General features: G+C 46.4%; 3 protein-coding genes, 1 long non-coding RNA gene and 2 pseudogenes across 8 annotated transcripts; 4 read left to right on the top strand and 2 right to left on the bottom strand.

Moving 5' to 3' along the window:
* Window positions 1–9,369: 9,369 nt before the first annotated feature.
* LOC136455626 (uncharacterized) lies at window positions 9,370–10,600 on the top strand (annotated as a pseudogene).
* A 9,320-nt stretch (window positions 10,601–19,920) lies between these two features.
* On the top strand, window positions 19,921–22,214 carry LOC136451327 (uncharacterized). The gene is made up of 3 exons (XM_066452039.1): window positions 19,921–20,537; window positions 20,874–21,312; window positions 21,395–22,214. The coding sequence occupies exons 1-3, from the start codon at window positions 19,952–19,954 to the stop codon at window positions 21,954–21,956; spliced, it is 1,587 nt and encodes a 528-aa protein (XP_066308136.1). The 5' UTR covers window positions 19,921–19,951; the 3' UTR covers window positions 21,957–22,214.
* Window positions 22,215–25,947: 3,733 nt separating this feature from the next.
* LOC136451326 (uncharacterized) lies at window positions 25,948–32,295 on the top strand. Of its 5 annotated transcripts, none has more exons than XR_010758583.1 (7): window positions 25,948–26,102; window positions 26,226–26,346; window positions 27,140–27,229; window positions 30,998–31,145; window positions 31,276–31,365; window positions 31,446–31,511; window positions 31,591–32,295. It is a non-coding gene; the product is annotated as an uncharacterized lncRNA (long non-coding RNA). The 5 variants fall into 5 exon arrangements; XR_010758584.1 differs by having other exon boundaries at window positions 31,588–32,295; XR_010758582.1 differs by having other exon boundaries at window positions 31,580–32,295.
* A 2,340-nt stretch (window positions 32,296–34,635) lies between these two features.
* On the top strand, window positions 34,636–35,721 carry LOC136451261 (uncharacterized; annotated as a pseudogene).
* A 17,793-nt stretch (window positions 35,722–53,514) lies between these two features.
* On the bottom strand, window positions 53,515–54,416 carry LOC136451324 (pollen allergen Phl p 11-like). Its single transcript, XM_066452038.1, has one exon. It carries the CDS (start codon window positions 54,356–54,358, stop codon window positions 53,840–53,842), a length of 519 nt encoding a protein of 172 aa, XP_066308135.1. The 5' UTR covers window positions 54,359–54,416; the 3' UTR covers window positions 53,515–53,839.
* A 681-nt stretch (window positions 54,417–55,097) lies between these two features.
* LOC136451260 (uncharacterized) lies at window positions 55,098–57,191 on the bottom strand. Its single transcript, XM_066451976.1, has 3 exons — window positions 57,120–57,191; window positions 56,513–56,571; window positions 55,098–55,485 (listed from the first exon to the last, which is right to left on the bottom strand). The coding sequence occupies exons 1-3, from the start codon at window positions 57,189–57,191 to the stop codon at window positions 55,098–55,100; spliced, it is 519 nt and encodes a 172-aa protein (XP_066308073.1).
* Between the last annotated feature and the right edge of the window lie 4,804 nt (window positions 57,192–61,995).

Below are 61,995 nucleotides of genomic sequence, written 5' to 3'. Positions count from 1 at the left end.
CATATAGGCATAGTATCACACCATCACCACCACCAAACCGATAATATACACATTTATCAGCTTCATTCACAACAAAGCTGGCTGATGTTAAAGTTTTATCAAACTTCTCATGCCACTGCTTGGGAGCTTGCTTTAGGCCGTACAGGGACTTCAATAACTTACAAACTTTACCCTCTTGACCATTTGCGATAAACCCATTAGGCTGATCCATGTAGATCTCTTCCTCAAGCTCTCCATTTAGGAAGGCTGTCTTAACATCCATCTGATGAATGAAAAGACCATGTGAGGCAGCTAGGGATAGCAACACATGAATGGTCGTCAATCGAGCAACATGTGAGTAAGTATCAAAGTAATCTTCACCTTCCTTCTGTGTATAACCCTTAGCAACAAGCCTAGCTTTGTACTTCTCAATTGTACCATCAGGCCTCAGCTTCTTTTTAAACACCCATTTACAGCCCACAGGTTTGCAACCAAATGGACGGTCAACCACTTCCCATGTCCCATTGGACATAATGGAGTCCATCTCACTTTGCACTACCTCCTTCCACATGTCAGAATCAGGAGAAGAGTATGCCTCAGAAACGGTTGTGGGAGTGTCATCCACGAGATATATAATAAAGTCTTCTCCAAAGGATTTTGCAACTCTTTGCCTCTGAAAGGTCCTTGTTTGGTTTTGGTAATTGAGTGACAATTTAGGTGGATTAATTATGTTTATGTGAGATACACAGGTGATTAGTCCACAGGTACATGTGTGTGAGCAACATATGCCATGAAGGTGAAAATGGCTTGGAGATGTTGCAAAGCTCACACATGTGATGATGAAGGAGCTTAAATGCACATGAGACATGACATTGAGTCATGTGATCAAGGTGGAGAAGATCAAGACAAGACTTGGCTTGATGGACCGGTTGCAAGCGTGAAGGGCAAGTCGAAGGCTTTGGAGTGATGGACCGCGTGGCGGTGAAGCTTAAGCAAGACTTGGCGCCGATGGACGATGGCAACGGTGAAGAGCAAGTAGAGTCAAGATCGATGAACCAATATGATCATGTGATGATATGAAGTGGATCATATCATTGTTGATCGTGTTGGTGCATGTGTTGCATCGACATTGAAGGAGATGGAATGGAATGCGCAAGGCAAAGGTATAACCTAGGGCATTTCATTTCACCGGTCATAGGTGTGTAGAGAAGTTTATGACCGGGTTTAGGATAGATGGCCGTACTATCAAGAGGGGCAAACTTGTTTGCATATCGGTCATCTAGTGCCACTCGAGTGATCTAACTTTGCATTGTCGCTAGGATCGAGTGGCGTGGCAAGTTGAGTGGCTAACATCTTTTGGGAAATGATTGTGAAAATGCTAACACACTTACACATGGTGGTGTACACTTGGTGGTGTTGGCACATTTATAAAGGAGGTGGTGTTTGCAGGGTTGAGATGGGCTTGGGTCCCTCTCTCCCTCCCGCCGAGCTTGTGAGGCGGGATTCGGCGCTTACGGGAAAATGGAATGCCTATTTTCTATTGCGCCGGATGCAAATTCTTGTGGTTAGCACACTTGAGCAAGGGTGAAGAGAATGGAGAAGATGCTGGCGTCGGTCAACTGACCGGATGCTAGATCTGAATGCACCGAACGCTGGCAGGCTGTGTCCAGTCGCACTGACGTGGAGTGTAGCAGTAGCTGGAGAGTGACCGGACACTGGCTGCGTCCGATCGCGTTCGACCGGACGCGTCCGGTCATGCTCGGGAGCTTACTGGAAACGACCAGACGCTGAGGGTCCAGCGTTCGGTCAGTTGAGTGCTGCTGCGTCTGGTCAAGTCAAGTGACCGTTGGAACCAGGACACGTGGTCGTCTGCGAGCGACCGGACGCTGAGGTCCAGCGTCCGGTCAACTCGACCGGAGCGTCCGATCGGCCCGACCGTTGCCCAGTGAAGGGGTAACGGCTAGTTTAGCCCTTGGGGCTATAAATAGAAGTGGCCTTCAGCCATGGCTGGTGTGGAGCACCTTGGGGGACTTTGTGTCCATGCTTAAGAGTGCTTAGGAGCCCTCCATCTCATACATACTTGATAGTGATCATTCGATTATGTGAGTGAGCGATTCTAGTGCGATTGCATCATGAGGTTGCATCGAGTGGCACTAGGTGATCGAGTTGCAAGCCGGTGGTGCTTGTTACTCTTGGAGGTTGCCACCTCCTAGACAGCTTGGTGGTGGTCTCCGTCGAAGCGCGCAAGAAGCTTGTGTGGCGCTCCGGAGAAGAGCTTGTGAGGGGCATTGTGCTCGCCCCGCGGGAGCCGCGAAGAGCAACTCTAGTAAAGTGTGTCATTGAGCTACCCTCACTCAAGGGGTAGGTTCTTGCGGTGCCCGACGTGCGGGCTTAGCGGGTGATGCTAATTAGCCGCCGAACCACCAAGTGAGCGGTCGACACAACGGGGACTAGCGTGTTGGCAAACACATAAACCTCGGGAGAAAAATCATCGTGTCAACCTTATTCTTCCTGTTGGTTTGCATCCCTGTTACACAAGCTTGCGTTTACTTTCATATACATTAAGCTTGTGTTGTTGCTTTTGTAATTAGTTAGCTTGTGTAGCTTGCTAATTACCTTCATGCTTATGTAGCATAGAAGTAGCTCCCTTGCGTGGCTAATTTGGTTTTAGTAACCTTGTTAGTCACATTGCTTAGTTTGTGTAACTAAGTATTTGTGCTCTCTAATTAGGCATTGGTTGCCTTGTTATTGAGCATTGCTAGTGAGCTTAGTTAGCTTTGTACTTTTGCTTACTAGCATGTGTAGGAGCTCCCTTGTTGTTTAAAGTACTAGTGGCATAGGTCTGTGTGACCTTGCTCCTAGAATTGTTTAGGAGAGCTCTAGCTAGCCCGGCACCTTTGTTGCATAATTGTTATCTTTGCAAGGTGCTAGTGAACATATATAGTGGGGTGTAGTCTTGGCTAGACCGTTAGTTTAAATTCCGCATTTGTATCGGTTAGCCGACGCGATTATGTTTTAGAAAAGACTATTCACCCCCCCTCTAGTCGCCATCTCGACCCTTCAGCCTCTTACTCCTTTGAGTGACAGTATTATCATCCTCCTCAGGATTTTGCTCAAGCTCATGGGTGTTATCATCAGCGTGTATATTCGATTCATGAAGTTCAGGAACAGGATCATGACTAGACACGCTAGATGCACCTATTTTCATTGGAAATTCATTCTCAAAGAACGTGGCATCTCTAGACTCCATGACCGTTCCAACAGCCATATCAGGAGCACTAGAATTTATTATTAAAAAACGATAGCCCACACTATGAATGGCATAGCCTAGGAAAACATAATCTACAGTTTTTGGTTCAAGCTTTCGCTTTTTGTTTATTGGCACGTTCACTTTGGCCAAACAACCCCAAACGCGAAGATAAGAAATATTTAATCTCTTTTTCTCCCATTCCTCAAATGGAGTGATTTCTTTGTTCTTTGTGGGCACTCTATTTAGGACATGATTCGCAGTTAAAATTGTCTCACCCCACCATTCCTTAGATAAACCAGTTGTCTCCAACATGGCATTCACCAAGTCAGTTAGAGTGCGGTTCTTTCTTTCAGCAATCCCATTGGATTGTGGTGAGTATGGAGGTGTCCTCTTATGAATTATACCGTGCACCGCGCAAAACTCAGAAAATTCATTAGAGAAATATTCTCCCCCGCGATCGGATCGCAACCGTTTGATATGCTTTTCAAGTTGATTCTCAGCCTCAGCTTTAAAGGTTTTAAAATAATGTAATGCCTCATCTTTTGTTTTAATTAGGTACACATAGCAATATCGAGTGCAATCATCTATGAACGTTATGAAGTATCTCTTACCACCTTTTGTCAAAATTCCGTTCATTTCACAAATATCGGAATGGATGAGTTCAAGTGGTGCCAACTCTCTCGCCGCAACTGCCTTGTGAGGCTTGCGAGGTTGTTTTGCCTCAACGCATGTATGACATTTGGAGCTTTTGGCAACGTCAAATTTAGGAATTAAATTCAAACCAGCTAAGCGGGACATGCAACCAAGATTAACATGACATAATCGAGAATGCCAAACATTCATCTCAACATTAACGTTATTAACGACATTATTCACTGCAAGAGGTAAAGTATCAACCAAAGACAAGCGGAACAAGCCTCCGCTCTCATAGCCTTTTCCAACAAAGGTTCCATGCTTTGACATAACACATTTATTCGACTCAAACACAAGTTTAAAACCGTCTCGACATAGCAGAGAGCCACTAATAAGATTTTTCCTTATTGAGGGGACATGATGCACGTTCTTGAGTTGCACGGTCTTCCCCGAAGTAAGCTTCAGATCCACCGTACCAACACCATGAACACCAGCACGCGCGCCATTCCCCATCAGCAAGGCTCCACTCCTCCCGACCTGGTAAAAAGAAAACAAGGACTTATCAGCACACACATGTATATTTGCACCTGTATCAACCCACTAATCAGGTGAGGAACAAACTGTAAATGCAGATAAATTACCGTACCCAGCAGCGTCTGCATCAGTCTCAATGGTGTTGACTGTCTTCGCTTTTGGTGGGGGCTTCCACTTAGCCTCAGGACACTCTCTAGAGAAGTGCCCAGTGTTCCCACAAGTGAAGCAGTTCATCTTTGCCTTGTCTAATCCCATCTTCTTATTATTACCTTTCTTGAAGAAGGTAGTGGGTTTCTGCTTAAGCTCCTGCTGGGGCTTCTTCTTTTGTGGCTTAGGATGAAACTTTTGCACCACATGTGCACTAGTAGTCGCCTCACCATTCTCGCCCTTGCTCTTTCCCTTAACATCCTTTGCTCTTGCCTTGTCCTCAACATCAAGAGTGCCAACAAGTTCAGTAATGCTAAACTGCTGCCTCTTGTGTTTCAAGGTAGTAGCAAAATCAGTCCAGGAAGGTGGCAGCTTAGCAATAATGCACCCTGCCACGAACCTATCAGGGAGAGGACAGCCGTACAGCTCCAATTCCTTCACCAGTCCCTGTATCTCATGAGCCTGTTCGACTATAGGACGGTTATCAACCATCTTGTAGTCATGGAACTACTCCATGATGTACAGCTCAGAACCGACGTCGGAAAGACCGTACCGGGCCTCAAGGGCTTCCCACACAGCTCTGCCAGTCGGGAGTGGTATGTAGGCATCAACCAGAGAATCATTGATGATGCTCAACAGTGCAGCCTTGCACATGGTCTCAGCATGTCCCCAAGCCTGCTCATCCTCATCGGATCTCACAGTAGCAGGCTGCTCATTGAGCACATGACCACAGCGCATGGCCGACAACCACAGAAGGGCTTTCTCACGCCACCTCTTGTAGTGAGTGCCCTCAAACGGCGTAGGCTTTAGCATGCCCGCAAAGCCAACAGATGAAAATGGCCTAAAATTACGTTTTTGGAATGTTGAATAATAAGGCATTTTCATATTTATTTTAATCCATAAAAATAACGCAATAAAAATGAGAGTGAAGTCATGAATAGAAAGACAGAGACAATTCATGACAAATGTTAACATGCTGATAAGACAAATTATGGAGCCGAAACATATGTGAAACATTGTTTTACATAGCTGAAGCATCACAGACATGATCATAAATATAAAAGATGTATTCTCAAATATCAAGATCATGATGATCACAAAATTAAAAGGAACCAGAAAACCAGTACTAGCATAATCATCCAAATCAACCAAACAGGGCATGTTGAATATGAAAGCAGTATTGCCTAGGAACATCATGATATTGATGATGAAACTCAGAAGAGGGTGAAGGAGATTATACCCTGCGGCGGAGCCGCTCGCACCAGGAAAAGCCATGATGGTGCTTTGTTGTTGTAGTCGTTCCGCTCGATGCAGTGCAGAAAAGGACGCCGTGAAGAGGCACCGCTACAGGTTCACCAGCGAGTAGTCGTGCCACCACCGACACTCCCCAAAAACGTAATCGCCCGTCTTCACCCGAGCAGGTGAAGCCCATGACGGAGACGCGTTCCGGAGGCCTACTCTTCCATCTCTGGTGCTCGCCGGAGGTGGAACGAGAAGAACTTGCGCTGCTGGAAAGTGGTGTACTTCGCCAAGAGAGCTTAACCGAGAGGGGAGGATTTGTTTTATAGGCAGAGGCCAGAAGACGAGAAGCCAATGGCACCGAGGGGTCACACCTCCCTTCTGCGGTGGGAGAGACGGAGACGGAGAGCCAGAAGTCACGGGAGTTAACAGAAACTCCTCCAATCAATTCGTCACAGGAAACGGAGTTTCAAAAATAAAGGCCTCGCCCGCCACTGCCCGCCCGCCTACCTGCCTCGCCTCGCCACGCCACGCCCACGGGCACGGGCTCGGGCCGGGCCGAGCGGCGGCGGCGGCGCGCGCGCGCGTGTGTGGCATCTAGGTGATTCGCTTTTACTTCTCAAATAGATCGATCAATGATTAGGTATTTAAGTAGAGTCGTCTCTCGATTAAATTCCCATATGGTATAAAAACCATTAATGTACATGTACGGACCATAGAGTTTAATAGAGATATTAAATAAATGGGCCAAGCCCATAATATCTAACAGGAGTAGGAGCCCGTTTGAGAGCTGACCGCCATCTCCCTTGACAGGTATACCATCCGAGGCCCACACAGATCCACCCTCATCACATGGCCATTTGATGTTGTGACATAACAATGCCCTCGGAAGGATAGCAGCGTGTAGAATTTAACCTTGCCTTGGGCGTTGTACAAGGGTTCCCGCTGCTCACCAAAATGGATAGACACCCAGTACTGATCCCCGGGCTTTGTGCAGATGATGCGATTCAACCTGTGCCTGAGGGCGAGCATGAGGGTCGGGGGGCTCGTCGAGTCGTCGATCGCAGCACCATTGATTGCTGAGGGGTTGGGGGGCTCGTCGAGCCGACGACGCCGAGGACGACGCGGCGCCGCGCTTCGCGCCGCCGGCGCGCGAGCCACGCTCACCGGCACAGCCCCTTCTACTCCGGCACCGCGGCTTCCCCGTGCGGCCGTGAGCCCCGCGCACACCCACCGCTGTGGCCTCTGCTCCTCTGCTCCCGTCCGCCAGTGCGGCCGTTGCTCCCACTCGCCGGCGCAGCCCCTTCTGCTCTGGCGCCGCGGCTTCCCCGCGTGCTCACGCCACACGTGGCCCGCGCTCACGTCCCGCATGGCCTGTGGGCTCCGCGCGCACCCGTCGGCGCGGCCGCTGCCGTTCCTGCTCCAGCGTGTGATAAGCTTCTCCTCCTCCACGTGATGCTGCCGGGGTGAGGGAGATCAGGCGGCGACCGGGCTCGTTCGTGGGGCCGCATCGGGGTGAGCCGAGCTCAGGAGGGCCGGGACCCGAGCTCGCCGAAGGTCCTCCATCTATGAGGTGGCGGAGCTACTGAGGCTCCCGAGGCTGGTCCTCCGCACGCTGCCGATGTCTGCTAGCAGGGAGGGGAAGGCGCGGGGAAGCTGCGGCGCTGACGAGCGGGAGCAGAGGACGCGATGGCGGACGGGAGCGTGCGGCGCGCGCAGGAAGGGCCCACAGACGAGTGGGACCGGGCGACGACACGACGAGATGAGCCGCGCCGGCAACAGCAGCTCGACGGCAGGGACGAGAAGCTCGACGGCGCTTGCTCCAAACGTGACGGAATGCTAAATCCAGGTGACGTTGCACTCTTTCGATAGTATTTTATGGAGCGGCAAAGTTTCGATGGTATTTTCCGGAGACGACGATCTTTCGATGCTATGAGACCAATTTTCCCTTTCTTTATTGGGACACCGCTGCGCCGCGACCGCGATCGAGGCAGGTCAATTGCCTGGGCCGTGGGGCCCCGCAGGGGTCTGGAGCGTTCGAGAGATTGGGCACTTGGGCCTTGTTTAGATGCTATCTAAATTCCAAGTTTTTTCACTCTCTTTCTATCACATTAATTTTTAGCCGTTTGCATGGAGTATTAAATGTAGGTAAAAAAATAACTAATTACACAGTTTAGTTGAAAATCACGAGATGAATCTTTTGAGCCTAGTTGGTCCACGATTGGACAATATTTGTCAAATAAGACGAAAGTGGTACTATTCATCGGGTTCAAAAAATTTGCAAAGTGAACAAGGCCTTGGGTGAACTGTAGATGAATAGTGATATATGAGGAGGAGACGGGAGGGCACTGTTGCTAAGATCACCACGTTAAAGAGTTTTGCCGAAAGTTTCGCCGTTTTGTCTCGTCTTTTGGCCGATTAATCTAAACACCCCAGACAAAATAGCAAAATTAGGGCTTCAAAACTTTTGACATTTAAGATCCAAGAGGTTCAAAACTTGTCAAAAACACGTGGGGGACGAGTCGGACGTCCACTACCCCTGCACCAACCCACCCTGGTGGAACTGTTGATAACACTGATCAATGGTGGGAAGACAACACTAAGGTAATTACTAAATTGCTTGTTTGCTGTGTTATGTCTAGTAAGATCTAGACTTGCTCACAAAGATAAGTTCTACAGGGCCACCCAGACTAGAAGAAATGCAAGTGTGGGTGGCCAGGTTACATCAATGAATTGGACTAAATGTTCCATGGTGTAGTTGCTGATGGCTCCATCTCATTTGTTTCTAGAGAAAGTGTCACTGTGGATGAGGAAGAGGAGCCACTTGAGGATCTTGATGTTCAGACCCTAGTTAGCATCAGTAGCCATAAGAGAGCAAGCAGCACAAGCACCGCTGGCTCTAGTCCCATCAACAAGTCCAAGAGCCCAGCAGTTAGGAGCATGGACAAGTTCATGAGCGAGAACGCCAGGATTCAAGCTGAGAGGAATCTGATGTTCAAGAAACATTTAGAAAACAAGCATCAGATTGCCCATCAGCTTGCCCAACAGAAGGAGGTTGCCAGAGCAGAAAAGATTAGGTATGTACAGCAGTTGGCTCGAGAGTATGGTGTAGACGAAGGAAACAAGCAGTTGTGATATGTTGTGGACAAGATCACCAAAGATGACGACAACATGGAGTTCTTCATTGGAACATCTACACCAACAGGAAGCCTGGGCTTCATTGAGTACTTTGCCGGGGTCAACAACTAGATCCTCTTATCTTAACTATGTCTATCATTTGAACAATTCACGTCATGTGAACTATGTCTGTCATTGTAGTAAGGGTGTCATTTGAACTAAGTATATTGTATTTGTACTATGTCATTTCAACTCTGTTTGTCATTTACATTATGTCATAAGAGTTTGCACTATGTCTGTTGAATTGTGTGATGAATTTCATTTGTGATTGTGATGTGAGCTTGTGATGCATGATCAAATTTTTTACTGGTATATATAACCGAGATTGTCATGCATTTATGTGTCAGGATGCTCATGCAGTGAGGGATAGGGACAATTCTGATGAATCAAGTGATGAGGATATCTACAGAATGCTTCTTAAGGATGATGACAACGATTTTATGAACGGTATGTACCTGTTTGCTATTCACCATGACAAATACTATAGTAGGGCTGTGAGGAGGCAACCATTGCTAACTGGACTGGAATAGGTAGAGAGAAAGCTAGGAGATAGAAACGGCTGCTACAACATGTTTAGAATGAGCCCAACTTATTCCATCGACTTCATGATCTGCTGGTTGAGTCATATGGCCTGAAATCTAGTACCAAAAGTACCTCTGCTGAGGCTTTAGGAATATTCCTTTGGATGCTTGGAGCACCACAGTCAGTTAGGCAAGCCGAGGATAGATTTGAGATATCACTAGGTACAGTTCACAATAACTTTGAGAAAGTTTTGCAATGTGTGGTTAAGCTAGCTACAGACATCATTAAGCTAGTGGACCTAGAATTTAGAACAATTCATCCTAGATTGAGAAACCCTAGGTTCCATCCCTTCTTCAACAATTGTATAGGAGCAATAGATGGCACTCACATACCATGTGTGGTGCCAAGTAATAAGCTGGTACAACACATGTGTCGCAAGGGCATGACAACACAAAATGTGCTGGCTGTTTGTGACTTTGACATGAGGTTCACATTTGTTCTTGCTGGATGGCCTAGTTCTGTACATGACATGAGTGTTCATTGATGCTATGACCAAGTACATGCACGTCTTTCCACATCCACCTACAGGTAAACACCTTCATGCTATTCCATTTGTAGCTTCTACTTGAATTAGGTGAAACTTACAAACTGTTCCATTGTGTAGGAAAATTTTATCCGGTGGACTCCGGCTACCCAAACCATCCAGGTTACCTTGCGCCCTACAAGGGAACCAAGTACCATCTTCTGGAGTATCGAGACGGCCTAGAGCCACAAGGTAAAAAAGAGATCTTCAACTACGCACATTCATCTCTTAGAAATGTTATCGAGAGGTCATTTGGAATTTTGAAGATGAAGTGGAGAATGTTGTTGCAAATGCCAAGTTATCCACCTCATAAGCAAAGCCAAATTATCGTTGCATGCATGGCACTTCATAACTTTATTAGAACATGTGGAATAGTGGATAGGGACTTTGATTGTTGTGATCGTGATGAGAACTATGTTCCACCTGAAGCATCGGCCTCTCAGCCATGTACTCGTCAAACGCCGGCAAGGGATGAATCTGCAATGATGAATGCTTTCCGTGACTCGATTGCCCTTGGTTTGTTAAACCGATCATGACAATTGGAATGGTGTAATTCCAATGTAACGTGTACGAGTGATTTGTATAGTTGATGACAATTGAGTTGTTGAACTATTCAATAATTGTGCAATAAAGTGTAATATTTGATTGTTTGAAAACACTACCAGGCATACAGCAAGTGCTACCAGCAGCAATGGCGAGCAGCAGCAAGTGCTAGCAGCAAGCGGTTGCGAGCAACAGCAGCAAGGGCGAGCAGCAGCAGCCCAGCATGCAACATGTATGGCTTTGCATGAGTGATAATTAATGAACCAAATCATGTATTAAATGAGGGCAAATCAGTCTTTATTTGATACAGTGTTAAAGTTTTGCCATGCATCTAAACACCAAGATGTAAAGTTTGAATGCTAAAAAATTTACAGCAAAAAATTAGAGCCAAAAGTTTTGCCATTCTAAAACCATCTAAACACCCCCTTATAGATAGATTGGACATTCGTTCCACACGATTACACATCGCCCATGAGCACTCAATGTCTTGTTTGTGGAACGTGATGGCAAGCTTGAGTCTTTGAATTAACGAGGGCTGAATGGGTTGTCGTACTGCCATGGAAACAGGGCCTCCAAGGAAATTCCAAGTTGAATTTTGTATCCAAATAGTAAAAAAATATAGCACAGATATATTTTCTTTTCTAAAAAATTACCCACATGTGGCATTATATAGATAGTAAAAAAAAAAGAGCCTAAATCTAGTACATATGAGAAAAAACTTGAATTTTCCTATCGTAATTTAGATGGACTTATTACCGTCACTTTTACTTGGTTGGCCACCATATAATACGCCGATGCCCCAACTGATAAAAAAATATCTAAAATCTAGGTACCGAGATCCCGTGCCAAGAAAATCAACCGCGACATTCACAGTTGGAACAACCGTGGCTAGCAAGGGCTCAAGAGATCAAAGGGCGCCCAGATACTGTTAACAGATCAACTCTACATGTTTACCATACTGTCCGCCGCCGTAACAACAGAACCACTTGGATGGTAAGTCAGTAACACCTGCCGTCGGGACTCGGAAGTGCACCAGACAACACACAAGGTAAACACGTTGATACCTTACCACGACTACACATGAATCAATCAAAGCTGGAAAAAAGGAATTCTGACATTAGATTAGTGTTAACTATACACTTTTCAGTTTAGGATCTATTTCACGTGTGCCAGACTACATGAATCTATCTTTTATATATTTATGTATATGTAAAGGTGACTCAATCTTTGTCAACCACGCACAAGCAGGAATTCATCTGTAGCTGGGCGTTCGTCCTGCTATTTCATCGTTCATGGACCAAATGTATGGCCGTCTTGCTATAATCCATTTGACAGATATTATAATCTCTATAATATAATACATATACTACAAACGAACACTTTCCAGGCTTTCGATAGAAGGCACGCTGCCATAACGGACCAGTGGTGAGCTGAACTTTAGTATAACAAATTCAACATCTCAACTGCCATAGTGTAAGCTGAAATTACTATTTATGATGCTATAAGAACTAAGAGGTAGTTTATAACTAGAATATTTTTTCATAAATTAAAAAAATAAAAAATTTAAATAAAAGATCACAAATTGTGACAACTAGGTTAAAAGTTAAAAACTGAAATATTGATTCATCATATCACAAAAAGGATGCAACAAGAACTTATATAACTTAAGATCAGGTTTCAACTAAATGCATATCATGCTAGAAAAAAGACAAATCATAGAAATTCTAACTATAGGTTCCAATGGAGCTTCCATGTTAATCATTACGAGATCCATTAGAAAATAGATAAATTCTAGAAATTCTTAAAAAAGCATAAAATTGATAATAAAAGCCATTTAATCTATTATATTATATAAATAATTGCCTACCTCTGGCATTGTGTAAAACAATATAAAGTAACCCATGATCATATCTAAAGTGTGCTATTATAATAAAAAGTAATCTCTCCATTGTGTAAAACAATATTCAAATTATCCATCTATGCCAATCCCGTTAAAAAACATGATCTAGAATGTGCTATTATAATACATAATCTATCGTAACCATTTAAAACTAAATCTAAATTGCCACTTCTATAAGTATTAAAAAAACTAAAAAAATCCCCTATCTAAACAACTATAAAGCACATAGACGTTTCTACAATGTCCAATTATATTAATGTTTATATATTAAAATTTGATTATACTAAATATACATATTGTGCCATCATGTAGATCAAATTCATACGCATCCATGAGTTACAAATATATATGTCACATCAAAATATTTTTTAGCAACTCATTTAATACTAATGGTACTAGCAAATTATTTGATACTATATTAAAAACAATGACATATATTTTATATAAGTGTTCACTAGATATATGTATTCCATTTAACTAAGACATTCTCTATACTAATAATATAACCATTACTACAAAATAATTTCTTGATAAAAATGTTTAAACATCTTGAAAAGTAGGTGTTTGATCAAAAAACGAATTAAGACATAAATAAAAAATAATTGTAAATGAACAGAGAGACACATGCACACATTCGAGAACCACATATTTTATTAATTCTTTCTTGAATATACCAGATACATTATCAACAAAAAATGTTTTCTTCTATCTTCAGCGTCGTGCTTAAGAAAAGGTCTAACTTGTAGAAAATTGCGTTGTCCGCCTATTCCCTAGGCTTGGCATTGGCAACCACACCAACGATGCCCACCCACAGCACCATGCTGCCGCTGTGATTGTATCAAGTGTACACACAAAAAAACTAATAATTACAGTATTAAGTGCACCATTAGCAAGATTTCTCATGAAATACATTTTATAACATATTTATTTAATATCATATAGACATGGGCCGCATCATCGGAGGTGGCCTGGCTCATAAGATCAAAGCGTGCACGGCGCTGCTCGGCGTGCACCGCAAGACATTGTGTAGTACCAAATAGGCTACTTTACTTGTAACCCTGTCCCTCCAGACTATATAAGGAGAGGCAGGGGTCCTCTAGCGGATAAGCTACTTGGTCGTTCAGATCAATACAATACACAAAGACACAGGACATAGGGTATTACGTCGATCAGACGGCCTGAACATGTCTAAATCGCTGTCTCTGCGCCTTGTGTCACTATTCAGTTTCTGATCACGCGCACCCCCACCGATAAATCTACCATCGCGGGATACCCCTCGATGGACTGCCGAGCATATTCTGTTGACAGTTGGCGCGCCAGGTAGGGGTGGGCGCTTGATCCATGGCGAGCCAGATGGACCTCAAATCAACAGCGCGTTCTCGTCATCAATCTCGTGAAGATCCATGCCGGTCCACGACGATGATTCATCGCTTGCTACACCAGCCCTCGTGACAGCAGATCTGATCTCGGAACCACCTCTGAGGTCGTCTTCACCGACAACTCACCGTCCGCCAGGTGCTCGCCATCAACACCGACCAGATGACGCCATACGCCGCCGACCAGACTTTCTGTCTAAAACTAAGTCACGCTTTAATATTTTTCTAAATATTCTCCAATCTCTGTATATCGCCATAATGTTTCTCCGAGCTATTTTCTCCATATTTGCTCTCCAAACGATTTTTCGAACCCCCGAACAGTCCTGTTGATGCTCGGACGCCTCCAGAGACGGCTCTGTCTCCGGCTCCTCCCTACACGTGCACAAGCGTCTGTCCTCTGCGTTATGGGTGGTCGAAAATGGGTCCTTAGCGATGCCTGTTCCTCCTACATATGCACGGGCTCCGCGCTCGACGTTATGGACTATGGGCTAGCTAAGGCTGGAGACTCAGCTACACACTAACTGTTCGGCCGGTTTATATTAAATACATCTTCACACCAACTAATTGTCGAACTGCATACGCCGTTTCATCATCATTGCTGATTTTCTCCAAATTTCATTTATTTTTACATCATGTACTACCCGTTCTACAGTTTGTATTGCAGGATCATCGTCCAAGTGATCGGACCACCTAGTGCTCGGACTTCTCCACCGATTAACTGGTCGGACCGCTTGGTTCATGGACTCCGTCGTCGACTAGTTGATCGGACTGTTTGCCGGTCGCTTCTATTCAATGCTCACTTTGTCGCCGACCAGTTGACCAGACTGTCCGTCGCTCATGCTTCATCGCCAGCTACGCCGGTTACTCCTCGGCGCACGGATACTTCGTGCTCGAGGACTAAGTGGGCACACTTCACCGCACGGACGTCATCAGCTACGTCGGTGCTCGGACATCGCCAGCATCGCCGGGGACTCCTCGGTGCTCGGTCATCGCTAGTGACGCCGGGGACTCCTCGCTCCTCGGTGCTCAGTCATCGCCAATGACCCTGGGGACTCCTCGCTCCTCGGTGCTCGGTCATCGCCAGCGACGCTGGAGACTCCTCGGTGCTCAGTCATCGTCAGCGACGCCGGAGACTCTTCGCTCCTCAGTGCTCGGTCATCACCAGCGACGCCGGGGACTCCTCGGTGCTCGGACATCGCCGCCTACGCCGGGGACTGCTCGCTCCTCGGTGCTCGGACATCGCCAGCGACACCGGGGACTCTTCGCTCCTCGGTGCTCGGTCATCATCAGCGACGCCGGGGACTCCTCGCTCCTCGGTGCTCGGACATCGCCAGCTTCGCCGGGGACTCCTCGGTGCTCGGACATCGCCGCCTACGCCGGGGACTCCTCGCTCCTCGGTGCTCGCACCTCACCAGCTTCGTCGGGGATTCCTCGGTGCTCGGACATCGCCGCCTACGCGGGGGATTCCTCGGTGCTCGGTCATCGCCAACTACGCCAGGACTCCTCGGTGCTCGGATCTTGCTATGTCTCATCGGTGTGCTATCAAGCTGCTCCATGTTGTTTGGATCAGGGTGCTGATCTTAGGCGGCGCGTCTGGGGTCTTGATACGCGCATGTCAGACGACGTCGACAAGCTTTCTTTTTCTTTGACCCTGCTACAAGATTCATTCTTCATCTTTCAGCAGGCTCGGGGACTAAGTGGGCACACTTCACCTTGCGGTGAATGTGCTTGTTCTCATCTCGAGGCTACGCCCGGGGACTGGTTGCCTGCTCGGCTGGTCTTCTACTTTCTGACCCTGGCACCACGTGACTACGTCACCTACTGTCAGGCTTGGGGACTAGCTGTGGGGGTATGGCCCCCAAGACATGGGCCGCACCATCGGAGGTGGCCCGGCCCACAAGATCAAGGCGTGTACGGCGCTACTCGGCGTGCACTGCAAGACATTGTATAGTACCAAATATGCTACTTTACTTATAACTCTGTCCCTCCAGACTATATAAGGAGAGACAGGGGTCCCCTAGCGGATAAGCTACTTGGTCGTCTAGATCAATACAATACACCAAAGACACAGGACGTAGGGTATTACGTCGATTAGACGGCCCGAACCTATCTAAATCGCTGTCTCTGCGCCTTGTGTCACCATCCGGTTCCTGATCACATGCACCCCACCGACAAATCTATCATCGCGGGATACCCCTCGATGGACTGCCGAGTATATTCTGTCGACAATTATACACTTGGTCGAAGTTTATATAGTTTTTATTTTTGACTTGAGACACAAATGGAACCAAGTCTTTGTCCAGTCGGAGGGAGGTAGTAATATTCGGTTGTCATGTACGTATGTAGTTTTACATTGTATGTACAAAATACGCCAGCAATGCACCGTATATATATATATATATATTATTATGAAATACAAATATTTTCAGCCATGCACCGCCTAGGGCCGGCCAGACGAATTGACGCGGTAGAATATGTAGCCGCCGCGGGCGGCTGCGGCAACCACCGCGCGTACCATATGTAGCCATCAGTGGCGGACCCAGGATCTGAGAGCCGGGTAGTCCTGGTAAAAAAAATTCATGTGTAATACTATAAAATCCAAATAAAAAGTTCGACAAACATAGCTATAAATTAACCAAATTACGATAATATATTTAAAAGGTTTGAAACTTACATAAATACTCCCTCCATACTGGTAAAGAAAGTCGTTTATGATATGATTTAGCATATCAAGGAGTGATTAATTAAGGGATATTTTCCCTGTTTTCCCTTATTAAATAGGGTTGCGGGTATTGCCTATCCAATAAACTTTCGTAGCTAGACTGGTAAGCGCGCTGCAGCCCGATGCACGAGGTATTCGGTTCGATCCCTCTCGGGTGTGTTATTATTTTTGAAGAGCTCGTGGATTTGCGATGTCTTCGGCCTAGACTGAGACGAGAGAGACCGTGGACCAGTTTTTGAAGAGTAGTAATAGAATTTTGGGCCAAATTTGTGGGTAGTCCTCGGACTACCCATGCTACCCGCTGGGTCCGCCCATGGTAGCCATGCACCGCCTAGGACGGAGCTGAGCGTCCGACGGCGAGAAGTAGGCTGTTGGCTATGCTGATAAAATTAGCTGTGTTAGTTTCCTGTGAGGAAAAAATACTATTAACTGATTAATAAGTCTCAACTGAAACCAATCATGTGAACAGGCTGGTTGACTGGTCCAGCTGATCCGGGGCCGGCTGGACGGCGGGCCCGACTGTGAGCCCGCCGCCGCCCGTCGGTACTAGGAAAGCACCGTCTGCAATGCAATCGTTTTTATTCCAGGACCTGTCGTCCACTGTAGTCACGTCTATGTACAACCAATATCCCGGCCGGCCCTTTAAAAAAAAAAACCCGGCCGGCCGGCCGCTTTGGTTTCGCCGGTGATTCTCCTTGCTGCCGGCGCGCAGCCGCTCTTGTGGTGGACCATCCATCCCGTCCCATGGTAGGGCTGAAACAAACAAGGCTGGTGGAATCTAGAGAACCTCAGATTCTATCCAAACAAGCTGGCTTTAATTCGCTTCAATTCTTCCTTGCCGCTAATCCAATTAATTTGTTCCTTGGTGGTGGTGCAGTGCAGATGTAGCCGCAGCTGCAGTTGGACTGTTTCAAACATGACCTACTCAACACTCCTAAAAAAGAAGAAGAAGAAGAAGAAGCAGCAGCAGCTTCGACCAGAACCATGGCCTCCAGAAGCAAAAATGCCAAATTCCCAATACAGGAATAGCAATCTATTCTTCCTCAACACCAAATAAAATAGTAGTACTATCTAATAGCAGTACTATCTATTATTGGTATAGATAGTGCGTAAACAGTGCATGTGTCAGAGAAACTTGCGCCGCTGGGAGCTCAACCAAACAGGACCTTAAATCCACCCGGATTTCAGTTGGAGCGGGTGTAGCCGTATCTTGTTAGTAGATTTGGGTTGGCCAAAATAATAATTCTAAATAAATTCTAAAGGCCCACTCACACATGTATGGTATGATGGGGGACTTTAGTCCCACATTGCTACTCTAAAGGAGTGATGCCAACTTAAATAGTAGTACTGTCTCCAACTAGTTGAAGCTATTGGAGAGAGAAAAGGGAAGAAACACACGCGCATGTTTATAGGTGTGGGCGCGCGACATGCACGTGAATGGTCCGGTGATTTCTCGCTTCGATCTTGCAGGTGGGCGGCTTCCTTTGCCACTCTATTTTTTTGGTTAGCAATTATTCTCGCACTAATGGTGATTGCTCTAATTGCTCTAGTTGACTAACGGCAGGTCAATCACGTTAGTGCTGTGATTACGCGACTAACTACTTACCATAGCTGCGACACTGTATATATTGGGATGAGACGTCGTCCTCAGTACACATAATTCATCTTCTCCTCTTGCCACTGTGCTATGCCGTCGTCATCTTCCCCATCCCGTCATTGACGTGTCATCGGCGCCGAGAGAGCAGGTCTCTGAAGCCTACGTCACCTTGTGTCCCTGCATGGGGTAGGGGCCGTATCAGGTTTTTGGAAAGCACCATCGCGGTTGCTCGCTGGACGTCTTCTTCCCTCTACGCTGGTGTTCGTGGATCTCCATCAACGGTCTGCTTCGTCTACTTTTGTGCTATCTCTAGCTCCGACAACCCCAATGTGAGGGTGTCTACAATTTCGTTGTTGTTCGCTCTAGCATTCCTTCTGTTACTAGCACAGGGAAGTTTGAGTTTGTCTCGTATCGTAGTGCTAGTGTTAAACCACACACATATGATACATGTTATTGTTCTTTTCCTCATTATTGAAATTAATGTATGGTCACTAAATTGCTATTATTTCCAACCATCCAAAAATCTTATAGGCATTTAGTGATGGACTGATGGCTAGATATTCTGATGCGATGAAACCGGAGGAGTTCACTGGTGTGAATTTCAAGAGATGGCAGACTAGAGCCTAGCTGTGGCTCTTGGCTATGGGCATGTTTTGGGTCGTGAGTAATCCTTCCGCATTACCTCTCAGATCTGAGAAAGAGGTGCAGGAGTTTACCGCTGCTACGATGATTTTCGTCGGATACGTCCTTAGGCCGTGTTTGGCATGGCTCCCAGGGGCTCCGGCTCCTCCTCAAAACCACTGCAACGACACTGTAGCATGGAGCCATTTCAGATTTCGAGGTAAAAATGAACTGAGAAGAGGAAAATCCGGTGGAGCCACGATTTAAAGCTTCTCCGGCTCCTCGCTACAGTACACCTACAGTGCATGAGCCGGAGCCCCCTAAGAGCTGTGCCAAACACGCTCTTAGCGTTTTCTCTTACCAGTTGTATGATGTTCACGTGAACATCAAAAGTGCTGCTGAACCGTGGGACGGAGCGTAGGGTCTGAGGGCGAGGCGCTGTCTGGTCCTGCTGGTCCGGGACCGGCCGGACTGTGAGCCCGCCGCCGCCCGTCGGCACTAGCGTCTGGCAATGCAATCGTATTTGTCGTCCATTGTAGTCACGTATATATACAACCAATATCCTGGCCGGCCGGCCGCTTTGGTTTCGCCGGTCCTTCTCCTTGCTGCCGGCCCCGCAGCCGCTCTTGCCTCTTGTCATGGACCATCCATCCATCCCGTTCCATGCATTACCGCCGGTTCCGGATGCGAAAGCGATTGATAAGCTAGCTGGACAACTGGACAAGGCTCAAACAAACATACGGAGTACTACTCCAAACAGTCCAGCTGCAGCTGGTTGGTGTTGGTGCAGTGCAGCTGTAGCCGCACCTGCAGCTGGACTGTTTTAAACATGACCTAGTAGTTCTTGATCAGCACTCCTACGCAAAAACAAAAAGAAAAACACCATTCCTCAGCACCAAATAAAATGCTGTTTTCGTAGCTGTTTATGTACCCTGTTTGCAGTATTATTGTTTGTCCGTTTTTGAACGCCTGCGGCCCAACTGCGGCGTCACACGACCCCATCTCTTCCTGCCTGCTGCCATGGTCCGACTCTGTCTACGTTCCAAGGCCCACATCTCCACTCTCCGCGCTCACGTCCCGGAAACCGGGGCCAATGCCCTGCGCCTACAGCCGAACCCGCAGCACGGCATGAGCCTCACATTCCAATCTTTCGTGCTCGCCGGAGCGGTGCCGCCGTACTCGGCCTTCCTCCTCGACGTGCTGCGGTACTACGGCATCCGGCTGGCCCACCTCACGCCCAACTCCCTCGTCATCCTCTCCGTCTTCGCCTACCTCTGCGAGCAGTTCCTGGGGGTGCCGCCTTCGCTCGACCTCTTCAGGAGCTACTACATTTGCCGCGGGAACTCAACAATCGGCAGCTGCCATTTCCGACCTCGCAGAAAGCAAAATACCCCAAAGTTCATCTACGTCCAGACGCACGTACCCCAACAATGGAAGGATAAGTGGGTGTACATAGAGGACCACGGCGGCCACGAGGAGACGTCCATTCCGTCGGAGCCTGCTGTGAGCGCCGACACGTGGCAAACACTGCCCCGCCACACCCCTCACCTAGCTGCGCTCCAGGAGCGTGTGGCGGAGCTCCGGCAACATGGGCTCACCGGGGCTATGGTGTTGGCGGACGCCATCAAGCGCCGGCTGTCGCCGCTTCGAAATCGGTCGCGCCTGGCGTATTTGTACGTCGGAGAGGACGACGACACACGGACTTTCCCCCAAGGTAATTAAGCATGCAGCCTCTCCCTTATTTTCATGTCAGTTTGATCGTCTCCACGGCGAGCCACCGCCAGCTACTACTGGCTACCTCCTCCTTAGGCAAGATCGCTATACACACGAGTCCGAATAGATATGATTGCCCTTGGTATAGTTAACTGTGTAACAGCGGTTGCATTTGGTTCATGAGTATGTACTCCTATATCATTAAGTTTCTTCTGGCATATACAATGGTTGTAATGCATCATTTTTGTGGAAACAATATTTTCATACGTACGTACATCATTAAGTTTCAATAACAGGTCATTCTTCTTCCTAATAAAACGTCTTCTTGCGCATGCAGCCGCCGGTGGCCTAAGCCCGACCCAGATGAGTGACTGGATGCAGGAGGTTCTCGGGACCTCGGGCCTCGACACCTTGCCCCCGGCGGAGGCGCGTCCGCTGTGCGAGCTAGAGCCCTCCCTGCGTATCCAGAGGATGCCCACGGCCGTCCCCGTGGAGATGGAGCAGCAGCCCCACGCCGCGACGTCGGGCGGCACGCGCGCGTTGAGGCGCCGGAAACGTCCGCTCCCCACGGAGACGGTGACGGAGGACAGCGGGCTGTCTTTGTCTCCTTCCGCCCGCCGCCGTTCCACCCGCCTCCGACCTGACGGGGAGGGCGGGGGACCGCTGACGCCCCCACCGCACTCGGCCACCACCTTAGGCCCCAACATCGAGGCCGGCGGGACTCTCGCACCAGCACCCGAGATCTTCGACGGTGGGCGTCTTTCTTCTTGTTCTCGGTAAGTGGGCACCCCTTCATTCATTCTCCTCGTCGCCGTCCTCTCTCCCCCGTCTCACGGCATTTACTTCTGTATGCTACAGCCTCCCAGCTTCAGCGCAGACCATGGTATCGATTCCCCTGCTCGCCGCTTCGGAGCACCATCTGCCATCTTCCAATGATGAAATGAAGCGCGAGCTCGAAAAGGTCAAGAAGGACCTCGAAAAGGCGATCGCGGAGAAGCATCTGTGCCGCGACACCTACAATCGTGCCCGTGCTGCTCTGCGCCAGCTAGACCTGGATCCGGGTGAGCTGCGGCAGGCGGACCACTCGGACTCTTGTGCCTTATTCGGCCGCATTGTGGACCGTCTGGAGCTAATCGTCCGCGCTATGCCGGAACGTTGGCTAGAGGGCGCCCGCGAGGTGGCTGTAGGCACCACGGGGCTCGTGCTCGGCCACTGCTTGCGGCTGCACCCGCAAGTGGATCTTCATGTGGTCGTCAAAGCAGCCATGGAAGAGGAGCTGCCCCCTCCGGAGACGGACGAAGCACAGGCGCTGCACGACTGGGTCCTAGAGGGCGCACGACGGATCGTCCACCAACGTGTGCACGTCCAGGCACCCGTCGGAGACGGAGGGGACACCAGCGCAGAGGAATGGGAGGGCTGACCAAGGCGGTGGTGGCGCTGGGACGGGGGGTGCCCGGGCAGCTCGGCAGCGGCCCAAGAGTAGTACTAGTTGCGTTCTTCTGAGTTTATGCAGTGGGATGGGAAGATCCACTTTTAGGATATATGTCAGCTCATTTTGCTTTCAGACAACTGTTTGTGATTTCCTGATTTTCTGGTGGGCGCTGGGAAGAACTATTTTAAATTCGTAGGATTTTGCGGTCCGATCATGTCTCTTTTATTGCCTTTTGGACAATGTGAGTTATTAAGCTGTGTTTCAGCTGTGACTTCAGGTTGCCCTTGATGATGTAGGTTGTGCATCTGAAGTCTGCAGGTCCCATGGCTAGTTCCCTTCCAAGAACACTGCAACTGAGAGCGCATTCTATGGTTGTTACAAGGCGAGATCATACCGGTTGTCGTGGACATGTAGGCATGATCCTTTGCTCCATCGGTAACAGTACTAGCAGGTTTGAGACATGTGGTTGTACTTGTTTGCATGTTCTTTTGTTTTTTCCATCACGGACGAACCAAATTTTCTTTACCCATGAGCAACGAATCATGCACAAAAGAGACGTGTGGCTACGGGAGAGGCAAAATTCCCCGAGTGTCTCTGGTTTCCTCAAGTGCTAAAAATCGAGCATTCGAAAAAGAGAATATTCCCCGAGTGTTGCACTCGGGGAATAATTGCACTCGGGGAAGAGAGGTTTTTCCGAGTGCCGCGGAGATCCTAGCACTCGGTAAAGAGCAGCACTCGGCAAAGGCCCTCTTCCCTGAGTGCAACACTCGGGGAAGATCTGCACTCGGCAAAGAAACATGTTACTTGACGGTTCACCCCGCCCACGCCGTTAAAACTTAAAAAAACAAAAATTCTTCCCCGAGTGCCAGGGAAGGCACTCGGGGAAGAGGCCCTTTCCCGAGTGTCAGAACATGACACTCGGGGAAGAGGCTGCCTTCCCCGAGTGCCCTGTCCTGGCACTCGGGAAAGGGACTCTTTCCCGAGTACCAGGGATGGCACTCGGGGGAAGAATTTTTATTTTTTTTTGTTTTTTTTTGCCTCTTTTTTTTGTGAGGCCTTCCCACATTATTTAAAACTTACTGTTCAAATTTGGGACAATTTTGAATTTTTTGTTATATTTCGTTAGTTTTTTCGTTTCGTTGAATTTTTTTTACATACTTCGAATTTGAACTGCAGGTGCATGAAATAATGGAATTTGGTGATTCAAAAAATTATATTAATGATATATGATGTATGTTGAGGCCTTATCCAGGAACTCGCATGAAATGTCGAGCATCTTGTTGACGTAACATGACAAATAACTTGTGGGAAAAGTGTTTTTAAATTATATAAAATCCGAAGGAAGTCCGAAAATCACGAAACTTGTCTGGGCGTCGTGTTATCGCATGTAGATGCTATGATAAAAAATTGAGAAGGTTTCGAATAAGTTGTGACATCGGATGGCTAAAACCCAGACATCTACCTAGCTTTTTCTTGCTTTTGATAATAACCTGACCGGCCATATCTATATTATTTGGCCCTTTCAGAAACTGAAGCTCAGCTAAAAAAAACTCACTCTGTTTCCCTCTCATTGATCTTGAAAGTGGCGAGAAATGGATCGTGATGATGTGGTTGGCTTTTATTAGTGGAGGTTAATTGCAAACATATATTCCTGACCTCGATCCGAGACTTCTAATTAACACAGTACAGTACGCAGCCGGATCTGTTCTTTTCATCTTTGGTATTAATATGTTTCTTGATTCGAATGGGCAGGGCCTACCTAAACCTTGGATCTAGTGATATTAATATTAACTCCTTGAACGATCCTTGACATTGAAGCATGTACAGATCAGCGAGCAACAAGTATAAAGGTACTTCCATGGGCACACTACTACCACATGCCATGCATGTTATGCATGCTCTCTATTAATTTGTCAAGTTGGCATGACATGTAGCTTGTATAGACAGCGAATTGATCGATGTTTACTTGCAGGTGTCCGAACTCCTGAGCTGACCCGGCCCGGTTGATGAATGGCAGGTGATTCAGCTAATTAATTCATTATGATATGTGAAGAAAATAAAGCCAAATCAACTCTTCCGCTGAGGGTGGAGCTTTTGTGGAAGTAGTCTGATGTCAAATGTAGAGCTTTTGTTGGTCTCCCGAGCCGGAAATTATAGTTAATTATTGATCGTGTACAGAGGACATTTCTCTGGACTTATTGTCCACCGAAGCTAGAATTTCTCGTTAAATATCGGTGTACGTACAGACGACCCTTCCCTGAAATTTTTCTCCACCCCAACTGAAAATTTCAGTTCAGCTCAGATCGATCTGGCCGTGCCCGACTATTATATATATAGTAGGAGTAGAGGCGTTCTACATTCCTATTGCTACATTTCTACAAAAGTGATAAATACCAAAGTTGAATAACTCATCAAGATCTACAACTTTTGTATTGGTCATTTCTTCATATGACAAAGTGGTAATAACACTGTTCACAAATGTGACACATCTCTCATAAGGTTTTATAAACTATATGAGACATGTGTAAGATTAGTGAACAATGTGTGCTAAGAATTTATCAAATGAAGAAATTATCAAAATAAAAGTTGTAGATATTAATGAGTTGAACAACTTTGGTATTCATCAGTTTTTATGTTGAAATCAATTTGGGTCTCAAATTTTGGTTCGAACTTGTCGTTTTTCAAAATTTCAAATTTCAAAGGTTTAAATTTTATCAAATGACAAGATGACTAAAATAAAAGTTGTAGATATTAATGAGTTGAACAACTTTGGTATTCATCACTTTTTATGTTGAAATCATTTTGGGTCTTAAATTTTGGTTCGAACTTATCATTTTTTTCAAATATCAAATTTGAAAGGTTCAAATTTAGTCAAATGACAAGATAACCAAAATAAAAGTTGTAGATCTTGATGAGTTGAATAACTTTTGTATTCATCACTTTTACATCTGAAATCATTTAGGGTTTTAAAATTTGGTTTGAACTTATCAAATTTTAAATTTCAAATTTTAAAATGTGTAAAACATTGCCACATCCAAGTTTGATCAAACTTAAATGCTGAAACATGATTTTAGAAATTTTTAGAAAAAAACCCATTACATTTGAAGTTAGTATGATGAAGAACAACTAGTTACAAAGTTTACCCACAGATTAAAAAAAATCACACTATTCTAGATAATCCTTACATGATCATAGTGAACAGTGTGATTTCTTTTTTTAATCTGTGGGTCAACTTTGTAACTAGTTTTTCTTCCTCGTACTAACTCCAAATCTGATGATTTTTTTTCTAAAATTTTTTAAAATCATTCTCTATCAATTTATTTTGTTGGTTTTGTCAATATATACATATGAAAAGTTTAAGCAATTTAAATTTTGAATTTCAAAAAAATGCAACTTCAGATAAGATTTTGGTACCCCAAATGATTTCAGCTGAAAAAGTGATAAATACCAAAGTTGAATAATTCATCAAGATCTACAACTTTTGTATTGGTCATTTCTTCATATGATAAAGTGGTAATGACATTGTTCACAAATGTGACACATCTCTCATATGGTTTTATAAATTATATAAGATGTGTAAGATTAGTGAACAATGTGTGCTAAGAATTTGTCAAATGAAGAAATGACCAAAATAAAAGTTGTAGATATTCATGAGTTGAACAACTTTGATATTCATCAATTTTTATGTTGAAATCAATTTGGGTCTCAAATTTTGGTTCGAACTTGTCGTTTTTCAAAATTTCAAATTTAAAAGGTTCAAATTTTGTCAAATGACAAGATGACTAAAATAAAAGTTATAGATATTAATGAGTTGAACAACTTTGGTATTCATCACTTTTTATGTTAAAATTATTTTGGGTCTCAAATAAGAAATCAGAAAGAATCAAAAGTAAAAAAAAAGAAACAAGAAAAAAGGACACAGCAAAATAAATGGGTGATAAAGAACAACCCAGAGGCCTTTGGGCCGAACAACCCTGGATTGGGCTACCGCTGCAGCCGACCTTCACCTCGCGGGCGCTCTCTCTCTCTCTCTCTCTCTCTGTCTGCGACGACTGGGCGCCGCCGCCGCCGCCGCCCTGCGTCAGGAGCCGGAGGTCTTCGTTGGACCCTTCGCCCACGACGAGCGTCCGCCAGGTTTTCCCGCTCGCACCATTTCCCTTCTCTTCCTGATGTGCTAAACCGAGCACCCAAAACCTAACTTAATCGGCTGTGCATGTGTACACCCATGTCCTTCACCGGTTCCATCCCTGTCCGTAGGCTGACGGCGACGGCGATGGCGGAGGCGACGGAGAGGAGGAAGCGCGCGGCAGTCGTGGTACTGGGCGACATCGGTCGCAGCCCGCGGATGCAGTACCACTCCCTCTCGCTCGCTAACCAGGTCCGCTCCTCCTAAATCCACCATCTCGTTTTAGCAGTGTTTCGGTTAAATTGGGCAGGGCTGCACTCGAACCGTCTCTCCAGCTTGCTGCGCGCAGTTGATTGCTTCCGCAGTAGCAAAAAATTATCTATTGGCCATGGAAAGATTTTGGAGTGACGTGAAGGAAGGAATAGTCCTTACAGTTACCTATCCGATGTTCAGAACACCAAGCATGCAATACAGGAGGGGAAAGAGATAGCCATGAATGACACGGCAACTAATGCCAAGAAGTTTGAGGAGCAGAGATGTCTAAATCATTGATACAAATTATACAACACATTTCTTTTCTTTGAGTGCAAAGATCTTGTAGAGTTCCAGACATCACAAATCTCTTATTTAGTAAAGATAATTTTGAGCATACAGTAATCCAAATAGACCTCCATACATTATTATTTTTTACATTCATCAGAGGTATATTTTTCTGAAAAAAATAAAGATAGTCATATGATAATTTCATTAGTGAGAGAGATTAATCAAGCAAAGAGAGAGTACATATATAGGAATAAAGTACTGCCTATGAATTAGCATATACCTGAAAATCAACAACTCTGTGTAAATATAGAAACCATAGAAAGGAGAGAGAGAATCCAAGGTAGCATGTATCGCTTGATTGACATGGACGACGGTGGTACTACTCGACCTAAGTAGCAGTCTTCATTGTCAGAGTTGTTGTGACTAACCTCAACAATTACGGTGGGTCTTTCTCTTAGGAAAGGTCCAATTGCTTGCTGATCCGTCCCTCTGCCACGAACAGGTAGGAACTCAAGCCGACGTTCATGGCCATATCGCCGCCCAGCACGGACCCTGGTTCGAGTTCGCCGCCTGGCGCGTATGGATGAAAACGGTACGGATATTTATTCGACCGTCCGTTCGACTGAACAAATATGAACACTTATCTGGATAGTTACTCGGATATCCGTAATTTTTTTCGGATACGGATAATAAAACGGATATCTTAGGCGGATATCAAATACGGATGTAATATCATCGATATCCGGCGGATATCGGATAATCCGGATAATTATCGGATATATCCGGATTATTAAAACGGATATTATCCGGATATTTTTCAAACTTTCTCAAATGAAAAAATGGCCTATATAAGGATTGTAGATCTTGATGAGCTGAACAAACTTGGTATTCAAAACTTTTCAATTTGAGACAATCTAGGGTTCCGAAAACTAGTTTGTAGGCGTCGAAATTTAAAAATCACAAATTTGAACCGTCCAAACTATCTCAAATGGAAAGTTGACCAAAACAACAATTGTGTATCTTGAGAAGTTGAACAAACTTGGTATTCAAAACTTTTCAATTTGAAGTCATTTAGAGTTCATAATACTAGAGTCAAAGTGTTATTTTTTCATTTAACCAAATTTGACTTGGTCAAACTTGCTCAAATGAGACACTAAATGACCTCAGATGAAAAACCTCTGAATACCAAGTTTGATCATCTCAGCAAGATATACAATTGTTACATAGCTCATTTTGTCATTTGAGAAAGTTTTATCAAACACTAGTCACAAATTCTTAAATCTCATATAGACTTTCTAAAATCATGTCACACACTTGTGAAATTTGAATTACATTTTATTCAAATTTTCTCAAATGAAAAAATGGCCTATATAAGGATTGTAGATCTTGATGATCTAAACAAACTTGGTATTCAAAACTTTTCAATTTGAGACAATCTAGGGTTCCAAAAACTAGTTTGTAGGCGTCAAAATTTAAAAATCACAAATTTGAACCATCCAAACTATCTCAAATGGAAAGTTGACCAAAACAACAATTGTAGATCTTGATGAGTTGAACAAACATGGTATTCAAAACTTTCCAATTTGAAGTCATTTAGAGTTCATAATACTAGAGTCAAAGTGTTGTTTTTTCATTTGACCAAATTTGACTTGGTCAAACTTGCTCAAATAAGACACTAAATGACCTCAGATGAAAAAACTCTGAATACCAAGTTTGATAATCTCAGCAAGATCTACAATTGTTACATAGCTCATTTTGTCATTTGAGAAAGTTTTATCAAACACTAGTCACAAATTCTTGAATCTCATATAGACTTTCTAAAACTATGTCACACACTTGTGAAATTTGAACTATATTTTATTCAAACTTTCTCAAATAAAAAAATGGCCTATATAAGGATTGTAAATCTCGATGAGCTGAACAAACTTGGTATTCAAAACTTTTCAATTTGAGACAATCTAGGGTTCCGAAAACTAGTTTGTAGACATTAAAATTTAAAAATCACAAATTTGAACCATCCAAACTATCTCAAATGGAAAGTTGACCAAAACAACAATTGTAGATCTTGATGAGTTTAACAAACTTGATATTCAAAACTTTTTAATTTGAAGTCATTTAGAGTTCATAATACTAGAGTCAAAGTGTTGTTTTTTTATTTGACCAAATTTGACTTGGTCAAACTTGCTCAAATGAGACACTAAATGACCTCAGATGAAAAAACTCTGAATACCAAGTTTGATCATCTCAGCAAGATGTACAATTGTTACATAGCTCATTTTCCCATTTGAGAAAGTTTTATCAAACACTAGTCACAAATTCTTGAATCTCATATAGACTTTCTGAAACCATGTCACACACTTGTGAAATTTGAACTACATTTTATTCAAACTTTCTCAAATGAAAAAATAGCCTATATAAGGATTGTAGATCTTGATGAGCTTAACAAACTTGGTATTCAAAACTTTTCAATTTGAGACAATCTAGGGTTTTGAAAACTAGTTTGTAGGCGTCGAAGTTTAAAAATCACAAATTTGAACCGTCCAAACTATCTCAAATGGAAAGTTGACCAAAACAACAATTGTAGATCTTGATGAGTTGAACAAACTTGATATTCAAAACGTTTCAATTTGAAGTCATTTAGAGTTCATAATACTAGAGTCAAAGTGTTGTTTTTTCATTTGACCAAATTTGACTTGGTCAAACTTGCTCAAATGAGACACTAAATGACCTCAGATGAAAAAACTCTGAATACCAAGTTTGATCATCTCAGCAAGATCTACAATTGTTACATAGCTCATTTTCTCATTTGAGAAAGTTTTATCAAACACTAGTCACAAATTCTTGAATCTCATATAGACTTTCTAAAACTATGTCACACACTTGTGAAATTTGAACTACATTTTATTCAAACTTTCACAAATGAAAAAATGGCCTATATAAGGATTGTAGATCTTGATGATCTGAACAAACTTGGTATTCAAAACTTTTCAATTTGAGACAATCTAGGGTTCCGAAAACTAGTTTGTAGGCGTCGAAATTTAAAAATCACAAATTTGAACCGTCCAAACTATCTCAAATGGAAAGTTGACCAAAACAACAATTGTAGATCTTGATGAGTTGAACAAACTTGGTATTCAAAACGTTTCAATTTGAAGTCATTTAGAGTTCATAATACTAGAGTCAAAGTATTGTTTTTTCATTTGACCAAATTTGACTTGGTCAAACTTGCTCAAATGAGACACTAAATGACCTCAGATGAAAAAACTCTGAATACCAAGTTTGATCATCTCAGCAAGATCTACAATTGTTACATAGTTCATTTTCTCATTTGAGAAAGTTTTATCAAACATTAGTCACAAATTCTTGAATCTCATATAGACTTTCTGAAACCATGTCACACACTTGTGAAATTTGAACTACATTTTATTCAAACTTTCTCAAATGAAAAAATGAACTATATATATGCTGCTTTTACTAAATATCCGAATAGATATTTGTATCCGACCTTCTCCGAATCCGATTCATACCGTATTCGATACTCATTATTCGTATCCGTAACCGAGTCAATCCGTATTCGTATATGTATCCGAACGCTATCCGTGTCCGAATCCGAATCCGAACAAAAATATGAAAACAAATATAATATGAGTGATATCCGTTCGTATCCGATCCGTTTTCATCCATACTGGCGCGTATAGCGGCTCTGCGTCTTCTGCGACGCAGATGTCCCGGAGTACTGGAGCTCAGCGCCAATCCCACATCCCCCCTCGCTGCTTTGATCAGCCCCAAGGTTGAGACATGGGCCGATGGCCGTGGGTGGCTGCGCCGGCATGGCCGGTAGGCTCGTGGAGTTGGCAGCGCTCCTTCTTGGTCTCCATCTCTGTCGTGTACCTCGCCCTGATGTATTTGTTGTTCAGGTTAGTGTCAAGTTCCTTATTATGTGTATTCAGAGTTTCATGAACGCTACACACAACCACTATCAGTTCAGATGTCATGTAAGCTGGCTAACGTTAGCATTGTATCTTTGTGTCTGGCTTAAGCTGGAGATCATGCTATGCAGTGGATATGGTGCCTTTCTGACACCTTTTCTTTCTAACTAGTCTTTGTATAGCACATTTGTGAAGCTGTCTAATCTGACTTGTACATCCTTAGTTGCAGAATATGCTCCAGTCTCCTCTTTTAGTGGATTATATTGTAGTTTTGTACCATGAGTGTTTTGATTACAGTCGCCTAGAGTCCCTTTGTTTGATGCTTACAGAAGTACCTTTTTGTTTGACATGGCCTCAAAATTTTCAACAACATGCTTTTTGATGTAACAGGAGACCTAATTTCAGTTTTTTGTTTATCTTTTTTCCAATAGAATCCACCCTCTGTCCCAACACTGGCTGCTGTAAAACTGGCAAGCTGGCTGAGAGGTGCTAAATTTATTGTGGTTGGCATAACTTTGGATATACATTGCTGGGGTTGTCGCATGGCAGAAGTCACATTATAATCAAAATATATTTCTGGTAATCCATTTTACCCTGATCGTTTATCTTCTGTTAAGATTAACATAGCATATATAACTTGGTGTTCCAGAATTTTGTTCCTTTACTTGAAAATATCTGTTAATATAGTAACTTGTTCTGTATTCTATAGGTTTGAGAAGCACTTTGGGCAGATGGCTGATGGTGCCTTTTGTGTTACAAAAGCAATGCAGCATGAGCTTGCTCAAAATTGGGGAATCAGGTAGACTGATCAAACTTAAACATAGTTTTCTCCATATATATGAAGGACTGCTGTTCACATTCTCTAGTCTGCAATTCCAGGGCAACAGTTCTTTATGATCAATCTCCTGATTTTTCCACCCTGCTTCATTGATGGAGAAACATGGGGTGAGCATTTATTTTGAGTTTTTCTTTCCTCCTTCCAGTACCACATGTGACCTGAAGACACGTAATAGTTGTTTAGCAGGCTAGGGAATTCCATCTGTAGTGCTATGGGCAATGCTGATTGCATATCAGTGGGTATGTTTTTTCTTCAGTTAACCAGAGCATTTTGATGTTTTGTGCTTATTTCACTTCAATTTATTTCTTGTTGCCTGATCATACCACCACCACCACATCGTCGAGAGTCTACTCCGGTGAGTATGAGTACGGATGTTTTACTTTCTTTGCTCATGCTTAGTGTCAAACCTAGTGATGGCCTTCGTGCCGGATTTGTTGATGTGTCGGCCTTCGTGCCGGATTTGTTGATGTGTCGGCCTTCGTGCCGGAAATGTGGTTGTCGTCCTTCGTGCCGACGTTTTTCTTGCAGGTTTTGGAAACCTCCCCGTGCAGGGGAGGTGCTGCCGAAATTTTCAACTTTTCTTTAAACTCCTTACATTTTTATCTTGTCACTCACGTGCAATCTCCTCTCTTTTTTGCAGCATCAATCGGGGGCGGCGTCGAACCATGTCGAAGGGTCGCCGGCATCGCACGTCGGGCCATCCCCATCTGGACCGTCGCCGGGATCGGACGCTGGGGCGTCCCACCCCTCAAAGTCGCCGTGAGCCGTCTTCGGAGTCGTTTTTATGTATTGAACTTGTGAACTTGCAATAGTGTGTACTTTTGAACGTGTGGTTTGTAATATATTGTGGATTTCGGACAAATTTAGTCGTTTGTGATATATAAATGTGGTTTGTGACATATTGGTGTTGATTTGTGGTTTGTGATATATATATATATATATGCTTTGTTGTTTACATGGAAAAGCAAAAAACAAAAAAAAAGAATTTTAGAGGTGGCTTCCCCGAGTGCCTGTGTTGTGGCACTCGGGGAAGAGGGATTTTTTTTTAAAAAAAATAAATTTCTTTGCCGAGTGCCTGAGCTGCGGCACTCGGCAAAGAGTATTTAAAAAAAATTCAAAAATCTTTCCCGAGTGTTGCACTTGGGGAAGAAAATCAAAAAAAAAAAGAAAAAGAAAACGCCGTCGGCCAACGGCGTCAAGTCTTCCCGAGTGCCAGCACGGCACTCGGCAAAGCCTTCCCCGAGTGCACGATTTTTGACACTTGGGAAAGACGACTTTCTCGTGAGAGGATTAACCGGAGGCTCTTCCCCGAGTGTTGCACTCGGGAAAGGCTTCCCCGAATGCAACTGGCACTCGGGGAATCCAGCAGTTCTCTTTTATTGCCTTTTGGACAATGTGAGTTATTAAGCTGTGTTTCAGCTGTGACTTCAGGTTGCCCTTGATGATGTAGGTTGTGCATCTGAAGTCTGCAGGTCCCATGGCTAGTTCCCTTCCAAGAACACTGCAACTGAGAGCGCATTCTATGGTTGTTACAAGGTGAGATCATACCGGTTGTCGTGGACATGTAGGCATGATCCTTTGCTCCATCGGTAACAGTACTAGCAGGTTTGAGACATGTGGTTGTACTTGTTTGCATGTTCTTTTGTTTTTTCCATCACGGACGAACCAAATTTTCTTTACCCATGAGCAACGAATCATGCACATTCTGATTGATCATTTTCATCAGCCTGGTTTCCCTGCGTTTTCTTTTTTGCCCCCCATGTTCTGCTTTGGTTTCACATTCATTGTCAGGCCCCGAAGGAATGTTGTACAGTATGCATTCATAATGCATTGATGATGCAGATTAAGGTTTTCCAGCTTTCATATTTGTGTCCTAACAAACCGATGATCCATGAATGGTTGATAACCAATCTCTTGCACAATCTCAAATCAGTTGCATATGGGCATATGGCCGTTCGTCACATAAATTGTTATATAAATGCATAGTTCTTCAATACATGATCAATTTCATCGTGACCCTGAGTCATGGAATCCGCTCTTCTGTCATGTTTTCTATTATTGTTCAGCACAGGTTGGACACAGCCACTTTGAGCTGAGCAAATGTGTGCTCTTTGCTGAAAATTGACTATTTCAAGCTGAACTTTCTTGAGGACATATGTTTGCTTCCGTTCTATGTAAAACAGTGCTGTCCATGCCCATAGATGGCCATTCGGGCCGCCCGGCCTGATCCGGCACGGGCCCAGGTGCCCGGCAAAAGCACGGCCGCCATGGCCAGGCCATCACTGACAGGACGGGTCGGCCCGAACACTGTCACCAGGGATGCTTGCAGCCGTCGGCGGGGAGGCCGAGAGGCGGGAGCAGGACTGGCAGCCGAGCGGGGTCGGGGGTAGACTGGAGGAGGTGGCTTTGGGCACCTAGCGGATGGAGAGGGACCTCTCGTCTGGGCGAGGAAGACGCCGGCGTGGGGGCCGGGAGGGCTCAGCGACGCTCCTTGGCAAGGAAGACGCGAGAGAGGAGGAGGCTCCCGGGGGTCGAGCGCCCTGCGTCCCCGGCACTTCGCATGGGGATATCCGAGCCCGGGGATGCAGGGGCCCCTGGAGGTCGCGGCGTGGAGGAGACCGGCGCCGCCGACGCTGCCAGGGATGCCTCGCCTGTTGGTGTAATCATTGGTGGTTGGAGCTGTCAACTGAAGCTGGAGAAGAAGTGGGAAACACTAATTCAAAAGGAGTGCAGTTGGAGGCGACCAGTAGTTGGTGACCGCGCTCAGGGAACGTGGGCGACGTCGTGCGCGGACAGCAGCAACGGTTGTATCTTGTTTTAGGCGTCGAGTCAAAGGGCATGTGTTAGCTAGTTAAGCTTGTGTATTACCCTCTAGGATGTATGTTGTGTCATTGTAACCTCAACTAGTTTGTGTTCCTACATCTGAGTAAAATAGCTCTATCCTCCACGTTCTGGGGTTTAGGGTCACATATCCTGTGTTCTTGTGTGTGTTCTTCATCTAGCCACTGTGATATTTGGTGATTGTGATCGATCTGTGACTAACATCTGGTATCAGAGCCGAATCACAAGCCAAAGCATTGCGTGCGTTGCGTTGTGTCTTCCAGGATGGGTGATCGGAGTGCGGGAAGCGGAGGTGCAAGCGGTGGCGGTGTTGGCGGTCATGGGCAATACGCCTATCCGCAACTGACAGCCACCAACAACACAAGTTGGAGCATCCGAGTCCAAGTAATCATGGAAGATCAAGGCGTCTGGGAGGTGGTGGAACCACTGGAGGGGACGTCGGAGACGCAGACGACAGCTAAGTCCGGCAAGGACAAGAAGGCGGGGGCGCACCTGTTGCAGTGCCTGCCGGATGATCTGCTGATGCAGGTGGAGAAGAAGAAGACAGGCAAGGAAGTTTGGGACTGCCTGAAGTCGAGATTTGTTGGTGCCGAGCGTGTCAAGGAGGCACGGTTGCAGACGCTCAAGAGCGAATTCGATGCCATAAAGATGAAGGAGGAAGAGACGCTTGATTAGTATGCTGGCAAGCTGATGGGGATGTCAGTGAGATACAGCAACTTGGGCGGCACGTTGGATGACGCGGCCATGGTGAAGAAATTGTTCGACACCGTACCGGAGAGGTTCATCACTATTGTTGCTGGGATCGAGCAGTTCTATGATCTCAAGACCTTAGCGTTTGAAGAGGCGGTTGGGCATTTGAAGGCGTATGAAGAGAGAACTCGACGGGGAGCCGGGAACTCAAAGACTGAAGGTGTGCAGTTACTCCTCACTCAGTCAGAGTGGGAGGCAAAGCAGAAGAAGGCCGGAGGTGACTCGTCGGGGAGGAGCAAGTCATCTGAGGCTGGGCGTGGTAGAGGTCATGGCCGGGGAAGAGGCCAAGGTAGATGCGGTGATGGACAAGGCAAGGAGAACGCTGGAGGTGACAAGAAAGATAAAAGCCACATTCAGTGTTTCAAACGCAAGAAGTATGGCCATTATGCCAATCGTTGCCCAGGAGAGAAGAAAGAGGAGGAGGCGCATCACGCTCGTGCGGAGATGGAGCCAGCGTTGATGTTCGCTGTTATTGAGGAGGAGATTGAGTTGGAGTCTAGGAGGCCAACTTGGGAGATTCAGAGCATGCGGCAGAGAGCCGTGTTTCTAAAGGAGGAGAAGGTGACGTCGGAGTTGCATCTAACCAGAGGCAGGGAGGTTACCGGAGGCAACTGGTACCTGGACAACGACGCTAGCAACCATATGACCAAGGATCGCAGCAAGTTCCTAGAGCTGGACGAGGGGGTCACTGGGAAGGTGAAGTTTGGAGATGGCTCGGTGGTGTAGATCGAAGGGAAAGGTTCAATCCTCATCAACTGCAGAGATGGCGGTCAGTGGCTGCTCTGAGACGTTTACTTCATCCCTAGGCTCAAGAGCAATCTGGTGAGTCTCGAGCATCTCACTGAAATCGGCTGCAAGGTGGTGATGGATGATGGAGAGCTCGAGGTGTTCGAGAAAAATCCTCTAAGGTTGCTAATGAAGGTGGAGAGGGCAACTAACAGGCTGTATCATGTTGATCTAAAGCCTGTGGAGTCAGAGTGTCTGATGGGGAGCATAGAGGAGCCAGTGTGGTTGTGGCATGGTTGACTTGGGCATGTGAACTTTAGAGCTCTGAAGATGGTAGGTGAGAAAGAAATGGTGGGTGGAGTGCCGCTGATCAGCAATCCTGACCAGCTATGTCACCCATGCCTAGCTGGCAAGAAGGAACGCACACCATTGCCATTAGCGATGAGCTACAGGGCAGAGAAGCCACTACAGCTTGTACATGTCGACCTGTGTGGGTTGAAATCTCCATTATCAACAGAATATCATCGGTAGTCCTCCGAGGGGTATCCCATGAAGGTAGATTGATCGGTAGAGGAGCTTGAGATCGAGATCAAGAACAAGAAGGCAACAGAGACACATGAGTTAGACAGATTTAGACCGTCAGTTTGACATAATACCCTACTCCTGTGGTCTGTTGGTTTGTATTAGCTATCGTATGATATTGCATAAGTTTGGAGGGGGTCCCTGCCCGCCTTATATAGTCCAGGGAACAAGGTTACAAGTCGGTTAGATCTGAGAGATAACCAGAAAGTAATAACTCATTACAGAAATCTTGGGATCATACATATCCTAACAAATCTTATAGTATTTTCAAGATATCTTTCAGATGTCTTGCGGAAGGCACCGACCAGAGTCGTGCCCCATAAGGCTTTGTCTTGTGGGCTAGGCTGCCCCTAAGGGCGCAACCCATGTGGTCTGCCGTGGGTATCCGAGGTCATACCCCCCATAGCTAGTCCCCGAGCGCCTTGTACTCGTAGTGCAGCGCCGTCTTGAGCTTGTCCGGGCAGGTGCGAACGAAGCCGAGCAGTCAAACTCATGGTCCGACCACCATAATGAGTTGCTGAGCAGTTATGAGCAGTTGCCGAGTAGCGTGTACTATCACCGAGCAGCTCGAATCATAGCCAAGTAGCACAACCCAAGCATGGCTTTCCATAAGGGTGTAAGGAGCTCAAGTTTAGAACCAAAAATTTCTTCACAGTGGAACAAGTGTGCCCACTTAGAGTCCGACCACGAGAAAAGGAGATAGTCTTCTTCAACTTCAAGAGGTGTGGAGTCTTTAGGAATAAAGCATGCACATTAACCGCGAGGTGAAGTGTGCCTACTTAGTCCCCGAGCCTAACAGTAGATGACATAGTCATGTGGTGCCAGGGTCCAAAGTAAAAGAATAGTAAAAGACTAGTCAAGCAAGCAGCCAGTCCTCAAGCGAAGCTCTGAAATGAGAGAGAGCACATTCACCGCTAGGTGAAGTGTGCCCACTTAGTCCCCGAGCCTGACAGTAGGTGACGCAGTCACTGTGGTGCCAGGGTCAAAAACTTAAAAATGATAAAAGACCAACCGAGCAGGCAGCCAGTCCCCGAGCCGTTTACGAAGATATCTGAAAACCCAACTGTGGAGAAAAAACCAGAGTAACGGCTGTACAGTAACTGTTACCGATCCTCAATAAATGGTGGAGAAGTCGGCGATTTATTTGGCGAGTGATAACCAACGGTAGTGATAAATTAGCAACATGGGATGCGGTTGCGTGAATGCCCATGTTACGGCCCAACAAGCCAGTGTCGGAGAATTGGGGGGGGGGGCGCAAATCGCGGGAATGGTTTCCCAAAAACCCTCGAATACGAAAGGGTGAGGAAAGTGCTTTATAACTTCACCATCGCATCCCTCATTCATACCTTTGCCACTTTGTCATTCCATCTTCATCCTCGGCCCTCACATTTTCAGATTCACATCCACGCATGCTCCCGATGCCAGTCCCCATCCAGATATGAGAGATGGACACCAAAGAGGAGAGCTGTGAACCCAAAGAAGGTGAGCTCAAAGAAGGTAGGAGAGGGAGCCAGTCACGACGAAGAGTGGGTGCCATCGTGCATGGGGGAAGCAGGAGCTCAAGAGATTGGTGGAGGCAGGGCGTGCTTCCTGACCATGTCACCACCTAGATGGCGGCCAGCCAATGGTGAGCCCTTCCTAATGCCTAACACGGATGAAGCTTGTAGTCTTCGAGGATTATTTCTAGGCATGAGTTGGGGTTCCCTATTCATCCTTTCTTGCGGGATCTGCTAGGAGTTCTAGGAGATTAGTCTCTGCAATCTCCATCCCAACAACATATTACACATCTCGATCTTTATCCATTTCTATGAGATGTTTTTGGGGGTTCTACCACACTTCAACCTCTTCAAACACCTGTTCTAGTTGAAGAAGAAGGGCGGCGATGGATCCAAGGTGGTCGGCGGCGTATATCTATAGCTTTGGGATGGAATGGCCAGCAAGTACATTAATGTACCGCTGAACACTTCTCTGAAAGGGTGGAACTCCAAGTGGTTCTACATGAAACAAAGTCACCCTACAATCCACATGACTACGTCACCTATTGAGGGGTCGATAGTCCACTGAGGGGTGTCCTACGATGGTAGATTTATCATAGAGGTGAGCAAGATCAGGAGCGAGATGGTAATACAAGCACCAAGATACAAGATTTAGACAGGTTTGGTCGTCAGTATGATGTAATACCTACATCATGTGTTCTGATGTATTGCATTGAGATGTATGGATCGTGTCCACTAGGAGACCCCTACCTCTCCTTATATACTTTGGAGGGGTAGGGTTACAAGGAAAGTAGCCTATTTGGTACTATACAATATCTTGCGGTGCACGCCAAGCAGTGCCATGTATGCCTTGATCTTGTGGGCTAGGCCACCTCTAATGGTGCGGCCCATGTCTTCTCTTGTGGATATCGGAGGCCATACCCCCACAGCTAGTCCCTGAGCCTAACAGTAGGTGACATAGTCACATGGTGCTAGGGTCAGAAAGTAGAAGACCAGCCGAGTAGGCAGCTAGTCCCTAGGCATAGCCACAAGATGAGAGAAGCGCACATTCACCGCAAGGTGAAGTGTGCCTACTTAGTCCTTGAGCCTGCTGGAAGATGAAGAATGAATCTTGTAGCAGGGTCAAAGAAAAAGAAGTCTGAAAGCTTGCCGACATCGTCTGACATGTGCGTATCAAGACCCTAGATGTGTTGCCCAAGATCAGCACCCTTATCCGAATAGCATGGAGCAGTTTGATAGCACACCGATGAGATGTAGCAAGATCCGAGCAATGAGGAGTCCCCGGCATCGCTGGCGATGACCGAGCACCGAGGAGCGAGGAGTCCTCGATGTCGCTGGCGATGACCGTGCACCGAGGAGCGAGGAGTCCTCGGCGTCGCTGGCGATGATCGAGCACCGAGGAGCGAGGAGTCCTCGGTGTCGCTGGCAATGACCGAGCACCGAGGAGCGATGTAGCGAGGAGTCCTCGGCGTCGCTGGCGATGACCGAGCACCGAGGAGCGAGGAGTCCCGACATCGCTAGCGTTGTTTGAGCACCGAGGAGTAAGGAGTCCCCGACGTCATTGGCGATGTCTAAGCACCGAGGAGCGAGGAGTCCCCGACGTCGCTGGCGATGACCGAGCACCGAGGAGTGAGGAGTCCCCGGCGTCGCTGGTGACGTCCGAGCACCGAGGAGCGAGGAGTCCCAGGCGTCACTGGCGATGACCGAGCACCGAGGAGCAAGGAATCCCTAGTGTCCCTGGTGATGACCGAGCACCGAGGAGCAAGGAGTCCCTGACGATGCTGGCGATGTTCGAACATCGAGGAGCGAGGAGTCCCTGGCATCGCTGGCGATGTCTAAGCATCGAGAAGCGAGGAGTCCCCGACGTCGCGGGCGATGACCAAGCACCGAGGAGCGAGGAGTCCCCGACGTCGCTGGCAATATCTGAGCACCGAGGAGCGAGGAGTCCCCGGCGTTGCTGGTGATGTCCGAGCACCGAGGAGCGAGGAGTCCCCAACATCGCTAGTGATGACCTGAGCACCAAGGAGCGAGGAGTCCCTGGCATCCCTGGCGATGATCGAGCATCGAGGAGCAAGGAGTCCCCGACGTCGCTGGCGATGACCGAGCACCTTGGAGCAAGGAGTCCTCAGTGTCGCTGGCGATGGTCGAGCACCGAGGAGTGAGGAGTCCTCGATGTCACTGGCGATGCCCGAGCACTGAGGAGCGAGGAGTCCTCGACGTTGCTGGCGATGCCCGAGCACCGAGGAGCGAGGAGTCCCCGGCGTCGCTGGCGATGTCCGAGCACCGAGGAGCAAGGAGTCCCTAGCGTCGCTGGCGATGACTAAGCACCGAGGAGCAAGGAGTCCCCGGCGTCACGGGCGACGTCCGAGCACTGAGGAGCGAGGAGTCTCGACGTCGCTGGCGATGTCCAAGCACTGAGGAGCGAGGAGTCCCCAGCATCGCTGGCGATATCCGAGCACCGAGGAGCGAGGAGTCCCGACATCGCTAGCGATGTCTACAAGGTGAAGTGTGCCCATTTAGTCTTCGAGCACGAAGAATCCAAGCGCCGAGGTGTAACCAACGTATCTGGCGATGAAACACTGAGCGACTAACTAGTCTGGTCAACTGATCGGCGGTGAAGTGAGCATTGAGCAGAAGCGACTGGTGAACAGTCCGATCAACTGATCGGCGATGAAGTCAATGATCCTAGCGGTCCAACCAATTGATCGATGGTGAAGTCCGAGCACCAGGTGATCCGATCACCTGGACGATGATCTTGCAATACAAATATGTAAAACGGGTAGTACATGATGTACAAATATATGAACTCCAGAGAAAAATTAGCAATGGCGATGAAATAGCGTAAGTAGCTCAGGCGAATTAGTTGGTGTGAAGATGTATTTAATATAAACCACCCGAACAATTAGTGTGTAGCTGAGTCTCTAGCCCTAGCTAGCCTGTTAACCATAACACGGAGCGCGGAGCCCGTGCACGTGTATGAGGAATAGGCATCACTAAGGAGCCGCTGCCGACCACCCATAACATAGACGACAGACGCTCGTGCACATGTATGGAGGAGCCAGAGATAGGGCCGTCTCTAGAGGCGTCCGAGCATCAATATGACTATTCAGGGGTTCGGAAAATCGTTTGGAGAGCAAACATGGAGAAAACAGCTCGGAGAAACATCATGGCGATTAACGAAGATTGGAGAATATTTAGAAAAATATTAAAACATGACTTAGCTTTAGATAGAACGACTGGTTGGCAGGCGTATGGCGCTATCTAGTTGGTGAGAGGATAGCTCATTTAGTGGCTCGCTTGACGGCTGGAATGGAGTTGATCTCGTATTGGAGTAGGATGGACGTAGTCGGAGCTTGGTGGTGTCAGTCTACGTATGAAGATGTGCAGTTGATCTGCTTCATAAATGGAGGTATAACATGCAAGCCTTCCTTCTCCATATGTGGATGCATGTGTACAGGCAAGTCTTGGTAGCTTGCATGGCAGGTGTAGATGCAAGTAAGCCTGCACGTGATGTATGTATATGCAAGTTGATCCGTCGCATCTTGGTTTGGCTTGCATGTCTTCTCATATGTACATGAGGCAAGTATAGATTGATTGGCTTGGCTTGCATGTCCGATCGACTCTGTTGAAGCTTGCATGTACAAGTAGATGGATTTATTCTGGCTTGGCATCTAGAGGTTGGAGTTCAAACTCAGTGGAGCGGATACAATAGAGGCTCATGAGCACAGGTCAGGAGTCGAACTTGCCTCCACGCAGGCCTAAGCCAACACGTGATGCACCTGGCTTCATCTTCAACTTTGAGGACAACAAACTAACTAGACCGGTAGAAAATAGTAGATGCCCTTGGTGACAATGGCATGAAGGATAGAGATTCAATCTTGTGCCTGCTCCGGATGCTGAGTTGCCCATGGATGATGTTGATCCTGAGGTACGCCATCTGGTTTGCCATGGATCAGCATGCATACCCCTACCTAGCGTGCCAACTGTGGACAAAAGATGCTCGGTAGTCCACCAAGGGGTGTCCCACGATGGTAGATTTGTTGTAGAGGTTAGCGAGATCAGGAGCAAGATGGTAATACAAGCACCAAGACACAAGATTTAGATAGGTTCGGCCGTCAGTATGACGTAATACCTACATCATGTGTTCTGATGTATTGCATTGAGATGTATGGATCATGTCCACTAGGGGACCCCTGCCTCTCCTTATATACTTTAGGAGGGGTAGGGTTACAAGGAAAGTAGCCTATTTGGTACTATATAATATCTTGCGGTACACATCGAGCAACATCGTGCATGCCTTGATCTTGTGGGCTAGGCCACCTCTGATGGTATGACCCATGTCTTGTCTTGTGGATACCGGGGGCCATACCCCCACATCCATCTACTACTAGCTGGTAACAAATACTTCATACTCTTTGTTGATGATCATACTAGATGGATGTGTGGGCACATGCTGAAAAAGTAAAGATCAAGCCACTGCTGCACTAGTGAAGTTTAAGGCAGAGGCAGAGAATTTTGTTGGGCAACAGATCAAGATACTGCATTCTGACCATGGAGGGTAGTTCTTGTTAGCAGCTTTTGCAAGCATATGTGAAGCAGCTGGGATCAAGAGGCACCTCACTGCACCGTATTCACCACAACAAAATAGGTGTAGTGGAACTGAAGGAATAGAACGGTGGTTGAGATGGCTAGAACTATGATGAAGAGTATGAAAATTCCTAGGGAGATATTGGGGAGAAGCAGTTAGGCATGTTGTCTATTTGTTGAATAGGCTGCCTACTAAAGCTATGGGGGAGAAGACTCCATATGAAGTGTGGAATGGGAGAAGACCACACTTAGGACACCTGAAAGTGTTTGGGTGTTTGGCTCACATGATGATCACTGTTCCACATCTGAAAAAGCTTGATGACATGAGTTAGAAAGTAGTTTATTTTGGAGTGGAAGAAGGCTCTAAGGCACATAGGCTGTATGATCATCTGTAGAACAAGGTGTTGGTGAGGAGAGATGTCATATTTGAAGAAAATGTGCAATGGAGATGGGGTGAGGAAGATGTGGGTTTGACTAATTTCCAAGTGGAAGAAGAAGATTGCAGTTTCTATTGACTTGGGTGTTCCTAGTGGAGTAGGGGTGTTACCTATAGAAACAGGAGCAGAAGCAATGGAGAATTCAAATGTTGGAGCTAGAGGAGATCCATCAGATTCAACACAAGAGGGATTAGGTGTACATGCAGGTTACAGCTCAGATGAAGAACCAGAAAGGTTAAGGAATTTGAATGATATTTATGAAAATACAGAAGAGGTTGAGCTGATGTATGATTCTGATGGAGAGGCACTACTAGCTGAAATAGATGAGCCAACAAACTATGTTGAGGCATCTAGAAACCTAGATTGGGTAGAAGCTATGGACAAAGAGATCCTATCCATTGAGAAGAATGGGACATGGTACTTGTCCAAGTTACTAGCAGGGCACAAGGCAATTGGCCTCAAGTGGGGTTTTAAGCTAAAAATGATGATGGTGAAGTGGTGAAGCACAAGGCAAGATTAGTAGCCAAGGGTTATGTTCAGAAGCATGATGTGGACTATGAAGAAGTCTTTGCACCTGTTGCCAGATTAGATACAGTGAAACTAATACTGGCAATGGATGCAAATAGGGGCTAGGATGTCCATCACCTAGATGTCAAGTCTGCATTCTTGCATGGGGTTTTAGAGGAAGAAGTATATGTGCAGCAACCTGAAGTTTATACAGTGAAGGGAAAGGAGAATTGTGTACTCAGGTTGAATAAAGCCTTGTATGGACTCAAGCAAGCCCCAAGAGCATGGAACATGAAACTTGATAGGAGTTTGAAGAAACTTGGCTTCAAGAGATATCTAGTGGAGCAAGCTGTGTACACAAGAGGAGCTGGTAAAGCAACTATACTCTTAGGTGTATATGTAGATGATCTCATTGTCATAGGAGATGATCCAATTGAGATCAACAATTTCAAACAGCAGATGACTGGTGAGTTTGAAATGAGTGACCTTGGTCTTCAGTCTTACTATCTTGGAATTGAGGTAGAACAGAAGAAGGAGTATCTGACCATGAAGCAAACTACATATGCCAAGAAGGTGTTGTTTTAGTTTGGTATGGTGGATTGCAATGCAACAAAATATCCTATGGAACCTGGTTTGAAGCTGCATTCAGATAAACAGGGTGAGAAGACTGATGCAACAAACTACTAGAGAATGATAGGATGTTTGAGATATTTGTTACAAACTAGACCACATTTGGCATACTCAGTTGGAGTGGCTAGCAGGTTTATGGAGAAGCCTACAGTATTGCACTTGAAGGTTGTGAAGCAGATACTTAGGTACCTCAAAAGAACAACTGAACTTGGGTTGGTGTATACTTAAGAAGGGAAGCAGGAAATGCTCACTGGATATTCAGACAGTGATCTGGGTGCAGATGTGATTGGGAGGAGTACTGGGGGCATGGCTTTCTATCTAAATGATAGCCTGATCTCCTAGTGTTCATAGAAACAGAAGACAGTGGCTCTATCCTCCTATGAGTCTGAATTCATGGCTGCTATAGCAGCAGCAAGGCAAGCATTGTGGTTGAGGAATTTTTTGTCAGAGATAACAGGGACAATGTAGAAGGTTGTGACTCTATATGTGGACAACAATTCAGCTATTGCTCTTATGAAGAACCCAATTTTTTATGGAAGAAGCAAGCACATTGATATTAAGTATCACTTTATTAGGGAATGTGTGGAGCGTGGGCAGATTGCAGTGCATAGAGTTTGTACTGATGTGCAGAAGGAAGATGCACTAACAAAGCCATTGTTGGGGGTCAAGCTGGCAACCATGAGATATTTGATGGGTGTTCGAGATCTTAGCTCCCACCAGGATTAGGGGGGGATTGTTGGCGTAATCACTAGTGGTTGGAGCTGTCAACTGAAGCTGGAGAAAAAGTGGAAAACGCTAATTCAAAAGGAGTGCTGTTGGAGGCAACCAGCAGTTGGTGACCGCACTTAGGGAACGTGGGCGACGTCATGCGCGGACAACAGCGATGGTTGTATCTTGTTTTAGGCGTCGAGTCAGAGGGCATGTGTTAGCTAGTTAAGCTTGTGTATTACCCTCTGGGATGTATGTTGTGTCATTGTAACCTCAACTACTCTGTGTTCCTACATCTGAGTAAAATAGCTTTGTCCTCCGCGTTCTAGGGTTCAGGGTCACATATCCTGTGTTCTTGTGTGTGTTCTTCATCTAGCCACTGTGATATTTGGTGATTGTGATCGATCTGTGACTGACATCGCCGGCCTCTGGTCTAGCGGTGTCGGCGTCGGCGTCGGCACCTGCTTCCGTGACCCTTTCCATTGGGTCGCTCGTGGAAAGGTGGATCATCGTACCCTTTTGGAACACTCCACTAGGTACGTCGTTCTTTGATTTCTTTCTCACAGTGCTTCTTGATGATACTAGGTTATCTGATCTTCGTCGATCTTTATGGTGTAGAGAGCCCCTTCTAGGGCCCTCAGTCCTGCAACGTTCGGGGGGTGGCGCGTGCCCTCCTGTGTGGCTAGAGTTGTCGGGCAACGTCACTGCCCTCAGAACAGTGGCCAGGCTCCATTCCATTGTGGCCCTACTCTCGCCTCTCGAGGAGGGGCTTGACCTAGGTGAGGACTCCTTCGTGTGGGCGCATCCCGTGCGCCCTGGCAAGGCGTTATTCGTGGTCGATGACGCAGCCGAGCGAGCCACGAGGGAAGTTGCCTCCCAAGGCCATGAGAGGGTCGAGACGACCTTGGCCAAGATGGGCGGCATAATTGCCATGGTCGCCTGGCTGGGCACAGAGGCCTAGCGTCAGATGACTGATGAAGTGGCGGTCTAGGCACAAGTGGGCCTTCTGGTCTTCTGACCTCATCGTGCCTATTTCACTCCTGCTATGATCCTCTGATCGCCCTTCTTTTTCTACAGGAGTTGATGAAGATTTCAATGGAGAAGTCTCGATTCTTGCGTCTGGCCTATTAGGCATAGGCAGGAGGTGCCACTGACCATGGCCATTTGGACGCAGTAGAGGCCAAGGTACAATGTTTGCACATGGAGTTGGTGGCCTCCTAGAGGTCGAAGGAGGAATCAACCTGCCAAGAAGCGCAGGCCTGATCTCAGATCAAGGCTCTGACATCCTAGATGGCTGGCCTCAAGGACATGGTGGTTGCCCAAGAGATAGAGCTTGCCTTAGCTGGTGCTGCTCGAGACGCTACCGAGCAGAGGTGCCAGCGCCTTGAAGCTGAATGCCAAAGACTGCGCTCCACCTATAGTTGTGAGTCTTCATCGACTCTGCATTGTGCTTTGGTTCTATTGTTGTGTCCGGTCATGAGCCGGTGTGTCTTTCTTCAGGGTTGTGCATGAGGGCGCTCTCAGATTAGGAGGAGAAGGTAGTTACGAACCAAAAGGTGCTAGAGATGGGCAACCAGCTTTCAGCACTGACCGCCTCCGGATGGGTTCTCTATGACGTCGTGCTCGGCGCCGGTCGGGGGAGTGCCCAGCTGGCATCTCGCCTTGACAAGGCTCGTCTACAAGTGGATTCCTTGATTTATGAGGTGGTTCATCGGGGTGCTCACGTCGCCTTGATGTCAATTGGCTTGCACTATGGTGGTGTCGATTTTGATGCCGTTGGACGAGGATGCACGTTGGGGAGATCTGAGAGCGACATCCTCACCATAGGGTAGTGCCACTGCTCGAGATGCGGAGGCCATTGTGGGCAGAGTGTCGGCTGCCACTGTTCGTCTCCAATTCACAACTCCTGATGCGTGAGGGTCTTCTAGTGTAATCATCCAGCATTTTGGGACGACCTTTCTATGAAGAACATGTTTAAATTTGGTGCTCGTGACTGGCACATTCGTTTGCCATTTTGCTACCATTTTGCTTTCCTTTTCATTCGAATTGGAATGTGCTTCGTCCCCACTAGCCTAGTGCTCGTGAGCGCGCATTTAAACCTAGGGGCTAACCCGTGGGGCTAAAAGGCGCGTGGCACGCTGTAGTAGTGAAGCATCGGGGGCAGCTCACAGATCCGGTAAGATGTGAGAAGGAAGCGAGCGAGCAGCGAGAGTTCTCTTTTCTTTCGCTTCTTTCTCCTTGAGCGGGCGGGTTCCCCGTTCCCTTTCAGACCCGTGCGAGTGGGAGATCAAGGTTTGGGTCAACGGTTTGTCAGGGTGAGAGACGCGATTAGAAGGAGTTTGAGGGATCGGTCACTAGGACGATGACAATCAGTGCTGCACCACATATCGTGTGCATGTACCCATGTGTGTAGCCCCCGCAAGTGAGTCGTGTCTGGCTGCGAGTGCGAGTCGGATCGAGTCACTCGAGAGTTAAGTGCTACTAGGGCCAGCTTTAAGTTTCTTGGAATTATGGGTGAGCCTACACGTGTGTGTGGACATGCTTGGGTAGAGAGGTTAGAGTTAGAGTGGATGTGACTGACCGATGTATCAGAAACTGTCGTGGGACTGGTTGTCCTTGTTCGAGGTGCGGCGAGCTCTTGAGCGTCTGCCCGTGATGAAATCTTTGCGATCTTTGGGCCATGAGATGATGAAGGCACTTCTTCAATGCTTGGAACTATCGTAGCTGGCGCAGATCGACCACTCGGCTGGCTTTGGGTTGGCCTTTGATGGGTCGACATCCTTGGTGGGCCTGTGAGCCCCCGAGGGTGTTCTCTTCGTGTTCGGCCCATGTAGCTTCTGCCCAGTAGAGCCCGTGCATTCTGGTGCTTGAGCCCTCATGGCGTGACATCATCGTGACCATCGCGTCCCTGCCTCTAGGTATGGCTGTTCCTCTCATTGAAGAGCTAGCGTGTCCTATCACTGTAGAAGAGGGTTCTAAACGCAATGCGGCTTGGTCCGCTCGGCACAGTGCGTGGTGCGCTTAGGAAGCCCTCCTCCTCAAAGGCACGTGCCTCCAAGTGACAGCTTATAGTTTGCTAAGGCGTGATGGACCGACTGCTCGTTGTGCAGGATTAGGCCTTGGTTCCGAGCTTGGCCTTGCGAGGCATGGCGTCGGGCGACCACCTGATCACTAACGATGATGACGCGTGGCGGTGGGGTAACCTCATTGTCCGTGTGTGCCCTGACATGCTGTGCTTCGCTAGTTGCAAAGACATTACTCGGGGTGTAGTTCTACCTTCAGCCCTAGGCTTCCCACGTAGTTGGCCTAGATGGGATAGAAGCTAGGGATGGGTGTTGATCTGTTGGTTCAAGCGATCTCATGATTCCCTAGAAGGATGTGGCCACCGTAGGCCATTTGTCGGTCGAGCTCACCATGAGCCACAGGCCTCTGGCTTCCTAGGCGGAAGTCTTGGCCACGACCAGTGATGAGAGAGGGTACTAGTCCCCCTACATAAGTGAACTCTGGGATGCAGCCCCCGAGGGCAGTTCCGAGAGTGTGTTCGCCATGGACCACAGAGTCCTGATCTCCAGAGTGGAGGTCTAGGCCGTGGCTGAAAACGGACGTGGGCACTGGCCCTTTGATGCCGATGAACTCATAGTTTTCATGGGGGATGTGGCCACCATGGGCCATTCCACGAGCGAGTCCGCCGACGGTGCGAGGAGCCATCACTTCCTTCTCAACAAATGAGAGTGCGTGACTATCCCCTACCTGGCGCGTTAACTATCGGTATTTCGTAAACCGAACTAGTAAATTTATACGATTGTCGCGCTGCTCTAGAAAGACGATGGTAATATTCAAAAGACACGAGGATTTATACTGGTTCAAGTCAAAGCCCTATGTTTAGTCTTAGAGATGATCGAGTGTGTGTTCATCACTTGAATGCTCTGAAGTTCTTACAATGGGAGGTGTAAGAATGGTGGAAGAGGATGGAGAGCTAGAGCTAGGAGATGGACTGCCTAAAGAGAAGCTCTAGGAGCCCTACTACTATAGAGAATGAATAAAATGGTGAAGGATGTGAATGTGTCTAGAGATGGTGCCCTGGCTACGCTTATATAGAGTTTGGGGCCAAGGCATATACAAAGCAGTAGGTTCTCGAGACCGAAGGGTCATGAGCTTGAGCGAGGGCCTAGCTAACTTAGTTTGCAAGCTACGTCGTCTTGAGGTACGTGTCCGGGCGTGGTTGTCATTATGGTCTTGTGGCCACATTACGGCATGGTATGATGTGGTGCTACTATGTTGGCCATGGCGGCATTATAGGCACGATGGTGGTTCGCTAGCCATCCTGTGCGATGTGGTCTCTGCTGTGGTCTTCGTCGTCGTCTCCTATTTTCCTAGGGTATCATACAGGAGTTGGTAGCCGCCCCTAGGTCATCGATACCTAGGTGGCTTGAGGAGCTGAGGGCCACGATCCTGATCGTTGGGGTCGTGGCTCTCGCTAGTCCGGATGGCCTCTAAGTCAAGGCCTTTCGTCATGGATCCCATCCCTTAGTGGGTGGAGTCGTACAAGCATCTTGTCAGACCATGTCTGGCCAATGGTTATCGTACCGGTCGTCACCGCCATATGGTGTTGTCTTGTCTGAGCTACATGGCGCAGGGATGGCATCTGATCAGATCGAGGTGACCGTTGTCCCCTCGGTCCTTGCGGGGTCAGAGTGTCGTACCTACCCTTGTCAGAACAGGCGTGTCTGTCTACGTCTTCTTGTGTGCTGCGCGGCTAAGTTTGATGAAGGGATCGTGGCCACCCCCCGCCTTAGCGCTTGGTCTGGTCTTCTTTGATCAACTGGGCCTCGATCGTTTGGGCCCTTTCTAGCTAATGTATCGTGGGCCGCTCGGCCTGCTAACTAATCGATGCCTTGAGATACCCCGGGGTTATAACCCCGACAAGTGGTCTGGCCGTGGGCCTTGTTTGGCACGTGGAAAATTGTTCAAGTGTTGGGTGCTTTCTCTAGAGGCTGTGGCGTGGGAGGACCGGAGAAAAGGGGCATTGTCCATAGGCCTTGGCCCGTTGTTGACTTGAATGTCCGAATCTAGTTTTGGTAATTAAGTAACAAAGTTATGTGGACGAATGTGTTTCAAGTGAGATGAATAAAGTACTTGGTACAAAGATACACTAGGTTGAGCAAGACATAGAGGTATGATGGAGAAATAGCTTTGTGCATGATGCAAAGTGCTCAACTAGTCAAGGTTGAAGGAGCTCATTGCATATAAGACATGGCATAATCTCGTGTGGCTGCTATGTGGAGAAGATCAAAGGGTGAGGCTTGACCATGAAAGAACCGGGTTGCGAGCGTAAAGGACAAGCTAGAGGCCCCGGGTGCGATAGACCGTCGAGACGATGAAGCAAAAAAAAGTAGAGGGGAGCTAAGGGCTTAACGTGGATTAATCTCTCCCTCGATCTCTCATTTAGTAGCTCGAAACAAAACATGCAAAAACCATTAATAACGTGCCGCAACTTTACTTTTTAGAAATTGCCACCACACAAGGAAACATACTCTGGGAATTCGAACTAGTTAATTAACCTTAATTTAACCATATGCATGGAAGTCCATAACGTGCAGTATTGCTGGCAATAATCACTCTCCATAATGTTCACACTGCTCGCCTGGCATAGCTGGTTCTCTACTTCAGCGCCGCTTGATCTCTCTCACTATATATATGTGGATGCAGGATCGATGATATATGCATGTATTCCTTAGCTTTTGATCAAATTAAACATCTAATATGAGGAACAGCATTGCCATAGCCATGCTCTTATTATTCGCTATGCTTTTTGGGCCTACCGAGTGTAAGTACATACATACATACATACATACATACATACATACATACATACATACATACATACATACATACATACATACATACATACATACATACATACATACATACATACATACATACATACATACATACATACGCACCGCCGCGACCGTGGACGACGTCATTCATCGCTTGCTTCCACGCCGTGGACGACGCCATTCCTCGCTCGCCCCTGTGGCCGCACTGCTGGAGCGGCTCAGCCTCTGCGTCGCGCTCGACCTCCTCGCTGGCGCCCGATGTCTCGCTCTGCGACAGCGCCTCACCACCCCGACAGTGGCCCTCCCCCACCCTGACGTGTCTGCTTAGGCGGCGACAGGGGCCGAGTAGCAGCAGGCCGAGATTACGCAGCCAGCCCGGACTAGTAGCAGCTCGCGGCCGCCGGCGCTAGGGACTTCCTGCTCAAGCGCTCCCGCGGCTGGCTCTTCTGGAGCAGGCGTGACCGACGGCTTCTAGAGCAATCGCGGGTCGTCCCCGTTCGGCGGCGTGGATCTAGGGTCGCCCGCGTCTTCTCCTTCCGGTCGTACCACGACGGCGGCGGCGTGGCGTGCAACCCGATGCCAGAGCAGGTTCTTCATGTCGCGTGCCTCCCTCGATGCTAGCCGTGGTGAGGCAGAGCAGCCACGAGGCCACTGCTTTGAGCCGGCTTCGGTCGTGGTGGTGGGCCTGGCATTGCGTGGAGACGCAAAGAGACGGAGAGAGGACGCTTATTTGCGTTCCGCGTCGCCTCGGACGCAAAATGGGTCATGCGATTGCCTACTCCGTTGCAGCGTGTCTTTTTGCCGCTAAAACACTATGCACCACGCATTTTGAGTATAGGTCACGTTATGCGTATCCTGTTGGAGACAGGCTTATGCCGACCCAAATGCTAGCTTGCCGATTCTGTTTAATTTAGATAGAAAAAATAATGATACTTTGCAAGTTTTGCTATACATATATGTGTATACTCACACATGGCTAGCTCGCGGCAGGTGAGTCACATTGCAACATGTGCAACAACAGATCTACTTTGCAACGTCTAGATAAAACACTTGCAACACACGTCCGAAAACAACCGAAACACTTACAACATATGTCTGAAACACTTGCAAAACACTAGGAAAAACTTGAAAACATGTGTGTAGACATTGCAAAACATATGCAACATCCAAATGAGACACTTGCAACATACGTCTGAAACAATTGACACTTGAAACATACACTTGCAACATGCATGTATATGCAACATCTAGATCTACTTTTGCAACATCTAGATCAAACACTTGCAACATACGTCTGAAACGGATGAAATATTTATAACATACACTTGAAACATGCGTGTAGTCATTGCAACATGTGCAACATCCCGATCTACGTTTGCAACATCGATATAAAACACTTGAAACATACGCTTGCAACATGCGCTTTGAGCGCAATATCACCTTGTTGCTTGGACGAATGGAGGCTCGTCGTTGCGGAGCTCGACGCCGGCGCGTGGAGCTCGCCGATGAGGCAGTGGCGCGGGCAACTCATCACACGGGGCGGTGTCACACGAAGCTCCGCCCGTTGCCTGCCTGCTGGAGTATCCGTCATGGAGGCTCGCCGACTTGGTGGAGTGGTGGATCGGCCGTGGCGAGCGGGCAGCGCAATGGAGCGTAGTGGGGAAGGCGGGCGGCGCAGTGGAGCGAGCGGACGACACGGTTGAACGAGTGGACGACGCGGTAGTGACTGGGGAAATTTCTAGGAAGCCTCGTCCGACCGTCCAGACGCCCTGACCCCAGCATTACCGTTGTTTCAAATTGTAGCTAGGTCACTTGTTCTAAGTCAAGTTTGCTCACCTTGACACCAGATTAATCGAAAATTCCACAACACCGTGTGTATCCATAGCATCAAATTAGTTTCCTCATAAAATTCTTCACGAAAGTAAATATGACAATACACTTGCCAAAAACATATAAGTCGGTCAAAAGTGTATAGGTTTGGCTTACACTATATACTCCAATATTCCTCTTTCTAAAAATAGCATGGATGTCAAAGCAGCCTTGCCAAATAATTAATTTTTTTCTTAATTATATTATTTTTCTCCTAGGTGCCGCCTGGGCCTGGTCCATACAAACCTAGCCCATGTCCAGTCTTACGGCCTCGTTCAGTTTGCTGAAACTTGGTTGAAACTGGCTGAAAAACAATGTTCTGACTGAATTGTTGTGAGAGAAAAATACTATTCCGACTGAAAAAATAAGCCGGTTTCTGGGTAAGCCGAATGGGGCCTATGTTATTTAGGTCTGCTATCGCTACTGGTACATATTTGTCGACTTATCATCTTGAAGCTATACCATGCAAACAAGACAGATCAACATGCATTTTCCTTTTTCTATGTTTGTCGCTGAGGCACACGCGCACACACACACATAAAGAAGAGGCAATTTCTTATTTGGCCCTGGTTTAAAGTTGTCTTTTTTTTTTTGACCCTGAAACAAAATTTTTTAACTATTTGGCCTCACTTAAAGTTTCGTTTTTCAATCTGGCCTTACCGTTATCTCCTGCCTCTAACACCGTTAAGTGGCACATGAAATGACCAAACTACCCCTGAGACATTATGAGAAACCAAATGTCACCTAGGCAGCATAACAACATAATTTTGAGCACTTTGAATCCAATTTTCATAACATAAAAATTTGTGTTATGAAAATTGGATTCAAAGTGCTCAAAATTATGTTGTTATACTGCCTGAGTGACTTTTGGTTTCTCATAATGTCTCAGGGGCAGTTTGGTCATTTCATATGCCACTTAACGGTGTTAGAGGCGGGGTACGACGGTAAGGCTAGATTGGAAAACGAAACTTCGAGTGAGGCCAAATAGATAAGAAATTTTGTTTCAGGACCACAGAAGAAAGACACCTTTAAACCAGGCCAAATAAGAAATTTTGTCCGCAAAGAATTGAGGCACACACCTCTTGTCTTTCTCTGTTAACTGTTTTGATTGACTAGAAGACATACAGGACCTCAATGGGTGAGAAGACAGGAAGTTAATAATAATAAAAATAATAAAAGAGCAGCAGTAGCAGTATATCTGCATGCATGCAGATGATTTAGGCCCAACAAAAGAAACGGATCGTACGTGCGCTGACGAGGCCCATTGTCGCTGCCTTCGAATCACAATACAGAAATGCGGAAGCCGTAGACGACAGACACTTGGTGGCTAGCTGCTACCATCTTCTCCGGCGCCGGCGAACGGCCGGCCGGGCGCGGGAAATACTACCACGCATACATGGCAGTTAGTTGAGTAATGGATGGACGGATTGACGACATCGTCGACGGTGGACGCTGAATCATATCATGGCGTGTCAGATGCGTCCTTGAGGTCGTACTTCTGGAGGATTGCGCCGCACTCCTTGAGCGGGTCCTTGCGGAAGAAGGCGATGGGATTGGCGTAGCGGATGCCCTTCTGCTTGATGCCGTTGTTGGAGGTGAGAGGGACGCGGGCGCGGTCGCGGAGCTCCTCGATCTCCGCGCACGCCGGGTCGGGGCTCTTCTTCAGGACCACCTCGCAGATCTCCTCCTGGTGGTCCTGGTCGATCTCCAGCTTGTACCACCCGAAGTCGTCCGTCGTCGCCTCCGCCTTGAGCGTCTCCTTGTTCGCCTCGAAGTGCCGGCACACCACCTCCACCGTCGCGCCAGCCACGCTCTTGGACACGTTGGTCTCGAACCCGGCGCGGCAGGGGTCGCAGTACACGCGACCCGTCACCACGAAGCCGCCCGCCTTCTCCGCGGACGCCACGCCGGCGAGGACGGCCGCCACGGCCACGCCGGCGACCAGCGCCACCATTGTCGACTGGTTGGCCTGCTGCGTCATTCTTCTATTTGTTCTACGTCTAGCTTTTTGCTTGGGGACGGAGAGAGGATTGTCGTTCGTTCGTGAGCTCTCGGCGAGGGGCCGCCATTTATATATATTATGTAGATCGAGAGGATAGGGAGAGGGGAGGCGGGTGGTGGAGCTCGTTTCCCGGCTCCGTCGGCGCCTGTGCGCCGTCCATGATGGCCATTCAGACATTCACTCATCCCTTGTTGCATGCATGCGTGCCCAACCCAGCTTGTTATTCCTGGACTGCAACAAGACGGGCATCGTCGATATTCAGCTTTTGCTGCAATAATGGCATTGCAAGCGTTCTCGATCGTCAATTCGTCACCCATTTCCAGACATGTGCATCGATCAGTCAATCAATAAATCTGAAGTTCTGAACTCTGAAGACACGAATTGAAATTAAATAAATGCCTAGTGCCACAACCAGAGAGAGAAGAGAATGATGATGGACTCAATTTCACACAACCACAAAGACATAAAACTCATCATATATACTCCCCGGGCATATGCGTATGGAGTTACACTCAATCGCACACATCAGCATTTCAGCAATTCATCAAAGGTCGATTCTTTACAACGACTGATCGATGCTCAGTTAGTTTCGCTGCCAACCCAAATCCCTAAACAGTTGCTGCAAATAAGACTGTCTTTTGTCACCCGTTTTCTTCCTGGATGAACCAGATCTTACAGACGTTGATCCATACGAACATACTACAAGATGACTACTAGCTCAAAAGCAGTCGTCAGAACAAACCTTATTACTCCTTCCATCTTCTGGACCCGCTGCGTCATCCTTGTGCTGCTCAAGCTCAATCCATGAGAGGGAACAGCTGCCTACCAGGGCGAGCAAGCTGGCACAGTGAAGCTGGTATGGCGCGGGGACGAAGCGCCAGTTTGTGAACAGCACGGCTGGCAGCACAGCTCCGCCCAGCACTAGAGCAGGGGTGAAACCCCTCTTCACGTCCTCCTTTGCCTTCTCCACACTCTTAGTCTTTCCTTGCACGAAAGACATGAGCGGGAAGAATGGGGCAAGATTTAGAGTTCCGAAGAGACCGTCAACAGGTGTTGAGCTAACAACCTCAGCTGTAGTAATGGAGCTCGGCAGGCTCTTACTAAACCTACAATAACACCAAGCCCTTATTGTTATTAGTGACGAGAACAGAATACATACAGATACTGGAATTTCCTAGCTAGTCCTAAAATCAAGAGATCGAGACTCGATTTCAACAGCAAATCACTGCATCTAGAATAGAGTTCAGTAGGTGAGTGAGAAAATTGTGGAATCACCGGTCATCATTATTACCAATCAGATACACCAAGTCAGAATCACCAGTCATTATTGCAAAACAAATACATCAAGTCACCAAGGTGATCGAGCAGGAACAACATCTACTATTGTATTATAATAAAAAGATATTGTGTCTAATAAATATGGAAATCTCTGTAACTCTTACATACAGTAAGGTGGTCAGCTACTAAATACTCTCCGGAGCATAGCATTTATTTACCGCACATCTAATTAAGGCCAGGAAACATACATATGCAACAAATTATGTGGGCATCAAATCGATGGTTGATAATGCTGGCCTACTGGGTAAAACACAGATGAACGGAAAAAGGATGTTACTACTGCAAAGTACAGCCCAAGGCCCCAAGCTACTTCAACTGATACGTCCTAAACTCCATGGCTGCCCCTTATATGCACTCAACTCAGTTGCTTGACTGCACAGCTAAATAACGACGCAAGATTAGGTGACACTACATGGTGGCAACAAATCTGTCACTACAAATGTTTGCAATGTCTCTCCCAATTCCACGAGTAACAAAAAACCATAGTAAACACCCAAATCTCAGCAAGGCCTGTGAGAGCTAGAAAGTATCATCACTATCCAAACAAAACACATGCTCTTTAGATGTCTCCTATATTTTCTAAAATGGTTAGCTAAAATGGAGAACATCAGTGTGGGATGGGGTCTACAAAATACACCTATCACTTGACCGTTCACCTTTATTATTACTTTCGGTTACTAAACAATAACAAAAGTAAACCTAACACCCTCAGATACAAGGAAACTAACCGGCAATATGCAGCTGGTCCAATACAAGGCACTAAGTCCAAAGAAACTTGTGTTGTACACTCTATACCAATCGATTTTGAACTCCTCGTCTTTTTTTCCGAAAGAAATGGACTCCTCATCTTTATCCTGAAATGCAACAGAGTTTCGCTGAATAGATAAAAGAGACATTGAAGAATGAAGATAGTAATAACGGTTCCAGAAGCAAGAGAAAACGATGCTAAGGACCATCATCAGAACTCTGAATTAGAGTTCTGACTTCTGACCAATAAATAATCAAACCCCTTAGCTCGTGCATTGCCCCGAAGAGGATTATCAATCCATCATTTTTTTTCTTCTCTCTTCAATTGGGATTACCAGATACTCTTACTAGTACCATTGAAGCCTATAGACGCATCAAAAGATTAGGTTTCAGACGAAAGCCTATCACATTCCATGATTCCAACCCCCCCCCCCCCCCCCCCCCCCCCCCCCAACCCAAAAAAAAAACAACTTTTTACTAATCCATTACTCTCTCCCAGTACCTCAGAGGAACCGAAAATACCGGGAGAATATGGAAGTAGAGTAAGACAAACATCGTGGCTGAGTGGCGACGCGCAACCCGTACATCAGGAACATGAACTACCCGGGGGAAAAGAAGAAGTGTTTGGGGCGGCGGCGGGGGCGGATCGGAGTACCTGGGCGGAGTAGTGGGTGACGGCCTGGGCGCCGACGTCGCCGAGCCCCCAGAGGATAGCGGAGCGGACCATCAGCCCGCGATGCGGGGGCGATAACTGAAATCGCACCCTTTCTAGGAACTAGTTCAATATCCGCTGCAACACCATCGCTGCCTGCCAAGAGTCAGAAGGGCGCCGGAACAGAAGCTAGTTCGAATATGATTTTTTGTTTTTGTTTTGTTGAATCGATCTGATTTTGACCTCTATCTATGGGTGGGATTGGAAAAGATTATAGAGTCCCTGACAAGAAATAGAATTTTTTTTTTGAACTTGAAAGAAATAGAATTGCTTCATCTAACACGGTTTGGGGTCTCTTCTATCTACATATACACGGTTTGAGTCCGAGTACAAGGCCCCGTTTGGCTGACCTTAGAATCTGACTTTGTTCAGTTTTTTTTTCCAACTAAAATAATTTTTTTTCTCATAATAATTTAGTTGAAACAGTATTTATTAGCAAAATTCAGCCAAACAAACGGCCTAGTACACGGGAGAAGTGTTTCTTCGACCGCCCCGCGCAGTCGGACGCACGGAGTCACGCAAAGTGCTACTGCATGGCAAGAGTACGTGTCTGTACTAATGGAAGCCTAGCTGTTAGTCTCGTCAAAATCAAAACAAAAAAAAAGGAAAGGAAGTTAACAGTGCCTCGGGTCGGGCACAACCTTGCATCTTCAGCTTGCCAACAGCATCCATCATACCCCTTCAACCGTGGTCGGAGGCTGACGGAAAATGGGCAGAATGCGGTGCTGGACAGGCTGATGAACGGCCGATAAGTTGAGCAGAATGTGGTGCTCGACTAGCGCGCACGTAGGGTGTGAGTCTGAGGTACGTGAGTTATGTGCGTTTAAGTTGTATCCGATAAAAAAAAACTACTTAAACATACTAACAACTACTAGAGTCATTGCACTACTAAATTATGCTTTAAGAAAAACAATGACAACAACTAGAAAAAAAATACTGATAATGACTTAAAGATACTAGCAACTATTGATCATAGTGTCTGCAACTACTTAAAGATACTTAAATACTAACAATACTAACAACCACTTAACAATACTAGCAGTGAACCTAATTAGTATACCTGCTGCGGCCCTATTCAGTATACTTGTTGCGGCCCTTATCATATGTCTTTTGTGGCCTTAATCAGTACACAAGCTGCAACCCTAATCGCTATATCTGTTGCAGCCCTAATCAGTATACCTGTGGTGACCCTGATCAATACACAATCTGTAACCCTTATCAGTATACATGCCACGGCCCTAGCTAATTAGTGTACAAGTTATGGTCGCTAGTCCGATATGGATACATAGGTCCCTAATCAAAATAGATGTTGCAGCCCTATTCAGTATACATGTTATGACACTAATCAGTATACAAGTTGCGACCCTAATTAATTTACCTGCTACAACCATAATTAGTACATAAGCTGAGACCTCTAATCGATATGGATGAATCAACCCCTAATAAAAATGGATATTGCAACTCTAATTATTATACTACCTTTGTGTAGTATATAATTTCTTAGAGCTCTGTTTGGTGCCACTTCCGGTGGCTCTGGTCCAGAAGGCACTGTAGTACAATTTAGGTCATTGCAACACCAGGAGAAATGGCTATGGCTTCGGCTAAAAATAACTACAAAATGGAGAATCCACGAGAGTTGCATATCTGAGGCTCCTACATTACCACTACAGTACCATAGCAGGGAGGAATCCTTGCAATCGGGACCTTATTCTTGAACTTTGTGAATGGTTCTCGTAAGACTAGTCTTACAAAGAGTTGATTTTGGTAAGCCTAAGCTTACTAAGAGCTTCCCCAATAGTGCCACTTCAACTAGATGTCTAGCTCATAGGAATCCATGTCAGCATTTTTCTGGTATGGAAGAGAGAGAAGATGAAAAAGTGAAGAGACTAGCTCCTATCTCAATACCTATCTCGCTCAGAAAACGAGATAGTCTGTGGGTCTGCTCATAAAGAATGAGAGAGGAAGGAGAGAAGATGTAGAATAAAAAAATATTTACATGTGGGGCTCGCATAATGAAGTTGCAATGACATGGCATGTATAAGCTAGCTGTTGTCTCTTACTGTTGAGGACGCCCTAAGATTAACTTTCTCTTCCTCTTAATGAAAAACTATTTAGGCACTGGCAAATTGGTGCCTAACCGAGTTGGTTAGGTGGTTCTAGTACCACTCCTCAAGTTCTAGGTTTGACTCCCCGTGTGAGATTTAGGTTCTCGTATGGGCAACGGTGTCTAGTTCTCACATGGGCAACGATGCCGTCATGTATGGGTGGGATATGGGTCCAGGGGTGACTTACCTCAGTGGGTTTTTTAGGCATTGCCCAAAAAAACATCGGATCATCAAAGCATAACATACAACAATATATGTAACATACAACAATATGTGCAATGAACATTAAGGCCTGTTTGGTTGCTGGTATTCGGCCAAACCAGGCTCATGGGATGCAGAAAGCGCATGTTTGCTTTCCTAGTCTAGGCACCGAGTCAAGATCATGGCTTGCAAGATTCCACCTGCAGCTAGGCTCTAGAGAATTAGAAACATGGGAAAATGTCATTTCTTGCAGGCAAGGCTCACCAGAGGAAGGCTGGTCTCACACTAATGATGGTATTAAATATGTGATTGACTTATATTAAGTAATATTAGTATTTTAAAAAGATGATCAGGGTTTAACAAGACAAACTAAGAGGTATTAAAATATACTTAGGGCCCATTTGGATGCTTAGAATTGAATTCATTCTAATAATTACAATTTAGACATAGATTAATTAAGCTAATATAGTTGTATATGGAATATATTTGTATATTTATTATTCGGTATACAAGGGACATACTTATATGTTGCATTTCTATTATAGGGAAGTGAGTTGAAGAGTGTGCTATAAGTTGAAAAGTAGAATTATAGCATAGTGAATCTATAGAATCTATTTCCATCTCCTACCCTATAAATTTGAGATAGGCTTATTTATGAGCTTGGGAAGGTTATGGAATGTCAAATTCCAAGCCAAATAGCCTAATCCATTAGGTGGATTTCAATTCCTCCAAAATGAAGGGATACAAAACGGCCCCTTACATGAAATAAGCATTATAACGACACTTAGTTTTTTAATATTTTATCTCAATGCAACATGTCCTCATATAGACCAAACAATCTTTGTCTAGCCCGGTTGAACTATGGTGCAACTAAGGCTCGCTACAGAAGAGAACGCCTCATTGCTCGATCTAGTTGAGAAACATGCTTGCCTCGCACACCATGACGCAAATTCAGGTGCAAAAAGGATGCACTAGTGGTGATAATGACAATGTTAGCATAGGATCACAAATACACGATTGTATGGTGGCTGAATCTAAGCAATAAATGCAAGAACAAATGATGAACACGAACAGCAACTACCAGATGGCAAAGTTATTTTACTCAAATGGTAGTGTTCAGTACATAGCGCCTCTCTGGCGGTTCAAGCGATAACATAACACATGGGACTCCCAGCTACTTATACCAGCAGCTTACAACACATGCACTTTGCTAAACAACTGCTAAAACAAAGATACAAGTCACTAAAAACACACGTTGCAGAGAACTGACGAGTCGTGGGCACGGTCACCACAACTGTTGCTCTCGCTTTGGCGTTCCCCACTTCAAACTGAAGTTTCCCGCCTCCTCCTCCATGTCAATCTTTAGAACACACCTCTAGTGACAGTGTTGGCAGGATTACACCAACATGCTCCCCCCTAAGTCTGGCACACACTGGGATCCCTAACCCCAAGCAAGTGTCACATTACTGACAGCTTCCCTGTCGGTAATGCTTTGGTCAGTGCATCAGGCATTTGCTCCTCAGTGCAAACTCTCTTCACAATGATCTGTCCCCTCTCCACACATTGTTTGATGAAATGATATTTGATATCAATGTGCTTACTCCTTACATGGAACATGGGATTCTTCATCAGAGCTATAGCAGAGTTGTTATCAATAAAAAGAGTCACTGCCTTTGGCTTTTCTTTAGTGATGTCACTTATTAGATTCCTCAGCCACAATGTTTGCTTTGCTGCTGTTGTGGCTGCCATAAACTCAAACTCATAAGATGATAGTGCTACTGTCTTAGCACTAGGTGGTCAAGTTCTCATTCAGATAAAATGCCATGCCACCTATGCTTCTTCTCTCCACTAAGTCAGCACCTAGATCAGTTTCAGTGTAGCACACTAACTTGTCTGCACTCCCACCTTGAACATAGACCAGTCCTAAGTCTAAAGTGCATTTCAAATACCTCATGATCTGCTTGATTGCCTTAGTATGCATCACTGGTTGCTTCTCCATAAACCTGCTAGCTAATCCCACTGAATATGATAAATCATGTCCTAGTGTGCAACAAATACCTCAAGCATCCTAATTACTTTTCTATATTATGTTGCATCAACCTTGTTGTCCTCCCATATCTGCATTCAGCTTGCAACCAGGTTCCATTGGAAATTTGATAGGATTGCACTCACCCATCCCAAACTGCATCAACACTTTCTTGGCATAGCCACTTTGCTTCACAATGATGTAATCTTCCTTCTACTCTACCTCTATCCCAAGGTAATAGCTCAACAGATCCCAAATCTATCATTTCAAATTCAGCCATCATCTGTTTCCTGAAGAGATTGATTTCATTTGGATTTCCTCTAGTCATAATCAAATCATCTACATAGACACCCAAGATGACTGCATCATTGCCAACTCCTCTTGTGTAAACTGCTTGCTCACTGAGACATCTTCTGAAGTTTAGCTTTTTTCTAGCTTTTATCAAGCTTGACATTCCAAGCCCTAGGAGCTTGTCTAAGTCCATAGA

This window comes from Miscanthus floridulus, chromosome 5, assembly GCF_019320115.1.
Source record: "Miscanthus floridulus cultivar M001 chromosome 5, ASM1932011v1, whole genome shotgun sequence".
Classification (NCBI taxonomy): domain Eukaryota; kingdom Viridiplantae; phylum Streptophyta; class Magnoliopsida; order Poales; family Poaceae; genus Miscanthus; species Miscanthus floridulus.
This window is presented reverse-complemented; position numbering and strand designations above follow the sequence as displayed.

Coding starts and splice junctions, on each gene's coding strand:
- LOC136451327 (XM_066452039.1), top strand. CDS start 19,952: ATGAGCCTCACATTCCAATCTTTCGTGCTCGCCGGAGCGGTGCCGCCG. Junction 20,538..20,873: donor CACACGGACTTTCCCCCAAG/GTAATTAAGCAT, acceptor TTGCGCATGCAG/CCGCCGGTGGCCTAAGCCCG. Junction 21,313..21,394: donor CGTCTTTCTTCTTGTTCTCG/GTAAGTGGGCAC, acceptor TGTATGCTACAG/CCTCCCAGCTTCAGCGCAGA.
- LOC136451324 (XM_066452038.1), bottom strand. CDS start 54,358: ATGACGCAGCAGGCCAACCAGTCGACAATGGTGGCGCTGGTCGCCGGC.
- LOC136451260 (XM_066451976.1), bottom strand. CDS start 57,191: ATGGTCCGCTCCGCTATCCTCTGGGGGCTCGGCGACGTCGGCGCCCAG. Junction 56,572..57,119: donor TCACCCACTACTCCGCCCAG/GTACTCCGATCC, acceptor GTTGCATTTCAG/GATAAAGATGAGGAGTCCAT. Junction 55,486..56,512: donor GAGGAGTTCAAAATCGATTG/GTATAGAGTGTA, acceptor GTGTTATTGTAG/GTTTAGTAAGAGCCTGCCGA.